The sequence below is a fragment of the Protopterus annectens genome, chromosome 7.part1, assembly GCF_019279795.1.
Source record: "Protopterus annectens isolate FY-2018-M chromosome 7.part1, PAN1.0, whole genome shotgun sequence".
Classification (NCBI taxonomy): domain Eukaryota; kingdom Metazoa; phylum Chordata; order Ceratodontiformes; family Protopteridae; genus Protopterus; species Protopterus annectens.
The window spans coordinates 30,340,165-30,412,253 of record NC_056740.1 but is presented as its reverse complement, the minus strand read 5'-3'; positions in this window follow the sequence as shown (position 1 = coordinate 30,412,253).

The following is a 72,089-nucleotide window of genomic DNA, read 5'->3' as shown; positions in this document are numbered from 1 at the left end:
TGACTGATTGAGAGAAGGATAGGTCATTGAGGACAGAGATGAGTTGTTTGTGTGGGACCATGTCAAATGCTTTAGATAAGTCTAGGAAAGTAGCAGAGGAGCGATAGCCGTCATTTTTATGCTGAAGGATAGTGTTAGTAAAGGAGAGTAAGGCAGTGGTGGTGCTATGGTTTGGTCGGAAACCATGCTGAGTATTGGAAAGGAGGTTGCTAGTAAGGAGGTAGTCTGAGACCTGAGAGTAAATGCATCTCTCTACTATTTTGGAGAGTGGAGAGAGAATAGCTATGGGGTGGTAATTGGTAAGTTCTGTGGAGGAGCCACCTTTGTGGAGGAGAATTATATGTGATACTTTCCACAGTGTGGGAACGTAACTTTCTGACAGAGATTGGTTAATCAAGATGGATACTGGGTAGGCCAGAGCATCAGCTGCGATTTGTAGGTATTCACTTGGGAGGTTGTCTGCTGCTAATTTGGTGGGCTTAAGTCTAGTTAAGAGTGTTTTATGTTGGAGGTAGGTACAGGAGAAAAAGAGAAGGCAGTGGGGAGATTACTAGTTGAAGGTGTGGGTTGGAGGGGGGGTTGTGTTGTTTAGCTAGTGATAGTATGGTTTGTGTGAAGTGTGTGTTGAATGAGGTAGCAATATTTTCGGAGGAGTGAGGGATGTTAGGAGGAGGGGTAATGACTTTACCTGGGTGGAGGATGGAGTTTATGGAGGACCAGAATTGTTTGGGGCTGTGTTGGGAGGAGTCTAGGGCAGACTGGTAGTATTGGAATCTGTCCTGTTTTATTAGCTTTTTGACTCTATTGCGTAGTTCTAGGAATTTCTGTCTAGTTGAAGGGGTTTAGGTTTTGCACCAGTGCTCCCAGGCTTTATCCCCGTTTTTCATTTCTGACTTAGTGGTTTTCTGTAGCCATGGGGAGGGTTGTGCTTTGGTTCTGGAAAGTCTTATGGGGGCATGGTAATTAAAGATGCTCAGGAAGGTAGTATTAAAAAATTCAACTGTGTCATCAAGACTGAGGTACTTTAGAGGATGCCAGTTACATTCTTTGAGGGATGAGATGAATGTGAGTGGGTTAAAGTTTAGTTTTCTACGTATTTGATGGTAGGTGACAGGTTTAGCTTGGTATAGGTATTTTTTGAGTAGGAATGTTGGGGAGTGATCACTGAGGCTATCTGATAAGCAGCCTGTTATATATGACTGGGGGCTCTTACTGACTAGTATCCAATCCAGGGTAGTGTGCTTGCTGGAGTTTATATTTATCCTGGTTGGTGACTGGACTATTTGGGTGAAGCCATGAAGGTTTACATGATGGGTTGGATGATTTCCAGAACAGGATTACCAGTCAATACTGAAATCACCTAAAATTATAGTTTCTTGTGGGAAATGGTGGTTAGAACAGCTGAGGAGGTTTTCTAGTGGAGAGATGTTTTGGCCAGGTGGGAAGTAGAATCCAGTTATGTTGATGGTTTTGTTTTGGTTTATTTTGAGGTTAGTATATATTATTTCTTCATTGCCTATTTGTGGAGCTGATGATTTTAAGATCTGGATGTTTAGATGCTGTTTAAATATTAGAGCTACACCGCCTCCTTTCTTGTTTAGCCGGTAGGGAGGATTTGCTCACTGGGAATGTGAGGTTTTAGCCAGGTTTCTGTCAGGATGACTATATCTGGGGAGTACAAGTCTATGGTGGCATGTTCATGGATTTTGTTGGATATACTTCTAATATTTAGGCTTAGTAGAAGGAAGTCACTTGGCTTTCTATTGTCTGTGATATGAGAGAAGTTGTGGCTTCTAGTCTGATTATGAGGATTGGGGTTGGAGATGGTAGGGCCAGGGTTGAGGTGGATGTCTCCACTTAGGGCTAATTTTGATATGCATAAGGTTATTAGTTTTCTCTGTTTTTAAATGTGTTTGTTTATTAGGGAAACTTTATGATTGTGCTCTGTGGGTAATAGGTATGGTGGGAAGGTTACTATGTTAAGTTGTAGGGATGCTTTATGTTTGAGTAATATAGTTGGTAGAATATGCGGGGGATGCATAGGGATGGTTCTTGAGTTGGTGGGAGGGGAGCTGAGTGAGGGTGAGACATGAGTGGTGGTGTGAGTAGTAGTACAGTGGCAGTGGTTGAGTGGGGGGAATGATGGAGTTTTGGAAGGATGTAAGATATGTATGGAGAGTGCATGCAGTTAGCATAGGTAAGGTATGCTTGTACATGTTAGCTGAGGAGAAGTGATAGTAGTGGAAGATGGAGGAGGTAGTGTTGGGTTTAGCACTGTGGTTGGCTATTGGAAAGATGGGAGGGGTTTGTGAGTGTAATAAAGGTAGGACCACTAGGGCAGGAGGGAATAGGGGGCAGGGTGGGGAGCAAAGCAGGTAGAGACCCTGTTAGTTGCTCTTATGAGGGGGATGGAAACAATCAGGTAACAGAGTAAACCGATAAATGAACGTATGATAGTGAATGTGGAGACTCAGGTAGGTACCCTGTATTTCCACAAACTATCAGTTAGCTGTGCCCCAGTTCAGGCAGTTTTAATAAGTTCTATGGCAGAGCCAAGCATGAGTTGTCAAAGGGTGGAGTGTAGTTTTAAAAATGGTGCTTGCCACAGGTAATATTTCTTAACTTTGGGATTGGCTTAAGGTGATAAACAGGGAAGGGGGAGGGGGAAAACAAGGATGTGAGCAAGCAGTTCTTTTGTACTGCTGCTAATGAGCCAAAGCAAAGACAAGTTTATGTTTAAGAAACAAGAATTGACCAAGAACTGCTTTGAAACTGTAAGTAATTTCTTAACTATTTCTCAGGTGGAAAAACATGATAACCTTGTATCAGTAGGCTACTGTGGTCTCAGTTTAAATTAACAACCACACAGTATTTATCAGTTATGGATACTATTTGCTAACAGAAAGGAATAAGAGAGAAAATGGAAGATGTGTGTGTGTGTGTGTGTGTGGGGGGGTGCTTACAAGCCAAAGCAGAGTGCTCTCCAGGGGAAAATGAATATTGGCTCAAACAGGTAGACACATACTCAAAGTTAACTGTAGCTGTTTGCAGACAGTTCAGACCCAGACTGCGCTTTTCTTATAAGAATGATAAAGGTGGTGCCGCAGTTGAATACTTAAGAGTGGTGTTAGGTTCAAAGTTAACTTTAGCTGTTTGCAGTCAGTTCAGACCCGGACTGCACTTTTCTTATAAGAATGATAAAGGTGGTACCACAGTTGAATACTTAAGAGTGGTGTTAGGTTCAAAGTTAACTTTAGCTGTTTGCAGACAGTTCAGACCCAGACTGCATGATAAAGGTGGTACTGCAGTTGAATACTTAAGAGTGGTGTTGATGTCCTATGCAGCCAGACTGAATAAACTCCAGTTGTACTCAGTGACATCTGATTTACTCAGAGATGATCTCTGCTGGTCTACAAAGTCCAACTCAGACAATGGATATGCTCCACGTAAAGAAATCCATGTCACAGTGAGCCACATGCTCTAGTGAGCTAAACCTTGCCACAACAATAACTAGAACATGCTGTAGGGACAGATTCCTGTCACAGAGACTCCCCATGCTTTGGAACAACATCCCTAATTACATTATACAGAGCCCCTCACTAACACTCTTCAAAAGAAACCTTGAAGAGTGGATGGGGAATGGTAGATACACCCCAGGGATCCTACCATTGGCTCTGCTCAACAGAGGGACAGTTGATTAATCAAAGGGATGACAAAAGCTGACACATTCTGGCTAGGCTTATGAATGTCCTCTGACAGTTAGCCTGGTACCTACCTATGAACCTATAAATACAGTAGCAGTACATGCTGATAGCTTAATTTACTGTTCAGGTGTTGACTTACCTTGTGCCAGTAGCAGTTGTGTGTGCAATAGTTGCGGGCTGCCTATATTGAATGCACACAGTAGACTGCCTATACATGACAATTTACAGGTAGTCTTGTGTGTGCATCATCCATTTTTACTGTGTGTGTAGGTGGAGAAAGGTGTCAGTTCCTAGGTGCCTACACTGTTAATGTGTGTGCTATACATTCCCTCCTTGCCAAGGCATGGGCATACTGGGCATGCCTCCGTCTGCCTACAGGGGCTGGCTCAGGGGACTCGTGGTCTAAGTCCCTCTGTGCCTGTGGGGCCCTTGGCAATGGTGGTGGGCTGTGAGGGCCTTCACTATTCTGTCCCTGTTGCAGCTGTTTCCGGAGGATCATATTGTGTAGCATGGCACATACTAAGAAGATGTGGGCACATGTGGCTGGAGAGTACTGCAAGGCTCCACCAGATATGTCCAAGCAATGGAACCATGATTTGAGCATCCCAAACACATGCTCTATGATGATTCTGGTTTGTGCGTGTGCCTCATTATGGCATTCTTGCATGAGTGTGTGTGCATTTCTGATGGGTGTCATCATCCACGGTTCCAGTGCATAGCCAGCATCCCCCACCAGATGGCCATATGGGATGTCCCCCCTGGCAAATGCCTGATACAGCTGTGAGGCATGCCAGATGTGGGAGTCGTGATATCTTCCAGGGCTGCCAGCACACACATCCATGATAACGCCCTGGGCATTGCACACAACCTACCAGTTGATGGAGGGGTATCCCTTGCTGTTTATGTAGCGCCTACCCTGCTCACCGGGTGGTGACTTGATGTGTATGTGTGTACAGTCTACTACACCCAGTACCTCCGGGTATTCTGCCACACGGTGGAAGAGACGCATATTGCTGGCCAACTCCTCCTGCATTTGGGGGAAGTATATGTGCTCACTGGCATGTGATAACATGGCATCCAGGAACTGGTGGAGTACCCTGGATGCTGATGCCTGTAAGATCCCCATGATATCCTCAGTTGACCTTTGAAAGGTACCTGTGGCTAGTATTCTCAAGCTTACACATACCTTGGTATCCACTGGGATGGTTTCCCCTCTGTTTGTTTTGGCTCTGAGGCATGGCCAGCACAGCGCCACAAGTTGCTGTAGGGTGCCCCTGTCCACCCTGTAATGCTCTACTATCTCCAGATCATGTAGCCTCTGGTAGGTTACCCTGGGTCTGAACACTCTTCTCCTCCTCTGGTGCCTGTGGTGGTTGTCAGCATCATCCTCCTCACCACCTTCAGTCTCCAACACATGCTGGTAGATCAAAGCAATGGCAGCCCCTAACATGTGCATATTAAAACTTCCCCATTTGTATACACCAATGGTGCAGTGTGTATGGGAAAACACAAGTGTGTGTGAGGTGCTTTCACACTTTATACTATTGTGCTATAGATGCTGCTGATGTAATTGGCTGTGTGTGAGCAGTTCCAGCTGCAAGGTATCTTACTTATGGATTTTACATTGATTACTGCAAGTGTGGGGCTGTAGTGTGGACTTATGCTTGCCTGGCTTGATTTATCTGTTGCCCTTTAATTCCCTTTTAAATTTAGATCCCCTCCCATTGTCAGGCATGCATCCATCTGCCAGCTTTATTGTCTTGTACTTTCCCTACCCAGTCGTGTTTTGCAAAGTGTGTTATGTAGCTGATGTAATGGAATTCTGCTTTGTTCTACTGTGACACTTTACTGTTTTCTTTGCAGTACAGCCCCTCCCCTTTCCTGTTCTGCAGGTAGCTGCTAGCAGCCTTGTTAGCTGTTGTCAATGGCCCACTGTAGGTTCCTAGGTGTTAATTGCTCATTTGTACTACAATTTCCCTGCTGCAGCATTTCCTTATTTTTTTCATATATCCTTCCTGTTTCAGCTCCGGTGCACACCGCGCATACCCATTTACTGGGTTTAAGCACGTTTTAATCTCCATTCACATGCCTACTCGGTTACTTTGTGTGTTCTCAGCTAGGCAAAGCTAAAGCCAGTTAGGGGGTCGGGAGGGTGGTTTAATGGTTAAGGTGTTTGCCTTACAAACACAAGGTGCAGGGTTTGAGTCTCACAAGGGATAATTGGCTAGGCTTAAAATGGCTCGCAAGGGCAGTTAGCTTAGTACTAAACTATGAACTATGAACCTATGAACACACCCCTTTCCTTTAGCTTTGCTTAGCTACGGGCAAACCGGATTGGCATTGCTCCAATGTGCTTACTGCAAAGGTGACACACCCCTCTCTTGATGTCATCTTTATCTCATGGTCACACCTCGGTGTTATAACACTACACCGTGAGGTGCATCCTTAAACCAGGGGGGAATCTGTGATTCAGTATAACTCCTCTCATTTGCATTAGATTGCCTACTAATTCCTAGAAACCGCGCATAACACTAACACAGCCCCTTAGCAACCCTTGCACCATGGTGTGGTGTAACATGCCTGCCATTGACTATTATGGGGAAATCATGATACGTGTTACATTGCAATTTTATTTTCTTTTTTTCTATTTTTCTTACGATCCTGTTTGTGTGCCACTGCCCTACGCTTTAAACTTCGCAATAGCGCGAGAAAAAATAATGTTATTTTTACATTTTTTTTATGCCAATGGCTATACATTTAGCCATTGGCATATATTAACAATATAATACATGTGTTTGGCCAGGTGACATGGCTCCGATTTTATGTTTGCAGTAATGTAAATCGTGTTTTATGGTTTACATTTCTGCAAGCTTACACTACTCCTGCACCACTTCCTGGATTGCTAACTACCCTCATTTGTATGCTACACTGCTGCAAATGGGGTGATTAGCATACAGGAGCTGAGAGCTGTGCCGGAGTAGCATACGCAGGTAGTGCATGTGACAACAGCTCGTACCTGCATCGCTTGGCGGCCATATTTGGTGTTGGAACATTGGCGCTACTCCTGCACCTAGCGCAAGCTTCGTGAATCCCAAGGATTATCAAAGATTTGGGCTGAGAATGTCATTTTAACATTTCCTTGATGTGACTGTAGCTTTTGTATTATAGTTTCAATGGCTAAACTCGTTTCAAAGCAGTACAAATACCTATAAGACTGAGTATTGTTGCCATGTGGTTGTTTTCAGAAATGTCATTAGCTATGAAAATCTGTTCATGGGAATTATAGGAAACTGAAAGCAATTGTTCTCTCAATATATGATAACCATGACACTACCCAGTGAGTGATCAAAGGCTATTTGATCACGTTCTAACTTCCCAGTCTCATCCGTATGCAATCATTCCTACTTGTAGGGCACTTCATTGTAATGATGGCATTGTAGCATTGCTGCCTGAATGAGACTTCTGTATACTGTATTAGAGATTTCTCCTTTCACTTCTGTTTTTCAACCAATGGGTTAAAGTAAGGGATTTGGGGTGCAAAGTCCCTTACATGCAGGGGGGTTGTAGGGAAGCTTGCCCTCCACAAAAACATTGTGTTTTTGACCATTGCAGTGTATTTTAGCTAAGTTGTTGTCTCAATCAGTAGAAACTGAAACATTAGTTTGCAATGATTTGGCTTGTGATCAGTGCTAGAGGGGTAACCATGCCTGGCTAACATGTATCAGTTCTCACAAACTGAGCTAATTTGTTACATCAGTAACTTCAGTTACCTCACTACTACTTCGTATGTACTATACGATTAAATAGTACAAAAGGAGACCACATATAATTTAGGTATACATTATTATCTGAACACTGCACTCGGCGGCTGACATATTTTGTAGTTTGGTCTGGTGCACTTTTAAGAAAAGGTGCTACAGCCATTATACTGAATAACAAGGGTAAATATACCAGAGTGGACAAATAAGTCATTCTGGAACAGACTGTAAACAGCTATCCTGTACAGAAGAAGTAAGATGATGGTTTCAGATGAGCAGGAAGAAGTAAAGGGGAAACGGCGGTAGTGCAGCATAATAGATTTAATTTACATGTAAGATATGGCACTTTTGGCTTAATTTAAGAGATCCTTATTTCCTCTTTGAAAGTTGCTTAAATGAACTCATGTGAATCCATGTTTGTTAATATTTTGGGGACGAGATAACAAATATGACTTTTTAGTAGGTAAGTAGACAAAAACTGTCAAGAGGCTATCTGAGGTACTTAGAGAAGCAGACAGGATTATTTCTGGCTTAATTTTGTTTAGTATACTATTAAATATGAAGAAAAGACAAAATATTAAACAATACCATTGCTTATCATGGCAACTAAAAGAATGTTACTTAAACAATGGGAGGCGAAATGTCTGCCAGTATTTTAATTGGATGAGGTAGTTGCATGTATTTGTAATAATGGAATGTACAGATACTAGCTAACACTGGTAGTGTTTCACTGCATCACGAGACACATGCAGCTGCAAAATAATGCACCAGTGACTGTCCCAGTTAAATTCAAAAACATTTTTATAGTACTGTATTTCTGTAAATATATGTACAGAAACACATTTAAAATAAAAGCCTGACTATAACAGGGGTGATTTGTGCAGCTGCCCAGTGCCCACAGATCCAGGAAGAGCCATGGCCAGCCACTCAATATACGGAAAAAGCTGAAAGAAGAAGAAGAAGAAGAAGAAGAAGATTTTAAAGCTGTTTCTAATGTTCATCTCTGCTAACTCATTCAAGTTAGCTTATGTGCAGAACATAGCTGTCACTTTCTACTTCATTTTGCTGTTTGCCATATTTATTACTGCTTGTTGGTAGTCTCACTAAACTGATGACAGTGTTCTACTGAATCGCTGCTTTATTTGTGCTGTCTGTTAACTGTTGTAATTTGTGAGCTATTGTTTCAAAGCAATCTACTGATTAACTTATTTCATTGCTATCTACTGCAATTCATTACTGTTTAACTACATTTTACTGCATTTCGTTTCTGTTTAACTGTATTTTCTCATACTGCAAGTGCTATTCTTTTGACTATGTGATTAATCTGTGCTTCATTGTAAGTTTTTTCTTACTGAGTTATTAACCTTAAAATTGAGTAGCATAGTCTAGATACAGGTCTGCAGCATCCAGAGCTTCAGCTGCATGGTTTTAAGCTTTTTTTGAGGTATTCCAGCTACAAGTTAATTGTTTTTTCTGCAAGAAAAAAAAAAGTTCTAAGCTTGTTTTCCACCTTTCCTGTTACTAGAGTAGTCCAGATACAGATTTGCTGTATTCAGGAATGTTTTGTAAGTTTCTGAGTTCCCCAGACCTTTCTGTGTTAGAGGGAAGCCTTCCAGCTTATCAGTGGGAGTGGTAAGCATTAGGTAGCCTATCTACCATAAGAGCAGTTGTTTCTGGCTCTGAAATTGTAGTCTATTGGCCATTTGTGCAGTTTTTTTATCCCTTTTAACTTTCTGGTTTAAAAGCCCATGTTTGCATGGGTTTGCTCTTGTTTAAGCTCCATGGATCCTGTTTTGGTGTCCTGCAGACTACAAGAGCAACAGAAAGGAGAAAGAGAGACTTTAAGTGCTTCCAATTTTGATTTTTTTCTGATTATACTGCTTTCTGCAATTAATTTAAGTCATTTTTTAATTTAACTGCATTTATTTTAACTGTATTTGCTTTAATATTGCTACACACTCAACTGTGCTAGCTTGCACTGCATTTAAAGTATGTTACCGGTGCCAGAAAGTCTCTCTTCAATTTTCCCTTAGATCTCTTCTCTTGCACTTTAATTAGCTTATTTACCTAGCACTTCATCAGGCTATTTGTAGCAATTATTGTAGCACACAAGTGCTATCAGCACTAAATGTCCTATAGGGAGACAGCTCCAGTACTTAGCAATGATGACCATCCCTCCTGGTATGTCTAAAGGCCAGTTTCCTATGCTTTCTCCTATTAACCTGGTGAACTTGGGCATTTTGAGGCAGTGTAGCAACTGCCTCATGTATACAGACAACCCTCTCCTCTTACCTCTAAACACTCAGACTTGTGAGAGATGCGCTTATAGCTCCAAAATGGAAGCCATGCACTCTCCAGCCAAGCCTAGAATAGTTGGTCAAGAGGAGAAGGTCAACACCTGAACCACACCGCATGGAACACATAGCCTTCCAGAACACCCACCATCACAGTCCTCACATAAAAACACAAGCCACACACCTATCTTTGTGGAGGCTCTCAATAGAAATCTACCCAAACGGCCAAGACCTCCAAGGCAGAAATGCACTTGACAACCACAACACAGCACAAACCACAAGACACACAGCTCACCTACAGAGTGTGCCCCTCATACAATAAAGCCCATAAGGCAAAAGAGCTTGCCAAATACAATAATCATAGGTGACCAGAATGATACAGCAGTACAAACAGAAAATGACTGACTTCAACAATTGGATAAGTTTCTGGTGTCATTCTAAGGGGATCCAGTATCTGTCTGCTTGGGATGACATGACTGACAGACCTCAATGCTTTGCCAGAGATGGCCTGCATCTGTCACCCCCGGATTTCCAGGTACTGGCTAAGGCTCTTGCCACCCCTATAGTGCCTTTTTAGGTGGTGTTCCAAAGAGCAAATTACCACTGTAACAGCTATAAATAAATGCAATCTGAGGGTTATGCTGCTCAGCACTAGAAGTCTAAATCTCAAGATGCACTCACTCGAAGCACTCCTCAAAATGGAAAACATCGACATTTGTGCTGTAACGGAGACCTGGTTTAAAGCAGCAGAAAACATCCTTGCACTACCAGGCTATAACTCATTCCACACCTTTTGGCCCCAGAACATGAACCGAAGCTCCAAAGGCAGTGGTGTCTCCATATTCATAAAGGATATACACACCTCCAGACTAGTAGCCCACTATAATGCATCTGAGATACTCCAGGTACAACTAACATTGAGTAAGACAGCGATTCAGGTCATAGCCTGCTATAGGTCCCCAACCATGTCCCAAGACTCTCACTCCACATTCCTAAGCACCCTGGAAACTATTAAGATCCAACCCAGCACTCTCATACTAGGTGACTTCAACTACCCCTCCATCAACTGGGAAAACTACTCATGCACCAATTCACTGGCCCAAAGCTTCCTGGAATTCATCAATTCCAATGCCCTGGACCAGCTCATTCTGACCCCCACTAGAGGAAGCAACATCCTTGACCTGGTTATTACTAACATGGGCAACCGTTGCTCTACACCAATAGTCAATTCCTCCATGGTTAGATCCGACCACAGAGTAATCACCATGGAAATCCACATCTCACCCACACCCCCCGCAAAGGTATCCACCATGAAAAACTCCTACAAAGCTGACTTTGGACTCCTAAAAACAGAGGTGGGTAATGTCACAGCACCCATGCCAATGGAAAATAGATGCATGACTGCCAAATCATACACCAATGCACTGTACGAACACATACATAAATGTATGGAACTAGCCATACCCAACAGAACCAAGATGCTCTTCTCCAAAAAAGGAAGCCAATCTGGTGGTCTCCTGCCATTAATAAACTACAACAGAAGGAAGAAACGGTTGCAGAAAAAGGTGAAGTCCCAAGACTGGAAAAATTCCCTTATTAGCCTCAACAAAAAGTTGAGATCCCTCATCAAAACCTCCAAAGATAGCTATAAAGGCAGAATTGCGACAGACACTAAAAACAACCACAAAACCTTCTATAGTTATATCAAGAATCTCTACAGCAATACCCAGATTTGCTCTGAGTTCCTGCATACTGGCTGACATATTCAGTTCTGACTTTACCCTCTCTCCCCTCCAAAAGGACCAATCTCAACACTGGAATAATGCCAGGCACCCAGCATTACTGCAGCACAGGTTAAAGCTGCATTTTCCAAGGCCAAGAATACAGCTTCCATGGGACCTGACAATATCCCTAGCTGTATTCTACATGAATTACAAAGTGAACTGGCACCTCATCTGTGTGCCCTGTTCACTCACATCCTCACCTCAGGTTTTGTCCCTACTGAATGGTGCACTGCCATAAAGGAAGAGCGACTACAGATCCAGGAAATTATCACCCATTAGCCTGATGAGTCTGGTATGTAAGGCTATGGAGCACATCATCATGGGCCTAATTAACAAGGATATAGGGAATCTCCAAACTCTAGATCCCACTCAATTTGGTTTTGTGAAAGGTAGATCATGCCTGCTCAACCTGGTTGACTTCTTTGAGTCAGTCACCAGAGCTGTGGATGAAGGTAAGGCAGTTCATACAGCCTACCTTGATCTGGCCAAGGTCTTTGATACCATTCTTCACTCAGGAATTATTGATAAACTCACTACACTAGGCATCAACCCCTATATCATTAGGTGGGTTACAAATTGGCTCACAGATAGAACCCACAGTGTGAAAGTAGCAGACTCCAAGTCTGACTGCTGACCAATCATGAGTGGAGTCCCACAGGGATCGGTCCTGGGTCCTGTCCTGTTTGGAATTTACTTCTCAGATGTCCAGGCCAATACGGAGGGACTCTGGCTGACCATGTTAACAGACAACTGCAAGCTTGGAGCCATTATTATCTCCCCAAGTGATGCAAACATCCTACAGAAAGACCTCACTGAGACCAATGACTGGTGTTGAAACCATGGCCTTAAGCTTAATGCCAAAAAATGCATCATCATCCCCTTTGGGAAAAACTCAGTTCCCACGAATTACCACATCAGTGGGAGCCCACTGAACACTGAAGGCATTATAACAGATCTGGAGACACAGGTTGACAGCAACTTCTCCTTCGACCACCACATTGCCACTGTGGTCAGAAAGTCCTTCTATGTGACACATCTCATTACCAAAGGTTTTACATCCAGCTAGAAAGAGGTCATCATTTCTCTCTACTCTTCCCTCATTAGACCAATCATAGAGTATAATGCCCCATTTGGCATGTACCTCATTAGACACCTGCAACAGCTGGAGAGGCCACAAAAGTACATCACAAAGAAGATCCTAGGCCTTAAACACATGTCCTACATGGACAAACTCAAAAAACTCCAGCTATTCTCTGTCTCACATCATCTACTAAGAGACGATCTCTGCTTGACTTATAAAGCCATGTCTGACCCACTCTGTTAGAAATGCTACATCTAAGGAAATCCCAGTCCCTCTGCACCACATGCTCCAGAGACCACCACAATCAACAAAACATGCTGGAGGGACAGGTAACCCAGAGACTGCCCATGCTCTGGAATAGACTTGCCATACATGTCAAGCAGAGCACCTCACTGGCCCTCTTCATCAGAAATATTGATGAGTGGAAGGGAAGTAGAAAGTTCACCCCAGGGATCACTACAGTGGCTCTATTTGATAGAGACATTGAGAACTAATGTTGGGTGGCATAATGCCAGGGCACTTCTATGGGCTAGGCTTGTAAAGGCTCCAGGGCCATTAGCCTAGTACACACCTATGAACCTCTGAACCTATGAACATGGCATGGGAATTACTTGGTCTAGGGATCTAAACCTCTTCTGCAACATCAACAGAACAGCTTGGAGGGACAGATATATATTACAGAGGATAGCATTGCTCTGGAACAGATTCCCCATCCACATGAAATAATATTCATCCCTGTCCTAATGGAAATAGGTATCTCCTAAATGTTTTATCCCATGCATCCCTGGTATTCATTAACAATTGTGTTGGTGCTGTGTGGCACCTACATGAAGTAATCATGTTAGTGCAATGAGCAGCAGTGCTGATCGAATATGCATGCTGCTCATTGCACCTACACAGATGTAAGCACTTTTCTGTGGCCAGTATAGTGTTCACGGCCACAGAAAGGTGCTTGCATGCAGCAGCACACAATGTAAACCAAATGGATTGCATATAGGCGGTGCTCAGATATGAAAATGTGCTGTAGACCACACATATTAATGGCAAGTACAGGGGCACAATACAGAATGAGGGGAAGTGAAATGGGTAATAAGTAACATGGCATTGATGTAGAGGGGGGCATGTTTAAAGTGTACTCATATCTCACAGGCAAATGTGATGAAAGTGTACAAGAAGCATTACAAAAATAAAACCTGCAAGATTGATATAATGCTAATTATTGTGAATGTCAATCCCATAGATACACATATAAATAATAACGGACATGCTGAGAAAGGATGTGGATAGGGACATAAAGCTGCATTGTAACAAATGGTAGTGTAGATGTGTTATACATGTTAAATGGTTGACTTCACATAACAGTTTTCAAGAATGGAAGATACATTATGGGGTGAATGGAAAGAATGCACTCAGAGCATATAAAGATCTATATACAGGGATTTGATGTATGAATGACAGTTGCACCAAGAGGAAATGGGCTCATCACATACGAGTATGTAACAGACAGTTAAATGTTGTATGTTTATGTACATGATGCATGGCAGTCTAATAACAAAAAACATACATAAGTGACCAATGTCAAGGCTGAACAAATGACATGCCAGGAGTCCAGTGCTGTCTTTGCATTTTTACAAATATGTCTAATATACTAATGCTGGGCATGTTCACATGGAATTACAGAGAACAGCAGCAATACAATAGAAAGTGCTGTAACAGAGGACCAATCATATCTTCTTATGGTCACCCTGCATTACATACATATATTCATGTTTATGGAATCATACACCTGCCAGTAACCTGTATATTTTGATGGCAACAATTGGTAGTATTAAACACATGTCTACAGGACAACATGTAATACATGGCATAATTATCTTGTGAATAGGTAATGCATATGAGCAAGGAATAACCTAAGAATCATTTGCATCATATCATGTTAGAACACAGCACTATCATACCATATATGGTGTACTGATGATCTAAATGGTATGACAATGCCTGAAAAAGTTGTCCCTTGAGTGTGTGTAAACCACTGTAATCTGACAGATAAATGTTACCAGATTCAAACACCTGCCTATTATACAAGGCTCTCTCCAGACCCCTGTATTGACTGCCTGTGCCACATCAGATAGCAATGGAGGCTGTCACAAATAACTGGATTGAATGTGTGTGTCAACACAGAAAGTATGGATATCATATCAACAATCAGAGTTAGTCAGAATGCCAGACACAAGCTACACATGTTAATGTCGACACAACAATGAGCATTACAATACGACTGATTGTCTTTGACAAGGAAGCTGTCTTCCTCATGTAGGGGACACACTGTCTCAGAAGAGAACACCAGTATATTTGTGTAGGTATACTATAAATGTCAATGCTCAACGCACGTGCTGCAGGATGATTTACACCAGGTCGTGTCCCAAATAAACCTTTTTAGTGTCATATAATCACAACCTGTGATGATATATCATTGTCCAGTATAAAAATGGATAACAATAACTAGATACATTTTTTTCATATAATGTTGCCCCTGTCAGGAACTGAACAGCAAGCAATGCACCTTTACTGACTAATGACACCTGGATGAACCACAAGTACTACATCTGTATGTGTGGTAAACAATATCCGGGATGAAAGGGATCATGGAGGTCTGTTACAATGTCAGTGTGCACATTATCACTGTGGGACATGTCAGTCATGTGTTACAGTATAAGGCCCAACAATGCTAACAGGCACTGAATGTGAATGTTGAACACATGAGCATTTGATAGCAGAAAATGCATAGATCTTTCCCAGGATGAATGCACCACAGTAGAAATGTTACTACAAGTGTGACATACATGGTTATGTGAAGGCATGACATCATGTACTTCCTACAAGGGATATGTGTGTCTGTGATTGCTGTAGTATGTCATCAACAGACAGCATGTTGTCTCATTTCCTTATACCAGATGGAAGCCAATGTCATTTCTCTGAATATAAGCATTGCTATGTGACAAATTGTCACTGCTCTCAGTAAGAGGGACCATCTATACGTTTACAAAGCCAATGTGCATGACAACACTGTTAGTGACATGTACAGTCACAATAACACCGACCCAATGTACTCTGACTACTAGTGGATGCATTTCAAGTAACTACCCAAGATCACAAGCAGAACTTCTGTGCCTGAATCTCAAGCACCATATGACCATGTTGAGGTACAACTCAGACAGTGCAGCTACATGGCTGACTTCACTGCTGTTTATAAGTTGGATGTTTATGCTAAAGAGTGTCCAAAGTATACAATAACACTGTACAGCTACACAGCATATGTCTTAGCAGGAAAGTATACAAAAGATGAGGGTGAAGGATCCCACAGCTGGATTCCAGCATCCTACATATGTAGTTACACCATGTATAAAGCACACTAACATCATGCAACACAGGATAATGCACACTCCAAATGTGACATGCTGCAGGTATGTTAGCAGCATGTAATCATTGTGTGGACAAAATGGTATTCTCCCTAGAGATACTATGATTTGCTAGTATCACAGAGTGCCATTGTAATTCTAACCCATGATTAGATAGTTACATAAAGGTGGTTGTGAGATGGCCAATATGACAGAAACAACTGTCACACTATTGAAGTAGTCATGGAATCTAGCCACCTACCAATCCACTTACAACATCCATTTAGCACATTATTAGTAGCCAGCACTACAGGAGAATACTGAATACAATTGTGACAGCATTTATGAAGGGATGACATAAACAGTGTATTGCCAAAGAGATTTATCTAGTAAAAGTATTTTTACAGTCAATCAGGGCTTGTAAAAGTTGATACTGCATGGCAGTTACACTTGCAAAGGTTAAGCACTGCTATAGTCGATCATCCTACCTATTTACACGTTGTTGATAATACTGTCACATATGCAGGTACCACAGGAGAAGTCTGCCATTCAGATAGCTTCACTTAATTTGCAAAACAATGACCTCATCAGTGTGTTGAATCACAGGTGTAGGCAGAAAATATAATTATGTAATCATGTGCTCTTACTGATGCAATGCAAAAAAACTGACATGTGGTAAGTCTGCCATTCAAATAGCTTCAGTTAACTTGCAAAACAATGATTTGCAAAACAATGACCTAATCAGTGTGTTGAATCACAAGTGTAGGCAGAAAATATAATTATGAAATGATTTGCTCTCACTGATGCCATGCAAAAAACTGACATGTGAAGGATGGAAACACCCCCCCAACTTAACAAATGTTTGCAACACTTGTTCTCTAAAAACATTAAATGGCTATCTTTCAACCTATGACACTGTTATTTTAAGCACTAAAGTACAAATTTGTGGACATAGTACCTTTGAAATTTTGCCAATACCTAGTTGCACACAGGACAACTAGTTTGCAGTGACAAGCACTGCCCCCAGAGTTGCAAACCAGATACTCCTGGAATCATTTTATATTCTCATCACAACCATCTGAGCAATAAGAAAGTGCCTGTTGCCATGGATCTGAACTTCCACATTATGTCTGTTATCAACTTGGTGGATATGGGCATCCTGCAGCAATGTAGAAATTGCTTCCTATCTACTAATAACCAGCTAATTCTCAAATAAACTAATAAGGTATGTGAGAGATGTATTTACACAATGTTACTGAAGGCAAAGCTCTCACATAAAGGTAGTCCTAATGTCAGTCAGGTTGTCAGTAGTACACATTCTGTATCCATCACATACAGCTCAAAACAGACACATAGACCCATATATATGCTGCTGAGGCACTTAAATGTAACCTTCCTAAACCCCAAAGACCTCCTACATGAAGTATACATAACAAATGAAGTAAAGTACCAAACTGCCAGAGCCACGGATGTCAAAACCAAAGTTTTTAATGTTAAAATCCACAAGTAAACGCAGAAATCAATCCCAAACACATAAACACTTGATTACAAAAAATGCGTTTTCATCTTGTACAAACTGACTTCTTCAGATACCCTCCATTAAATAAATCAACCTTTATATACATTACTTAAAAAAGCAATTGCCCAATCAATGCAGTCTTAATTAAAAAGTTAATTATATAATTACCATTGCCCCCTGCCCATGTATTCTAAAAAACATTTCTCTAATAATTTGTTGGTATTTATTATAACTATTATAAAGATCTGAGTCACAAACAGTACTTTAATAAAATATATAAATATCTTAAAAATAATTGTAAAAGTTATAAAAAACAGTTATAAAAAACTGAAAATCAGTTTTAGGTATTATAAATCATTTATATAGTATTAGCCTGCCATCTACTGGTTAAAACAATAAATGCACTAAAACACAAGGAATGTTCATATTTTTCCTGCTCTTAACTTTAAAAGTGGCATAATGGAAATAAAATCATTTAGACCAGGGGGATTAGTTGCATCAAGGGAGATTTGCCACCATAACTCCCTGAACTCCAGTCTTTCTTCCCATAGTCCACCCCTCACATCTTTCTTAACCTGTTCTAACACCATGAACTGAAATTTAGCATTATGACAAACTAGGGTGTGTTTATACAGTGCATTAGTTTCTTTTTTTATGGAAATCTCATATTTATGTTAATATATCCTTCTCTTTAAAACTCTTTCAGTTTTACCTATGTAAAAAGCATTGCATTCTAAGCATAATCCTAAATAAACCACACCTTTAGTTTCACAATTGTAATAGTCTATACTAGTGATCCATTTCTGCCTACATTCCAAAAAAAATTTTTCCTTGTCTATTAAATTACCACAATGGCTACAATGTCCACATTTATAGGTGCCTTTCCTAATTCTATTAGATGTCATGGAACTTTTGTATTCCAACATGTTTTTAAAGGATTGAGAATTTTTATAAACTACTTTAACATTATTGTTTAATTTTTCCTGGTCCAAATCAGTTAAACTAATGAACTTATTCCATTCTCTTTCAATAACTTGTTTGGTAACAATTTTATTAAAAGCATTATATTCAAGAATTAAAGCATGACCATAATCTATGTCTTTGGGAATGGGTTTATTTGTATCTATTGCTTTTAAACCACCTATATTTTTATTTAAGTCTCTCTTACCTAGGATAGGTTTAAATTTGCTTACTCTCCCGTTCATAACTTCTTCATATATTTCATTAATAAAATCCTGGGGGTAACCTCTTTCCAAAAACATTTTATTTAATAAATTACACTCTTCTTTAGAATCAGAATCTAGGGTAGTCATACGGCTACCTCAGACATACTGTCCCTTTACAATATTCTTTTTACAATAATAGGTATGCGCACTTTTAAAATGTAGAAATGAATTACAGAAAGTAGATTTCCTGTATATTTTAGATTCAAATCTATCATTTCTTTTGTAAATTTCCACATCCAAAAATTGTAATTTTTCTGTTGAAACATGAAAAGTGAATTTTAAAAAATGTGTTGTTTCTCCCAAGTAAGTTTTAAATTCTTCTAACTGCTCTGTACTCCCAGACCATAGAATGACTATGTCATCCAAAAATCTTCAGTAAAGTCTCCAACAAGAAGAAAATCTGAAACCAAGAACAAATGCCTCTTCCCACTTAGCCAATACTAGATTGGCATAAGTGGGGGCACAAGCAGCGCCCATAGCAACACCCTTGGTTTGCTTGTAAAATTCACCACAAAAATTCAGAAAGTTATGTTTGAGAACCAAATCCATTAATGATACACACAAAATTTTATCATTATGTCCTATATTGTCTTCCTCAAATACAACCTCCTCAAACATTTCCATTCCTTCTATGTGGGGAATGCATGAAAATAGATCCACAATATCAATGGTCACGAACAATATATTATCACATAAAACCTCATTATTAATAACTTCAAGAAGGTCCCAAGAATCTTTTAAAATAGATTCCTTCTTGACCCAAGAATTTTTCATTTTATTGTCCACAAATTTAGCCAAACTATGTGTTTTTGAACCACAAGCTGAAACAATAGGCCTTAAAGGGGGATCAGTCTCATTTTTATGTATCTTGGGAATTCCAAAGATAGAAGGGATCCTAGGTTTATCAGTTTTTAAAAAATCAAATGTTTTTTTATCAAACAACCCTTCAAAAAACATATCTGTTAAACAAATATCAATTTTATTATAAGCAATATTTATTTCATTAATAGATACATTTGTGTACCCTTCCTCATTGAATACAATTTTGTTCATCTTCCCTTCATATAATATGTTATCCATGATAACTATTCCTCCCCCTTTGTCGGGTTTCATTATTCTAATCTTGTGGTTATCCCTCAAGTTTTGTAAAATATTCATTTCTTTATTAGTTAAATTAGGTTGAAACCCAAACTTATTATATCTGTTTCTTAATTCCTTTTCCATAGTTTTTTCTAAATGACTCAGTTGTGGATGTAATGGTGGATTAAATGTAGCTTTTCTTTTAAGTTGTTTATCCATAGTGTCCACCTCAGGTGTTAGTATTAAATTTAAATTAATCTTTCTAAAAAACAATTTTAAATCTAAAATCAACTGTGTAAGTGCACCCTTTTTATAGGGTATATATTTAAAACCTTTTTCAAGCAGGCTAAAATGTTCTTTTTCGATTGTAATACCACTAAAATTATAAATACTAAAATTGTTAAAATGTGTTTAACACCATTAACTATGATGTCATTACCATCTATGACACCTCTGGGTGGGGGTTGTGGTGACGTATCCACCCTCTTTAATATTTCCTCCTTCCCCTTCTCTCCCCTTTCCAAGAAAAAATTCTTTCCTGATAACCAGGTTTATTCATTAGTCTTTCTGATCTTCTGAGGGGGGGAAATTCTTCAAAACTACATTCTTCTTCCTGATAATGGTTAACTTCCTCTAAATTTCCCTGTTTGTCATTAAACATTTTATTTCCATAAAGGTGTTTTAAATAACCAGGGGCCCGAGGTTTGGGGTATACTGTCCCATTTTTATATTCTTCCGTGTCTCTTTCCAACTTTTTAAATTTCCTTTGAATAGTTTCCCCACACCTTTCATCAATCTCACCCCTAATCTTAAAATATTTATCCTTCTCTTCCCTTATAGTGAATATCAGGTCTTCCTTGATACATTTATCCAACTCAGTTATTTCTTTTTGTAGGGCATCCTGCACCCTATGATTTTCTTGAATCATGAGCCTTAACATATCCAACCCACAGTTGTTGAAAAGTTCTGTTAGCTCTTTATGAAAAACAGACCCCTCAAGCACATTGTTCGGAAATTTAAAAACCCTCAGTACCTTTGGGACTATCCCCCTACAAACACACTCATTTAAATATTCATTTTCTATTTCTAAAGTTCGGTATTTTAACATTATTTTATTCAAATTGTCCAGTTTGACTTTGTAAGAATCAGTCACTGTTGGTTGCCCATTAGGCACATTTTGTTTAAAAGAATATTTTTGAGGGTGGATATAACAAAGAGAGGAGTAGCGACTCAAGAGGAACTGTTCCAGCAGGTCAAAAAAACATATTTTCTAATAGGATGGTTCCAGGTACTGTTTGTAATGATAATGAGATTCTTGCACAGCCTAAAGACATTAAAGACTGGCTATTGCAAAAATATTCTTTTAAACAAAATGCGCCTAATGGGCAACCAACAGTGACTGATTCTTACAAAGTCAAACTGGACAATTTGTATAAAATAATGTTAAAATACCGAACTTTAGAAATAGAAAATGAGTATTTAAATGAGTGTGTTTGTAGGGGGATAGTCCCAAAGGATCTGAGGGTTTTTAAATTTCCGAACAATGTGCTTGAGGGGTCTGTTTTTCATAAAGAGCTAACAGAACTTTTCAACAACTGTGGGTTGGATATGTTAAGGCTCATGATTCAAGAAAATCATAACGTGCAGGATGCCCTACAAAAAGAAATAACTGAGTTGGATAAATGTATCAAGGAAGACCTGATATTCACTATAAGGGAAGAGAAGGATAAATATTTTAAGATTAGGGGTGAGATTGATGAAACGTGTGGGGAAACTATTCAAAGGAAATTTAAAAAGTTGGAAAGAGACACGGAAGAATATAAAAATGGGACAGTATACCCCAAACCTCGGGCCCCTGGTTATTTAAAACACCTTTATGGAAATAAAATGTTTAATGGCAAACAGTGAAATTTAGAGGAAGTTAACCATTATCAGGAAGAAGAATGTAGTTTTGAAGAATTTCCCCCCCATCAGAAGATCAGAAAGACTAATGAATAAACCTGGTTATCAGGAAAGAAATTTTTCTTGGAGAAGGGGAAGGGGGAAATATTAAAGAGGGTGGATATGCCACCACAACCCCCACCCAGAGGTGTCATAGATGGTAATGACATCATAGTTAATGGTGTTAAACACATTTTTAACAATTTTAGTATTTATAATTTTAGTGTTATTACAATTGAAAAAGAACATTTTAGCCTGCTTGAAAAAGGTTTTAAATATATACCCTATAAAAAGGGTGCACTTACACAGTCGATTTTAGATTTAAAATTGTTTTTTAGAAAGATTAATTTAAATTTAATACTAACACCTGAGGTGAACACTATGGATAAACAACTTAAAAGAAAAGCTACATTTAATCCACCATTACATCCACAACTGAGTAATTTAGAAAAAAACTATGGAAAAGAAATTAAGAAACAGATATAATAAGTTTGGGTTTCAACCTAATTTAACTAATAAAGAAATGAATATTTTACAAAACTTGAGAGATAACCACAAGATTAGAATAATGAAACCCGACAAAGGGGGAGGAATAGTTATCATGGATAACATATTATATGAAGGGAAGATGAACAAAATTGTATTCAATGGGGAAGGGTACACAAATGTATCTATTAATGAAATAAATATTGCTTACAATAAAATTGATATTTGTTTAACAGATATGTTTTTTGAAGGGTTGTTTGATAAAAAAACATTTGATTTTTTAAAAACTGATAAGCCTAGGATCCCTTCTATCTTTGGAATTCCCAAGATACATAAAAATGAGATTGATCCCCCTTTAAGGCCTATTGTTTCAGCTTGTGATTCAAAAACACATAGTTTGGCTAAATTTGTGGACAATAAAATGAAAAATTCTTGGGTCAAGAAGGAATCTATTTTAAAAGATTCTTGGGACCTTCTTGAAGTTATTAATAATGAGGTTTTATGTGATAATATATTGTTCGTGACCATTGATATTGTGGATCTATTTTCATGCATTCCCCACATAGAAGGAATGGAAATGTTTGAGGAGGCTGTATTTGAGGAAGACAATATAGGACACAATGATAAAATTTTGAGTGTATCATTAATGGATTTAGTTCTCAAACATAACATTCTGAATTTTTGTGGTGAATATTACAAGCAAACCAAGGGTGTTGCTATGGGCGCTGTTTGTGCCCCCACTTATGCCAATCTAGTATTGGCTAAGTGGGAAGAGGCATTTGTTCTTGGTTCCAGATTTTCTTCTTGTTGGAGACTTTATCAAAGATTTTTGGATGACATAGTCATTCTATGGTCTGGGAGTACAGAGCAGTTAGAAGAATTTAAAACTTACTTGGGAGAAACAACACATTTTTTAAAATTCACTTTTCATGTTTCAACAGAAAAATTACAATTTTTGGATGTGGAAATTTACAAAAGAAATGATAGATTTGAATCTAAAATATACAGGAAATCTACTTTCTGTAATTCATTTCTACATTTTAAAAGTGCGCATACCTATTATTGTAAAATGAATATTGTAAAGAGACAGTATGTCCGAGGTAGCCGTATGACTACCCTAGATTCTGATTTTAAAGAAGAGTGTAATTTATTAAATAAAATGTTTTTGGAAAGAGGTTACCCCCAGGATTTTATTAATAAAATATATGAAGAAGGTATGAACGGGAGAGTAAGCAAATTTAAACCTATCCTAGGTAAGAGAGACTTAAATAAAAATATAGATGGTTTAAAAGCAATAGATGCAAATAAACCCATTCCCAAAGACATAGATTATGGTCATGCTTTAATTCTTGAATATAATGCTTTTAATAAAATTGTTACCAAACAAGTTATCGAAAGAGAATGGAATAAGTTCATTAGTTTAACTGATTTGGACCAGGAAAAATTAAACAATAATGTTAAAGTAGTTTATAAAAATTCTCAATCCTTTAAAAACATGTTGGAATACAAAAGTTCCATGACATCTAATAGAATTAGGAATGGTACCTATAAATGTGGACATTGTAGCCATTGTGGTAATTTAATAGACAAGGAAAAAAATTTTTGGAATGTAGGCAGAAATGGATCACTAGTATAGACTATTATAATTGTGAAACTAAAGGTGTGGTTTATTTAGGATTATGCTTAGAATGCAATGCTTTTTACGTAGGTAAAACTGAAAGAGTTTTAAAGAGAAGGATATATGAACATAAATATGAGATTTCCATAAAAAAAGAAACTAATGCACTGTATAAACACACCCTAGTTTGTCATAATGCTAAATTTCAGCTCATGGTGTTAGAAAAGGTTAAGAAGGATGTGAGGGGTGGACTATGGGAAGAAAGACTGGAGTTCAGGGAGTTATGGTGGCAAATCTCCCTTGATGCAACTAATCCCCCTGGTCTAAATGATTTTATTTCCATTATGCCACTTTTAAAGTTAAGAGCAGGAAAAATATGAACATTCCTTGTGTTTTAGTGCATTTATTGTTTTAACCAGTAGATGGCAGGCTAATACTATATAAATGATTTATAATACCTAAAACTGATTTTCATAGTTTTTTATAACTGTTTTTTATAACTTTTACAATTATTTTTAAGATATTTATATACTTTATTAAAGTACTGTTTGTGAATCAGATCTTTATAATAGTTATAATAAATACCAACAAATTATTAGAGAAATGTTTTTTAGAATACATGGGCAGGAGGCAATGGTAATTATATAATTAACTTCTTAATTAAGACTGCATTGATTGGGCAATTGCTTTTTTAAGTAATGTATATAAAGGTTGATTTATTTAATGGAGGGTATCTGAAGAAGTCAGTTTGTACAAGACGAAAACGCATTTTTTGTAATCAAGCGTTTATGTGTTTGGGATTGATTTCTGCGTTTACTTGTGGATTTTAACATTAAAAACTTTGGTTTTGACATCCATGGCTCTGGCAGTTTGGTACTTTACTTTGTTTCTTGGTTTCAGTGTGCCAAAGTTCCTTTTGGATTTCGTGGATACATAACCAATGCCCTCAACAGCCCCAAATGCAGTCTTTCAAAACACCACCTAGATCAACACATACAGCCGCATTTTATGGAGCCTCCACTTCTAAGATCATTAGGCAAGCCACCACATAATGTAACAGTTGTGGTCATTGGAAACTCCATTGTAAGACACAGTGATGTCCCTTTCACCAGGCTGAGCAAGGAGAAAGTCACAGTCAGTTGATTTTAAGGGACCATGATCCACTATATTATGCATGCACTCATGTCATTGGACCATAAATATCAGTATGACTGAATCATAATCCAAGTGGGTATAAATGGCCTGAGGCATACCTCCCTAGGCTATATGAAGAAATATATCATGGAGCTCTTGGAATACATGTCCCAGACTGGTATGAGCCTAGCTTTGAACAGCATTTCCCCTTCTCCAGGGATGATGTCATAATATAAACAGAAGATGACTGACTTTAATAATAGGCTTAGATTCTGTTGTCGTTCTAAGGGGGGATGCAATATTTGTCAACAGAGAAGGAGATGGTTAGCAGACAATGCTGCATTTCCAGGGATGGTCTGCACCTCTCCCCTCTAGGCTTTTGAATATTAGCTAAAACATTGTTCTCCCCACAGTGCCTTTTTAAGGCAATGCCAAACTGGAAGTTCTTAAGACATAGCAAATCAAAACCATGGAAATATAAAGGTGTTACGGCTCAGTTCTAGAAGTCTAAATAAGGAAGTCCACTCCCTAAAAGCTCTCCTCACCCTCAGGAAGGCTGACTTCTGTGCAGTCACTGACACATGGTTTAAAGCCATGGAGAGGACACTGGTAGTGCATAGCTATAATGCCTTCTATAGTTTAAACTAGCTGGTACACACACAGAACACTGCATTGATGGTCCCCAATAATATCCCAGGATGCTTTCTAAATAGCATGAAGCATGAACTATCAAGCTCTCTGAAATTGGTATTTAACTGTAGCCTCTAAACAGCCTTTGTGCCTCATGAATGAACGACAACAACAGTCATCCCTCTGCATGAAGATGGGCCATCTACAGACCCTGGAAACTAAGTCTCACTAGTCTCATATGCAAAACCATGGAAAGAATTATCATGGAAATGATCAGTAATGATGTAGGAAACCTCCAAACACTGGGCCCAACCCAATTTGTTTCATCAAGGGCAGGTCATGCCTACTCAACCTGGTGAACTTCTTTGGGAAGGTAACCCAAGAAGTGGATGAAGGCAAAACAGTTCACACTACCTGCCTTGACCTGGCCAAGGCATTTGACACAATACCCTAGCCTATCTTGAAATGCATTCCTATGTAAAATGCATTCTTACTGCAAGTAATTATGGTTCATATGGATGCAGTTGAACGTGATGATCAAGACAGGTAGGTTTATGTTACATACATACCTCAGAAGACATAAGGCTCCTAAACATATAGTTGGGATATGTGATGAGTTGTGATGATTTCAATAAAGGTATTATGCCCATCATACATATGCTAGTGATTTTTTATATGAAATGTATTTATAGCCATGTATAGGAAGGTAGACATACCTTCGGTTGTGTATATATCTCATACATTAGTCACATATGCTAAAAAGCACATTTTCATTATGCAAGGCTTACTGACAAGTCCGTTCAAGTGAACAATTCTTCCTCCTCACATCTCCATACAACATCAGACATCTACTTTGTGGAACACATTATCATACCTGTAGTTAGTGACATATATTGCAGTGACAGACTAAAGATCACGTTGTTATAGTAACTGATTTTTTGACAACAACAGTACGGTATCACAAAATGTGATTAATGAACCTTGCATCAAAGCTCTCTCCGGCCAAGATTGTGCTAGACAGTCAAGAGGAGAAGGTTAACACCTGCACTACACCTCAAGCAACTCATAGCCCTTCAAAATCCACACCATCAACACCCACACATAGCAACACTAAACCCACATATGCGGAGGCCCTTAACATTAACCTGCCCAAGCAACAAGGACCTCCGAAGCTGAAATGCAAACAAACACCAGTCACAACCAAAGTGACACATAGCTCACAACACCAGTGTGCCACCCAACAACAGCCCCTAAGGCAAGACAATGTACCCAACACTTTAGTCAAATGTGACTCTATAGTCAGGCACACTGATGTCCCACTCAACAGGCTGAACAAGGAGAAAATTATAGTCAGCTGCCTGTCGGGTGCCAGGATCTGCCACATAATGCATGCACTCAAGTCACTCCACAAGTACAGATATAACTTTGTCATTGTCCATGCTGGAGTGAATGACTTGAGACGTACCTCCCTGGACTACATGAAAAGAGACATGGAAGAGCTCTTGGATCATGTGGCCCAGGCAGGTATGACCCTAGCCCTGAGTAGCATCCTGCCTTTGCCAAGAAGGATACCATAGTATAAGGACAAAATGATTGACTTCAACAATTGGCTAAGCTTCTCGTGTCATTCAAAGGGGATCCAGTATCTGTCTGCCTGGGAAGACATGATCGACAATCCACGATGCTTTGCCAGAGATGGTCTGCACCTGTCACCCCTGGGATTCAGGTTACTGGCTAAAGCTCTTGCCACCCCTATAGTGCCTTTTTTAGGCAAGGTTCAAAGGATAAAACCACCACCGTAACAGATACAAGCATGCAAAATCTGAAGGTAATGCTACTCAATGCTAGAAGTCTAAACCTCAAAATGCACTCTCTCGAGGCACTCCTAAAACTGGAGAACATCGATATCTGTGCATGAATAGTGCCATCCCAAATAGAACCAAGATGCTCTTCTCCAAAAAAAGGAAGCCAATCTGGTGGTCACCTGCTATAAACAAACTATACAACAGAAGGAAGAAACTGTTCCAGAAAAGAGGAAAATCCCAGGATGCAAAAAACTCCCTCACCAGCCTTAGTAAGAAGCTGAGATCCCTCATAAAATCCTCAAAAGCTAGTTACGAAAATAAAATTGCCAAAGATTCCAAAGACAACCACAAGGTATTCTATAGTTATGTCAAGCATCTAAATGGCAATGCTCAGATATGCTCTGAGCTACAACAGAATGGCATTAAATATACTGATCCCAAGGATATTGCCAATATCCTGGCAGATCGATTTAGTGCCAACTTCACCCCCCCTCTCCCCCCCTAAAAGGCCCATCTCAATACCAAAAGATTGCCAAATTCCGGTAATCACGGCCACACAGGTAGAAACCGCACTCTCCAAAGCTAGGAATACAGCATCCATGGGACCAGATGACATCCCAGGATGTGTACTACATGAACTACAAAACAAACTGGCACCTCACCTAAGTGCCATGTTTAATCATAGCCTCGCCTCAGGCTTCATGCCCACTGAGTGGCGCACAGCTACAGTTATCCCACTCCACAAGGGGGGATCCGCCTTGGATCCCGGGAACTACCGTCCCATCAGTCTGACAAGCCTGATCTGCAAGGGCATGGAACTTATAAACAAAGACATTGGCAACCTTCAAACACTGGACCCCACCCAGTTTGGGTTTGTGAAGGGCCGATCTTGTCTCCTGAATCTGATTGACTTCTTCGAATCAGTCTCCAGAGCTGTGGATGAGGGTAAGGCAGTCCACACAGCCTATCTGGACCTTGTTAAGGCCTTCAACACCATCCCCCACTCTGGAATCATAGATAAACGTACTAAGCTGGGCATAAATCCCTACGTCACTTGATGGGTTCCCAACTGGATTACTGACAGAACCCAGACTGTAAAAGTAGCCGACTCCTAATCCAGCTCCAGACAAGTGACAAGTGGGGTACCTCAGGGTTCAGTCCTGGGACCACTCTTGTTTGGCATCTACTTCTCTGAAGTACAGGCCAACACCTAGGGGCTCTGGCTAACAAAGTTCGCAGATGACTGCAAACTGGGAGCCATTATTGAATCCCCAAATTATGTGGATATTCTACAAAAGGGCCTTACAGAAACAGATGCCTGGTGCCAGAGCCATGGGCTCAAGCTTAATGCCAAGAAATGTATAGTTATCCCCTTTGGAAAAAAACATGTACCCATGAATTACCACATAGGTGGCAGTACACTAAACATTGAAAGTGTGATGAGAGACTTAGGGACACAGGTGGACAGTGGTCTCACTTTCGATAACCACATCGCCACAACAGTCAGGAAATTCTTCTATGTGGCACACCTCATCACTAAGGGCTTTTCTTCCAGAAAAAAGGAGGTCATTGTCCCACTGTACTCATCCCTCATTAGACCCATTATAAAGTATAATGCCCCGTTTGGTATGTACCTCACAAGACATCTGCAACAGCTGGAAAGGCCACAGAAATACCTCACTAAAAGAATCACAGGCCTAAAGCAGATGCCATATGCTGACTGTCTAAAAAAATTCAGCTATACTCTGTGGCATATCCTACTCAGAATGCGATCTCTGTTTAACATACAAGGCCACGTCAAACCCTGAGCTGTTGGACATGCTCCACTTAAAGAAATCCCAATCCCTCAGAGCCACACGCTCCAGGGATCTAAACCTTGTCATCACAATGAACAAAACATGCTGTAGGGATAGGTTCCTGACCCAGAGACTCCCCATACTCTGGAATAGACTGCCCATACATGTCAAGCAGAGCGCCTCATTGGCCCTCTTAAAAAGGAACCTTGATGACTAGATGGGAGATAGGAAATTAGGAAATTCACCCCGGGGATCATGTCAGTCGCCCTGCTAGACAGGGGTCCAGAGAAGTAAATATTGTGGGAAGAAATATATAGGGAATTGTTATGGCTAGGCTTGTTAGGCCCCAGGGCCGATAGCCTAGTACCAACCTATGAACCTATATATTTCATCTATCAGCTCGCTGCACTTACGACTTGTGCAGCACAGAAATATACATGCCAGCTGTACTTCCTTCCCTGAGTGTTATCCAGAGTACTGTCAACCACACAATGCCACCTGGCTGGTTTATGTGATCTTTGGCACCCTAAACTAACTTTTTCACCTTTTTCTTTATGCCATGAAAGTGATTTTGCCCTGTCAAGCACTGCACAAATAATAGAAGATGAGACAAGACATAAAGAAGTCAGCATTGAAATATTAGGACTGTTAATCTCCTATATATTAGTCAATGTACTTGCAGACTTTTTTGCTGAAATCCTTTTCCCTGACACATCCTTACTAGGTGAATATCAGAGAGGGGAAACTGTGAAAGCTGATTGTATATGCTGTCAGGGTAATCAGAGACACCTGCAAGCCATTAAAACAGGTAACACTTCTCAGTGCTTGTCCTTATATTGATAGGGGCATGTGTATGTAAGAGTGTAGGTTGCAACACCATATTTATATTCCCTACAGATTGTGGTATTCAGGAATGCTAATGATATGACACCTTATTTGCATATCATTTACTAACGTTCCTGTTCAGATTCTTCTGGTAATGATACATCATTTGCATAGAGCAGCTTTGTTGATTTGTCCCCCTCCTGCCTATTTGATAATGTAGTCCATCACCAGTATGAACAGCACAGGGCTCAAAGTTGAACGCTGAAGCACACCATCTCCCATTTGGAATCTCTTGGTGAGTCTGAACACTATACTTTTTTCACTGCATCCTAGTACATTGCCTGTATCAATGTTTCCCAAACTTCAAACCATCACAGTACTGCCCAAATCCACTCTCTCTGAACCTTTTCATATTAATTCTCCAAGTCTGGGAATATCCAGTTTGACTCTTTCCTCACCTCTAGTTTCTTCTACACTATCTGTCTCACTGCAGACATCAGGTCATTTGTGTTGCATCCTAATCTGAATCCAAACTTTGCATCTTCCATCTTACTTTTTACTATTCTGGGTATTTGTTTATCAATCACACTCTCCTGTCATGCAGTGTGGTAGAAGTCTGATACTTTTATACTGCTCACAGTTGTGAAGGTTCCCTTTTTCTTGCACACTAGCAGTGGATATTTTTCTCCAGTCACCTGAGATACAGCTGTCTCTCCATACTTCTGTGAGCACCCTCAGCAGTATTTTTTTCCATATAACTTATCTATCACAAACTGCCTGGAATAAAAGTACTTGAGTATAATGTAAGCAGATTTATATTGTATGCAATACATTTCTTTCACAGAGCTTGGACTGCTTTATATTACCCATACAACTGTGTAATCTCTTTAGAGCCCAGATGGAAGTCACATGCTCATATATTTAATCTACACTGTTTATTTGTATGGCACAGGAACATAGCATGCATATTAGGTTTTAGAGAATGCTGGACAGGCATAGTAAGCCAGAGACCAATACTTACCTGTTGTAGATGCATCACTTGTCAGTCTGCTGGCATTTCTCTGCTGAGTAACTTTATTGTGACAGCTCCTTTATTTGCATCTTACTCTCAAAGTCTGTGCAATAATTCCTGGGCCTAAGCACTGATGAAAAGTGATCTTTTGTGTCCCTGAAGACTGCAAAGAGAGACATGTCCTCTCAAAGAAATGACTGTCTGTACTTTACCCATGTCCTGTCAAAGAAAAGGCTGTTTGTCTGTGCTTTACCTGCTAAAGAGGAACATTCTTCATTGCTGATGTTATGGTGTTAATGGGATTTGTTATCAAGCTTCCAGGGAATAAGTTACATTTTATTAACCATTGTGCCTGTTTGTGAGCAACAGATTTCTTCTTACTGGATACCACAAGAGGGCACTGTTATGCCACAGCTACTAAGGCAAAACAACAGGGAAAAAAATGTGAAATAACTAAAGGAGTTACTCACACATGCACAAATGCCTTTCATGCTGATTATTCTTTAATGCCATTATTGTAATATGTAATAGATGCACTGAAGAACATAAAGATGGCTATCAAAATAATAAAACTATCTTTTAATTTATCATTTTCTTCACTATGTCATCTCAATGCTTAAAAAAAAGTAATTTCCAAAGGAGAGCTAGGATGAAAAAAAATTGCTCAGAATACAATATATAGTAGAAGTGGTTGGATTAAATATGATCCAGATTTTGATGTCTAACTTCATAACACCCTAGCCTGTGCGCTCAGCACCTTAATTACTGTGGTTTATTACAGCATTTGTATGTTTCTGTGTATGTCTTTACTAAGTTATTACTACACTTTGTAAGAATTTTAGGGCCAACTGAACAAATCCATTTACAGTGAAGAAATAGGAAGAAAAAAGCTCCACGTTAAATCAACCAAGTCAAAGAATATTGAAAAGCAAGCACAACATTCCCCTCAGATAAATTTATGAGTGTCTTTCTTTCTTCAACTTGTGTATCAAAGTCCTTGGCTAAACCTAGAGTTCAGGAATGATGTTATGTATTAAATATTTAAAACACCGGACATAATCTCCTTTTCCCTGTCATTTCCTAATTACCTCTACTTCTCATTCCACTCAATTACTTATCTTTTATTTGAATAAAATAATAAGTTTGGAGGGTGGCCTAATGGTTAAGTTGTTTGTCTTACAAACACAAGGTGCAGGGTTTGAGTCTTGCAAGGGATAATTGGCTAGACTTAAAATGGCTCACAAGGGCAGTTAACTTAGTATGAACCTATAAGAAAAATCCTAAGTGCAAAACTCGTAAGATTTTTATACCTTAACAAGATGTTTTCAAGACCCTGGCTAACTCATCTTCTTAGGCATTACATTAACTGATGTACACATTTTCAACCAAAAAAGACATGCTGTATTGATCTCTTACCTAATTTTAGTTAGATACCACATTATATGGAGATATTTTATTACTCTGCATAATGCTGGCCAAGCAAATAGTATAATATACTTACTACACTGATAAATATATCCCTAAAAGTATACCTAGTGGTCAGGGACCAGGGAATGCATGTTGACAGCAATATAACTTTTAACCACCACATGATTTCTGTGGTGAGAAAATCATTCCACATTGCTCAACTTATAAGTAAGGGCATGGCATCTAGGTCCAAAGAGGTCATTATCTCACTGTACTCTGCTCTCAGTAGATCAATTATCAAGTACAATGCACCATTCTGTATATACCGCACTAGGCCCTTGCAACAGCTTAAGACCAGGGAGGTTCCTCATAAAAGGAACACAGAGAGTAAACAAGTCCTAAGTAGACAGCCTCAAAGCCCTTTGTGTTTGTGAAATTGACAAATCACATTAAGGCATTTTTGGAGGGATATTCTCTAAACCTGTTTACAAAACCATAAAGCAACACATGGTAGTAAATTGGAATAAATGTAATATTTCATATGAGATTATTGTGGATCTGATAAACAATGATATAGGAAGCCTACAGGCACTGGACCCTACCCACTTTGGTTTTGTCAAAGGCAAGTCATGCCTATTTAATCTGATGGACTTCTTTGACAAGGTCACTAAACCATGGACAAGAGCAAAATAGTGCCCTGCACCTACCTTGACCTGGCCAAGGCATTCAACACAGTACCACATTCAGTATTGTAGAGAACCTTATAAAATTATGCATAAACCCATATGTCACCCAGTGGATTGCCAGCTGGCTTACTGAAAGGACCAAGAAATTAGGATAGGAGAACCCACCTTCACAAAGAGGCCAGTCACACAAGTACTGGTGCTGGGGCAGACTATGAACAAGAACCCAATCACACAAGTGTAAACAGTGTTCAGACTGCTGCATAGTGATCTATGCCTAATCTAAAAGGCATCCTCTGATCCCACACTGATAGATTTGTTGCACATCTGCAAAACAATAGCATCAGCAATACCTGTCCTAAGGAAATAAACTTAGTGTGTGACATAAACAGGACATGTTGGAAGTACAGGTATGTGTCTAAAAGATTGCCCCCTTCTCTGGTACAAGCTTCCCATCCGTGTGAAGCAAAGCTAATCCCTAACCCTATTCAAATATAATCTGGACCAATTGATGGAAAATCTGAAATTTACCCCTAGTTTGGCACTTATGTCTCTAAAGGACAGGTCATCCAGTGAATGCTTGATGTATACAAACCCTTATAATAGCAGTACAATTCCCTGGGTTATTGACATATCAGCAATATTTTGGTAAATTGGGGTAAGTCCGGCTAGGCTTAAAATAGCTCTTGAGTCAATAGCCTTGTAACACCTATGAACCCATATACAGTAGTATGATATTCTTAACTTTTTTCAGAACAACTCATGAATCTGATCTCAGTTTATTATCTGATAAGAAATATTACATTTATTCCAATGTACTACTATGTGTTGCCTTATTGTTTTGTAAATAGGTTTAGAGAATGGTCCTCTAAAATGCCTTAATGTGATTTGTTAATTTCACAAACATTGGGTCAATACTCCTGCATATATGATTGCTATGAAACTATGGTGGACAACAGTTGACTCTTTATACAGTCAAATCACACTGCCATGGGGCTTATTATTAGCTCCATTATTCTATTAGGAAAAACAGTGACTGCAACTCGCATGTTTTGACAGCTTTTCGACTGCTGTTAAAATAGCAGTCAGATGCTGTTCTTTGGCAGTTCTTTTGATAGCTATCAAAACAACTGTCAACCAAATATTGCACTTTATCAGCTACTTTAACAGCTGTTAAACACATGGACACACTCACACACACACACACACACACACACACGCACACACACACACACACACACACACACACACACACACACACACACACCAAAAAGCAGAAACACAAGCACACACGTTTGCACGCACGCATACCTACATACACAGAAACACAACATATACACAGACACACGCATGCTTGTGTGCACTAACACATGCACACACACACACACACACACACACACACACACACACACACACACACATTCACTCATGTCAGTCTCCAATCATTTGCACATATTCACCATTATTTAACCATTTTTAAATGTAAAAATAACTGAAATATTTTAATATAAATAGACAAAGAAAGGGATTAATGTTTCTTAAAAACACTGAGAAACAAACAAGAACAAGAGGAAAAAAAATACCAAAAAATAAATAAAAAAGTAATTTTCTAAGTGCACTAATTTCTTCCAGTCTGGATATGCTAGGGAAATAATGGACCTTTAAGAGGTTAGAAGAGCCTTCACATGCGGTGCTGGGCCTGACAACTCCCCTAGGTCATCAAATATTTACCTATAATGTTTACCCTGTTGGATGGATGTGGTCAGACATGCACTTTGTACTTTGATGAGTACACTTTTTTGAGCATTTTTCAGAAACAGTTTGGTTTAAAGAGGCCAGAAGATGTTTATAACTCAAGAAACTTTTAATTACTACTCACATTTGTGCGCAATATAATTGTTTTCTCATTTTTATTTTTATTTATAAGGTGGTTGTGATAAATGGTTGCATAAATCATATCCATTTCCACCAATTTATGTGATGAAGAGCAGCTACAGTCTCACAATCCACACCACTGTTGACATGTAATATAGTTGGTCTTAAGACTGGATAATAAATGTATACCCCTGCCATGCCAACACATGCTATACTCAAATAAGCTTTCCATTGTCAAGCTCCAGAGCATTGTTGCTATCACTGGATCCCAGGATCATACCTACCTCACTCCCAGTTCAATGTCTTCCAGTGCTATCTTATGGGCAGGGCCAGTGTTAGCATTTTGGGGCCCTCAGCAAGTGTCAAGTTGAGGGCCACTCGTCACTTCAGTCACCTGTCACTCTCACCCCTCCTAAGCAACCTTTTAGTTCATGTGTAGTAGTTCACACAGATTGAAGTTTAACAACAACGCACTTACATTAAGACAGACCTGTGTACCACACTGACTTGGCCCATCTCACACAGGGCCATTCACAGTGACTGTCATATAGTTGCAATTATGTTACCTTACAGCAACCATATGTACAGGGATGGCCTTAAGTGAAATAGTGCTCTCTAGGTGAAGGAATTCAAGGTGCCTTCCCCCACACACATACATACTTCAGTGCTACCTCATTGTTTTCCTCCATTCCAGGCTCCCCATACCATGTAGATTACCTTTTTTTATTTTTCTCACATTTGTCTCCCAGGTTTGTATATAGGAACATGAAATCCTTAAAAAGGACCTTATGTTACTCAAGGAATAAACATGAATATAGCAGTAATGCCACTTTAGCATGTGGCACTTGCAGTGTATGCACTTACATTGACAGCAGTTCTACTTTCACACACACTGACCAGGATAGAATATATAGGTTAAACGTTTTTGCCACTTGTAGCACCTCCCACGTTGTTTACTTGGCCAACTGTTTATTGTGTTCAAAATTTTACATAGGTAAGATGGATAGAATGCTTAGAGAAAGAATAAAGGAACATCTGTATCATATTAGCAAAGGGAATAAAACTAATGCCCTTCCAAAACATGTCATTTCCAGTGGTACTGAGCATACTTTTAAGTTTTTGGTTATAGGGAGGGTGCACAAGACATTAAGTCTAAGTGGATCATTAGACTGACAGGTGATAGTGGGCATGGACTCAGTGATGTGGTTCCTATAAAACCTAAGCTGAAATGTAGGAACCTAAGACATTGAATGTTTTTTGCCTTTGTATTTTTTATGTTTTATATATATATATATATATATATATATATATATATATATATTTGTTACATATGCATTTTTATGAATGTATTATGGTTATTGTACTTAGGTGCCATGCATATGCTTTTATGAGACTGTTTAAATAATTTGAGTGCCTTGGTGTCACATGATTAATCAAGGGAGGTAATACATGGCATTTAAACTGAGTTTTTTAGTTTGATAGACATTACCTGAAGAAGCAGCTTAGTCTGTGAAAGCTCTAGTGATGTCGACAATAAATGTTTTTTATTGAAACTGGCCATTTTGGAGTCCCTCTGTCTTGCTGGATAAATATACATGTTACTGACAGAAGTACATATACTGTTTGTCAGGGACGTCAGGAGGCATACGCACTGTACTGATTTCAGTACAACTTATTTAGAAGAGGGGGTAGCTTTTTAACTAAAAAAATTACAAACAGCATTGGCTCCTTTAAGGATGCTTGCTGGGTGTTGTGGTGAAGGCGAACGGGAGCTCATGTCATGTCCAGCTGGCTGCGAGCAGGAAATTAGCTTGAATGGTGCAATCGTGAACAGATAGGAGTGTGAGCAGGAAACGGATCAGGAAAGTATGGAGCAATCAGGTGAACAGATTATCAGGTAAGGAGAGTATGTGTGAAACAGATCGGGAAATTATGGAACTGTGTGTGTGTGTGTGTCTGTGTGTATGCCCCCCACATAATACAACAGGTATTTAGGCTCAAATCCTGTACCTTTGCTTCAGGGTAAGAAGAGCCTAAAGTCCCTAACCACCACCATTTCTGAGCTTTGTTCAGATTTTTATTTCTGACAGTTGTGAGCTATGGTGAGAACTGAAGTTGTATTCCCCAGTTGTGGTGAGAACTGAAATTGTATTCCCCAGTTGTGGTGAGACGTGAGAACTGAAGTTGTATTCTCCAGTTGTGGTGAGACGTGAGAACTGAAGCTGTATTCCCCAGTTGTGGTGAGACGTGAGAACTGAAGTTGTATTCTCCAGTTGTGGTGAGAAGTGAGAACTGAAGTTGTATTCCCCAGTTGTGGCGAGAAGTGAGAACTGAAGTTGTATTCCCCAGTTGTGGTGAGACGTGAGAACTGAAGTTGTATTCTCCAGTTGTGGTGAGAAGTGAGAACTGAAGTTGTATTCCTTCATTATTGCCTTTGTTTGTCCAGGTTTTTTTGTGCTAAGAGGTTGAGCGCTATCTAATAGCCATTAAGTTTCAGTCTTCCTATTTATCAAACTGCTGATTTAGCATAGTGGTATGTTGCACTGACTGTAGTGCATATGGTTCTGGGTTCAAGACATGCATGGTGGTAACACAGCATTTTATTCTAGCAACTTTCCAAAATTATACAAGCAATGTTTAAAGCGTGTCCTGGATTTTGGGCTTTTGTCCCCCCCAATAAATGTTGGCTTTTTCCAGATTTCTTGTGCTGCAAAGTTCAGAGATACAGCTGAGTGTCGAGTACATTTTACAAGGAGCTGAGAGCTGCAGGGGAACTAAAGTTTAGTGCTGCTTATGCTGAGTCTGCTTATATTGTTAATAGCACAACAGGTAGTGTATTTGCTTTTGATGCAGAAAGCTGTGGGTTCTTCTCCCACAGTAGGTAGTTGTATTGCTGATACTGTACTGTGTTGTAAGGGGGGTGGATGCTGTAGTCCTTTTTGGCGAAGATATCTAGTAGGAACTATGAACCTGTTATCAGTTTGCCATCCATTCCCTATTGCAATATTACTAGCGTATCACTTTTTTTAATGCAACATAGGCAATTTATTCCTCAAGGGCAACAGGCACTTTATTTGTAGATGAAACAATGAAATATAAAGTTGTTTGCTAGCAGCAACCTCTTCATTAGTTACAGATTTCTTTAATCTGGAATTGTGTAGATGGCTTTTACTAGTTCAAAGATTGTGCATATTTACTGATACTGGTGGACTGTAGAAGTTTGAGTAGACTTTTATGATGGAAATGCTCTGAATTGGGCTGTTTTGTCATTACTGGTGCATGCATTTTGTTTCATTGTTTACTGGAAAAATGTTCAAAACAATAAATTTAAAATGCTGTCTAACAACTATACTGTATTGTACAAGGAATATAATTTAATACAGTTAGGGAGGTATATCAAAGAGCACGTGTATCTTCCATGTGCAAGGGGCCTATGATTTGAAAACAGCACAAAGTTAATCTTTACCTGCCACTGGCAAAATTTATTTTCTTTGAATGTGGATTTCAATGCTGTTTCAATGAATGTGAGTTTCAAGGGCAGATAAGTTTTAATGCTAAGTCTAGTTTCATTGTGAGACTGCATTGCTTTGTTTACCAGATATTTATTGGTGTTCGTGCTGTAAAATGCAAAATAAAACTTTTCTGGCAAATCGTTTAGGAATGAAATCACTAAATAATGACAGACATTAAGTTTCAGATGTCATAACCTACAAAAAAATGCATGCTAAAGCAAGACCTGTTATTCTATCAACTGTCTTAAGTTTATACAAGATCAATTTTTAGTACTGTTTGTATGTTCCCCCAATATATTTGGCCTTGTCCAGATTTCCTGCATTAAGAGGTTGAGAGGTACATGCAAATAAATCGCTTTATAGAATTAGGAATATCCAAACCTCTCAACTGTCCCCAATTTTGGCTCAAAATGTTGCTCCCCCCTAATAATCCCTCCGCAAAATAGCAATTTTGGAAGAAAATGTGGAGGCCTTACAATTATAAATAACGGTAATGATCAGAGTTATACATTACTTTTATTTCAGAAATGCATATAGATTCTCTAATTTTGTCAGCTGCTCAAGTTAACAGTACTCATATTAAAATGGTGTCCCTTCTTTGACAGGTTCCCAGCTGTATTGTCTGGCAATTTTATATTTTTGCATCACATTTTTGGTCCGTTTTTCATAAAATTGTGGTTTTCTGGCAAATTAGTGGCAAATCATTAAAGACTGAAGTTAGAAAATAATGGCAGACATTTGAGTTTCAGATTTCATACCTTTCAGAAAATTCGTACTAATGCAAGACCTACTACTATTCTATTATCTTTCCAAATTTATAAGAGCAATATTTAAAAAAAATGTCTTTATTTTTGGGCCTTGGCCTCAGTTTTATTTATGGGTTTGTTGCTCTAAGAGGTTGAGAGGTATGTGTGTGTGTGTGGTAGGTGGCATACCTCTCAACTGTCCAAATTTTACAGAATGTCCAGATTTTTGCCCCATATTTTTTGTCTGTTCCTCATAAATTTTGTGATTTTCTAGAAAATCATTGAAGGCTGAAGTTGCTAAATAATGACACATTTGAGTTTCAGACTATCATATCCTTTAGAAAAATTCATACTAGCACAAATCCTGTTATTCTAGCAACTTTCTCATACTAGCACAAATCCTGTTATTCTAGCAAATTTCTAAGTTCACGAGAGCATTATTTAATATCTGTCCCTGTTTATTTTAGGCTTTGTCCATATTTCTTGCACTAAGCGGTAGGTGGGGTGTGTGTGTGAATGAAACACCCTAGTTAGGGGTAGCAGGTGGTTATTAATTTACTCAAGCTCAAAACCTGTACCTTAGTTACAGAAAACAAAAGCATGAATCCTCTACCCCAACTACCATGCTGCATTTTTCAAAGAACCGACTTTCAGGTTCATTTTCAATTCAAGGAACCGAGTTTGAGTGAATCTATATTATATTACTGAAGAGGCATTACAGCAAATGCCTCTTCATCGATACTAAAAGAGCGAACCGTGAATTACGAGAATGGCCGTAGCTTGGCTGGGGAGGGGGGTAGCAGTTTGAGAGCTGTGAGTACAAATTTGAAAGTCCTAGCTACACCCCTGCTGTTTGTATATGAACAGCTGTTACTCTCATTTGCCATGTATACATTCCAACTCTCAACTGCCTTACTTTTCTTAGGTGTCTTGTATGTTCATGGTCAGGCAAAATTTAATCTCAGAAACTGTATTCCAGTTTTAACATAAGGAGTGTTTTAATGGTAAGATGGGGGCCTGCAAAATGATATGATCGATCTGTATTTATTATCTAATAATCATGTAACTGAAGTAGCCCCATAAACAGAAAATAAAGTGCAGAAACAATTTGAACACTCTCTATGTATTTATCTTATAATCACAGGTGGAGTAGCATGAAACACATTGTTTTATTACCATATTCAGCTCTGGGTATAAAACCAACATTGCAATTATATACTGTTATTACTATCATTCAAACTATGGAATCACTTTTCCACAACTGAAACAATGTGTAGCAACAACTGCCTTAACATTTGAAACCTAGCATTTGTAAATGCTTTACTAATAGAAGAAATAATATCAACCATGTGCTTTTAAATATTATAGACAGGCTAAAATAAAATTGCTCCTTATATACTTCCATAATTCATTAAGTTTAAGAAGCAAAGTAAGACCCATTAGTGCTTCAATTTCTGAGACACGTGCAACTGAATATGTGTACACTTAAGCCCTGTGTTTGGGTTATAAATCTAACTTTACTGCATGACTAATTCAAACAGCTCCACATGATTGTGCAAACATACTGAATCTGCTATGAACAAAATAAATACCCATGCACTGAGCTGCCTCAGCAAGAATCAAGACAATTCTTTTTAATTTTTTTTTCAGTAAACAAACACTGACCTCAAACACTTAAATTGGTCAAGCACCATTTTTCCCCAAAACCAAAATTACCACACCCTTGGTCAGCGCTGTAAATAATATAATAATGTGCTTGGTAACACTAAATAACAGCATTATGCAACTCTTTATACATTGCCAAACAGAACCCAAGAAAGAGGGGGGGTATACATCTGAATTCAGAAAAAGAGTCATTGGTGTAAATAAAATCATTATGTTAGGCATGTTATTATGGCTGAAGGAATAAAGTCAGATCTTCAGAAAATGAATATTAAGATCGTGCCAATGTTTGCAGTGAAGGTGGACATGGAAGCACTTCATATGTATTTTAAACTGCCTATTACTTTTTTCCTGTGTAGAAATGTTCATAATAACAAGTAGCCAAATATATTTTGTGTATGACAAATAATACAGCATTTATATTCTTTATCTATTTCATAAACTTTAAACTTTTTGTTTATTCATACATACTGTGATAGCCACATGGCAAGCATCTTTTCACAAGAAGAGCAGAACCTGCTGCCCTATCAAATATGATTATGAAGTGCTCTGTCCTTAGTGGATAATGCATACATATATATGATCTCTAAGTTACTACCTCTGATTGTATTTAACAACATCATATTGCTTTGATAATTGTGTGCATTTTTGTAGATTTTCTTTCACCACAAGTGCTCTAGGTGTATAGGTTATAATAACCATAACTTGCTGGATTTTACTATTTTTAACTTTTCCCTTGTCTCTAAAAGGGCACTACAAACCATATCAATTACTTTTGATATATTCTGATCTGCTCCACTTTCCTGATATCCTTTCTAGACAAACCTGGATTGCATGTCTTTCATTATTTTATTTCTTAACTCTTGGCTTCCAGACATATTAGACCTAAAGGAATGTCTATCAAATGGTATAGAAAGAGCACACAGAGCTACAGGGAAACTTATTCCTTCTTCTTCCAGTATGCCTCCTAGATCTATTATTGTGAAATTCTTGTCTTATTTAGACAAAGAACTTGTTCTCACATCTGCCTGGAGAGGTCACCCATTGACATATAATAAGAGTCAAATTAGATTTGACAATGACTATTCTTCAAGAGTCTTGGAACTAAGGAAAAGAACTGGCCTTCTGTGGGATTTTTGAAACAAAATAAAATAAAGGCACAACTTGCTTTCCCTGCAAGAATCAGAATCCTTTATTCAAATGACATAAGAACATTCAACAATGTCGAAGAAGCTATAACGTTCATCAAAACATAACTGTAATTCCAGAAGACATGGATTGGTCATCTTCCACCACTTTAAAAAGAACCTCTGAGAAAAATAACTGGACTGATATGAGAAAGAAGAAACTGAAAACTGATCCTAGAAACTCTGGAGTCACTACTTCTCTCAAAGTATCAACTAGGACTTGATTTCACTTCTAATCATTCAAAAAAGTATGTATTTTTACCTAACATACACCTATAAGAATGTTTTCTTACATTTTCTGATTGAACCTAAGATTACATCTTATATTTCATGTGTTTAGACTTGTCTAATGGTCCTTAATATAGCTACTTACTAAGAACCCATATAATAATAATAGCTTGTTCAAGTGACACCCTTGATTTTTGCTTCATTAGCAGCAATTAAACATATGCTGTATGCATTTATACTTCATACAATTCTTAATTTGAAATGGTTTTTGATTTTTAAATACATTTATTACAATATTTTATAATTTAGACTTTAGTTACTATTCTACTCAATTTTAGCGTTCTAACATTCCATTATGACTGTTTACTGTCACTCTTGTTTAAAATAGCCTCGAGCTAACAATTTTATTTTATTTTTTATTTATTTATCATTTGTTGCCGGGAAAGTCCGACTAGGTTCCACAGAGCCTGTTTTCAGCGGAGGCCCGGGGAGAAATGCTCCAGATGCATGTCTTTGGAATGTGGGAGGAAACCGGAGTACCCGTATGAAACCTCACACAAACACAGGGAGAACATGCAAACTCCACACAGAAGGCACCCCAGCCAGGAATCGAACCGGAGAACCTCTTGCTGTGAGGTGACAATGTTAACCACTGCACCACTGCGCCACCCCCCAGCAAATGTTGTCTCTCCTCTAAAATAGAATCTACATAATTAACATGGAAGCTCTCATCCTAAAATATAGGAATATGAAGAATTAAATGTTTTTACACGCAGTTATAGGTAGATTAAACTAAATTAACCTCACCTATTATCAAAATAACTCATGCACTATCTATCCCACACATTTATTCCACATAAGTATATACAGCTTTATAGTTGTTACTGACGAGAGCTTCCATCTCACATTTTCTGACTTCACTTGTCTATTCTGATTGATTAAATAGTCTGATTAGTTGAGATATTTTTTCTTTCATATTATTTATTTACTAAATATTGTCATCTATGGTTAGAAAATGTTTCAGTTTTTAGGAAGGTGCCTGTCTAGATCAGTTCGTATTATATATCAGTGAGTACACTGTACGGATTTACACCATCGCTTTACTGTTGAGTCGTACACTATTTATTTTAAGGATGTATGTTTGGCCAGGCTAGTTTGTAAACTTAGAGATACAATAACGAAGGTTCTGTATATTTGCTGACGAAGATAGACTCTATGTTGTGCGATGCATGTTTTTACAGTTATTTCTGTCAACTGCACGAACGATGTTGTGGGGAGGGCTGAAGCTCCTTGAAGATTGGCAGTGAACAGTGCCCGTTATGGGATTTGACAGGTTAGTTTACTGCGTTGTTGTGTTTCATGATTGCCTGGGATGGTGAAATATGTGAACAGGTTTGTTCCTTGTTGGGCCATGGGAGAACTCTCAATGTAGTTGCGGACCTGTTGTTACGGGGTCTATTACATTGTTGACACTTATTTTGGGTGCTTTTCCATTGCCGGGCAATGGATCCAATACATTAGCGAGTGCTTGTGGTGATCATATGGCGGTTGCATGGGGTGGTTGTTTTGAGGGGGAGAGACATTGATGTGCTGCAGAGGTTGTCTGGTTTCTGTGGCAATGTGGATGGTTGAGGAGAGTGCAGCGAGAGCAAGTTAGTAAATTACCCCTTTTATTCATTTTTTGAGAACAATAGTCAAGGAGGATGTTTGATTCGGGGTCTGTGTCCCTCCATTTTGTTTAGATTGCCCAGATCTCCTGCGGTGGCAGGATGGCAGATATACATTAGGTGTTGTGTAGTGGCTTTCTATGAGTGAATGTGGATGTGTGTGGTGCTTACAGGTAGGCTGTTAGTGGTTCTTGGGGTACTCAATCCTAGAGCTTCTTCCGTTTAAACAGCCAATGTCCGTTGTCTTGGAGATGGAAGCTTTAGTACTAGAAATCTGCTCAAATTTGTGCGCATGAGTGCAAAAAATAGGGTAGCTGGTCGCTCTTCTGGCATTTTATTACTTTATAGTTGTGCGGTTCAACTCTTGTGTGGATGTCCATTCAAAATAGTTGATCTGCTCCTACCTATACCTCTCAACTACCACAGGTTTTGTTTTGGATTTTGATTGAGCCACTTAACTTGTCATGATAGTAGTGGCTTAAGATGAATGTCATTCTATATTTGAAAGCTATAAACTGGTATCATTCAGAACATGTATGTTAACTCAGTCCCCCATCCTGTCAGGTTAATAGATGAAGTGTCTCCGATTATTTTTAAATTTGCACTCAATTTTTTTGGCTATGTTTAAAGCTGCTAATTCCTACTAAGTTATTGTAATGCTGCTAGTTTCTAGCACCCTGCATGCAGCTGTTTTCACAACAGATTTTTGTTCTCATTTTACATCAATTATGCACTTCAGTAATGTCTCTATATATAGATTTTATGTCATCAGTTTAGGTTCTCTATAGCCAGAACTATTTGCCTAATTTGTAAGTAGGTGAGGCAGGTGAGTCTTTAATGTTGGCTGAGGTTTTATCCAGTATCTTAATGTAGTAGAAAAGAAGTGTATGTGGTATTCACATCACCAGTAGCGATCACAGTTTTTCTTACAATAGACATCCTATGAAACAACAATGCATTTAATGGATGAAGTGATGGGAGTTAGTCTAAATTAACTATAGCAGATGATTAATAAGTAAATTAGTATTTTGCTTTTTATTTATTTAAAACTATAGACAAGATTAAATGCATAGTAGGCAGAAATTAACTTGCAAGTATTGATTCTTAGTTTTAATCTGCAAACATATAATATAAACTATCTGTTTAGTTAAATTTCTGATCCAGATTTCTCTATGGGTTGTGTTTAGCAAATTTGAAATGGGTTTTAAGAATATTTACCTTTTAGATGACAATAAATAATAAAGATATGCATAACAACTCAGTAGAAATGTGAAACACTAAAGAATATAAATTGCCATCATTCTGGAATAAGATGCTTATACTTTCACTTATAAACAATACTTCATATCTTTTTCGATTTGAGTAAATTCATAACACTATTGTATTGACTACATGTATTCAATAACTTAAGGCATTTTTTTTTTTTGCGTATAGTACAATGGAACTAATACAGAATTTTGATTTGGGATTGACTATGCTGTTAATCATGACCCAAAAAGAATGTAAGTAATATTATTCATAACTTAGTGAACTAGTACATTATTAACTTTATTATCCTTGTATTAATGAATATTGATATTGAGGAAATCTGTGGCTGCTGATTTATAATAGTTCTTCAATTGTCCCATTGATAGTTAAAAATGAAACTCTTTACGCAGAGGAAATAATGATGCTTTACATCTAGTGTACTTTGTTCTGTTATGCTTATCCACTAAGCAATTTTATAATCTAAACATGCCAGAAATGAAATTGGATAAATATTTGTATTTTAGTAAATGTGATGCTTCTATATCTGGGATGCTTCATTGAGTCTACTATGTGTAATTTGATTATATGCTATATTATTTAAATATTAAAAGTTTACAAGTTTAATTCCCACAATATGTTCAAAACTATAGTCTTTTTATAGTATAGTGGACTCAAAAGATAGAAGGGATTTTCTTAGTCATCGTTAGATACTTAATTTCAACTCTAGAAAATGAACTTACTTATACTAACTTTGTTAATGGCTAGTATATTCTTTAATTTGAAATAGTTAAGACATTAAAGTAGATAATATGGAAAATTTATGTATTCATGTTTATTTATGCATCTATTTATTTATTACTAAACTATGACTATTTTATTTGGTTACAGTATTTATCATTAAATAGGTTTCATCAATCATTATACCTTGATTTTCTTTCTACTTTGAATATTTTATAACTTAGCATTAATGTTTTTATTATAAGAAATCTTCCTTTGTTCTATACACTTACACTTACTTAAAATCGTATTTGCTCCCATTAACAATTATTTTGAATAAGCTGCTTCTGTTACATCAGTTTCAAATCTATTTCCTTTGTGTATTACAAATTTCATCTATTCATTCAGTTCTAACAACAAAAGTGGATATATAAATTAATTTAAGATCTCCTATTAACTCATACTGGAGCTCAGACATGTTATTGTCGTTAATCACTTTTTGTTTGTCATGAAGGTTAATCTGTTTGAACTTATATGTTCACTCAGATTAGAAGTGCATGTCACTTTATGTTGGTTAAAGTTTTCAATAAACTATTAATATGGTTATTCTTACTTATTTTTATTCGGTATTCAAATCTTCATTTTATTGACCTATCTCTAATAAAACTTTATACAATTGTTAGGGAAAACTAAACTAACTATTTCACACAATTTTTTTCTAGATAAAGTTACACTCTTATTATCCAGTCAATACCAAACATGAAAATTTCAATTAACTCACAAGAAAGTCATACTTGATGGATTTAACTTTACTATCCTTAAATGTTAATGGATTAAACAATCCAAGGAAAAGATCCAATTTCCTTAGATACTTGAAACTAAATAAAATTCAGGTTGTACTTATTCAAGAATCCCATCTAAAATCAGATGATAACTTTAATTGGAATCCATTGGAATATATAAATCTATCTTGATCATCATACAAGAAAAAAACAAGAGGAGTTTTAATACTTTGGAGGAAAAACGTCATCATTCCCCAAATTATTTGTAAGTATGAAGACAAAGAAGGTCTTATTTCAATTGTAATAATTAGATTTAATAATAGAATATGGACACTTGTTGACACCTATTGGTTTCCTGGTATAGGGATAGGAACTGTTGGGAAGCATTTAGAACTAATTAGCAAAGTTTATAAGGGTATTTTGATTCTAGGGGGAGACTTCAACTGTACTTTATACATTTCTAAAACCTCGAATAAAAAGCACTTCCGTCTTACTTCTCTAGGAAAAGTTCTAAGAAATTGGTGTGAGAACCGAAATCCAATTGACACCTACAGTTATAAAGACCCTAACTCACTATCCTTTTCTGATAGTGACTATAGATTTGGCACCCAAACCAGAATTGATCAAATTTATGTATCTCAAGATTTAAGTATGAAAATACTTAACTTTTCTATAATCCCTTGCCCCTTTTCGGATCATAATTCACTTGTTTTAAAACATGAAATTGATTTTAAAAGGTTGGTCTTCACAACAAGGATACCAGCATACATCACCAAACTACCACAATTCAAGCCATGGTTAGATCATGAAATTCAAAACTTTCTTGACATTAACCAATCAAATGATATATGCTTGACAATTCTCTGGGATACACTAAAAGCTTACTTATTTGGTAAAATTCTAGCTTGGTTTAAAAAATAAGACTAAAGAATGGGAATCGGAACTTCATAATATTCAAAATAAGCTTATAATTATCAATAAAGATAATTCACAACATCCAGAAACAAAAAAGAAAACAATTACAGACTTAAATAACAAATACAATGAAATATTAACTCATAAAACAAATTTGGCATTAGAAAAACTAAAAATCAACTCACACTCAATGTCGCCAAACATCTACATAATCTTTCAATGAGAGTTAAAAGACAAGCCTCAGATAACAATATTACAAAACTCATTCATGAAGGTAGAAATAATAAAATGGTATCAGACATTAGTGATATTCTTGAAGTCTTTAAATATCATTACTCTGACCACCAATTCAATAATTCAGCACAATTTCAACATATAGATGTAGATAAAAGTTTACTTAAAATAAATAAAATTCCAGATAAACTAAAATCTAAGATCGTAAAACAAATTTCTCTTAAAGAAGTAGTTGATAAAATTAAAGAAAGCAAAAATAATAAAGCCCCCGGGATAGATGGAATTATAATAGAATTATATAAGTTATTCCCTCCCTCAGCCATCTCAATTTTCCAAAAAGCCTTAAATGTAATTCAAACCAATAATTTAATTCCTCCCTCTTGGAAATATTCCCTAATCACTCCTATATTAAAAGAAAATAGAGATCCAAAACAATGTAGTTCCTATAGACCAATTTTCTTGCTAAATAATGACTACAAGATATTTGCATCCATTCTTGTAAATAGAATTAAAAAATCCTTAACACATAAATTCTGATCAGTCTGGTTTTATTTACAATATGCACACTTATAATAATATTTTAAGAATACTGTCCCTTATCAACATTGTAAATAGTGACAATCGAGAAGCTCTTCTAATAGCCCTCGATATTGAAAAAGCTTTTGATACGCTGAAATGGGATTATCTCTTTGAAGCTTTAGAAATCTTTAATTTTCCATCTCATTTCATTACTTTGATAAAAAATCTATATAAAAATAATCTTGCGTATGTAAAACTAGGCCATTTTACTTCAGAACCCATTAAAATACTCAAAGGTACAAAGCAAGGCTGTCCTTTGTCACCCATTTTATTCACTCTTGCAATAGAATTATTTGCTATTACATTACACCAAAACACAAAAATTAAAGGTATAGACATTTCTGATCAATTTAATTCCAAAATCATGCTCTTTGTGGACGATATACTTTTAACTCTGAGTGTCTGACAAGAATCTCTTAAAGAGTTAGATCTTCAGACTAAAATGTTCTCTGATAGCTCAGGTTTATGTATAAGTGAATCTAAATCTAACTATTAAATAAAAAACAAAATTCTTTCATAACTCCAGTCCATTTAATAGGAAAACAGGTCTCTTCTATAAATTACCTAGAAATTATTATTGATGACAATATTAATAACACTCTATCTACAAACTATAAAAAAATCTTAAATACCATAAAACTACTCACTGACAAGTGGAATAAATTATTCCTAAAGTTTGAGGATAGACTTCAATTAATAAAGATGGTATTATTACCAAAAATAAACTATATAGCTCAAGCCATTCCAATGCTACCTAATAAAAAACTATTACAAGACATAAATAAAATTCTTTTAAATTTTCTCTGGCTCCCTAAAGAAAACAGGATAGCCTATGCTCACCATATTAGACCCTGGGAAATGGGAGAAATTAATTTTCCAGACTTAGAGACATATATTAAGTCTTCTATATTCAAAATAGTTTTCAACTGGATAGACCCAAAAATTTCATCAGCTTGGAAATCCCTTCATATTTCTGTTTTTTTTAAATGAGAATAAACTCACAAAAAATACTCTTTCAAATGATCAGATAAATATATTTTGGAAAATATTATGTCTTAATTTACAATTTAACGTTTCAAAACCCACCAACTCAGTTCATAAACTACATCTACAACTCATTTAAATCTTTCATAAACTCAAACTTAGACATTAAATTATGGTGGGAACTCTTAATTCCTTTCAAAATAACTAAAAACTTTCCCAACAAATTACATGAAAACATTATAAATAATTGGGAACTAAAAAAATGTACTTGTGAGAAGATTGTATTAGGAACTCATCAGTCTTAAACATACAACAAATAATAAACATCTTTGATATTCCAAATTCAGATTGGCTTATACTTCAAAGAATTTTATTTCATGCTCAAGAGTTATACAGAATAATCAATAATTCCTCCTTTAGTTCTGAACCAAAATTAATTTCCATTTTCCAAGAAATGGTTTATAGGTTCATAGGCTCATAGGTAAGTTCTAGGCTATCTGCCCGAGGGCATTTATAAGACTAGCCAGAGTGTGTCGGCTTTTGCCGCCCCATTGATTAATTAACTGAGCCTCTGTCAAGCAGAGCCATTGAAGTGATCCCAGGGGTGTATTTTCTGTTAAGGCTTCTCTTGAAGAGTGTTAGTGAGGGGCTCTGCCTAATGTAGTTATGAATTTTGTTCCAAAGCATGGGGAGTCTTTGTGACAGGAATCTATCCCTCCAGCATGTTCTATTTATTGCTGTGGCGAGGTTTAGCTCACTAGAGCACATGGCACGCAGTGACTTGGATTTCTTTAGGTGGAGCATGTCCATCAATTCTGAGTTGGACATGGCTTTGTAAGTCAGGCAGAGATCGCCTCTGAGTAAGCGATATGCCACTGAGTACAGCCGGAGTTTTTTCAGTCGGGCTGCATAGGACATATGTTTGAGGCCAGTAATCCTCTTAGTGAGGTGCTTTTGTGGTCTTTCAAGCTGTTGGAAGTGTCTTGTGAGGTGCATCCCAAATGGGGCATTGTACTCTATGATGGGTCTGATGAGTGACGAGTAGAGGGACACTATAACCTCTTTATTTCTAGATGCGAACCCCTTAGTAATTAGATGGGTCACATAGAAGGATTTCCTAACTACTTTAGCAATATGATTGTCAAAGGAGAGATTACTATCTACCTGGGTCCCCAGATCTCTTATTACCTCTTCTGTATTAAGGGGGCTGCTGCCTATGTGGTAATTCGTGGGTGTTTTGTTTTTCCCAAATGGGATGACTATGCATTTTATGGCATTTAGCTTGAGGCCATGACTTTGACACCAGGTGTCTGTCTCAGTAAGGCCTTTTTGGAGGATGTCCGTGTCAGCTGGAGAGTCAGTTATGGCTCCCAGTTTGCAGTGATCGGCGAACTTGGTTTGCCATAGTCCTCCTGTGTTTGCCTGTACCGCTGAGAAACATATGCCAAACAGTAGGGATCCCAGAACTGAGCCTTGCAGGACACCACTTATGACTGGTTTAGAGTCAGACCTGGGGCCCGCTATTTTTACAGTGTGAGTTCTGTCTGTAAGCCAGTTGGCAACCCATCTTGTGACGTAGGGGTTTATGTTCAGGCTGGTGAGTTTTTCTACAATACCCAAGTGAGGAATGGTGTCAAATACCTTGGTGAGATCAAGGTAGGCTTTGTGAACCACCTTTCCCTCATCTATGGCCTTGGAAACTGTCTCGAAGAAGTCAACCAGGTTTAGTAGGCATGATCTGCCCTTAACAAAGCCGAACTGGGTTGGGTCAAGTGTTTGGAGGTTCCCAATGTCTTTGTTAATGAGTTCCATGATGATGCGCTCCATAGCCTTGCAGACCAGGCTAGTCAGGCTTATGGGGCAATAGTTACCAGGGTCAGTTGTGGACCCTCCTTTGTCAAGTGGAATTACCATTGTTGTGCACCATTCTATGGGCACGTAGCCTGTGGAGAGGCTGAGGTTAAACAGAGTGTTTAGGTGGGGGGTTAGTTCGTTCTGTAGTTTGTGCAAGACGCAGCCTGGGACACCATCTGGGCCCATTGATGCTGTGTTTTTGGCTTTTGAAAGTGCTATTTTCACCTGTGCTTCTGTGATTTCTGGGACAGTACACTTTTCTGGTATTGTTGTGGGCCCTTTTGAAGGTGAGAGGGAGGTGAAGTCTGCACTGAATCTGTCTGCCAGTATGTTGGCAATATCAGTAGGTTCAGTATATTTTGTGCTATTTTGCAGAGCATATCTGTGAGTTGCCACTTAAATTCTTGACATAGCTAAAGAAGGCGTTGTGGTTATCTTTCAAATCCTTGGCTATTTTTCTTTCGAAGTTAACCTTGGATGATTTTATGAGGGACCTTAGTTTCTTACTGATACTGATCAGGGATGTCTTTCCTTCTTGGGATTTGCTTTTTTTCTGAACTAGTTTCTTCCTTTTGTTGTATAACCTGTTTATGGCAGGGGTCCACCAGACTGGTTTCCTTCTCTTAGGGGAGAGAGTCTTGATTTTGCTAGGGATGGCATGATCCATGCATCCTTGTAGGTGCTCATAGAGTGCAATTGTAAAAGATTCTGCATCTTGGGCAGTGGTATCCTTTAGCGTGGGGGCTGTGAAACTTACCACCTCTGCCTTAAATAAGGTGAAGTTTGCTTTAGAAAAGTTGGGGGTGGTGGTGGGGTGTGGACATCCAGGGTGATTAGTTTATGGTCTGATCTAACCAGTGATGGGTTGACCTCCAGTACGGAGCACCTGTCGCCCATGTTGGTGATGACCAGGTTCAATATGTTGTGGTCTCTGGTAGGGGAGTTTACCAGCTGATCCAGGGCATTTGAGTTGATAAATTCCAGGAAGCGCTGAGCCTGGGAGTTTGTACTCAAGTAGTTTTCCCAGTTAATGGTAGGGTAATTGAAATCTCCCAAGATCAGGGTGTTCGGTAGGACCTTCATGTTTTCCAGTGTCTCCAGAAAGGTGGAGTGGTGGTCCTGGGTCATGGAGGGTGATCTGTAGCAGGCCACAATTTGCATTGCAGATTTGCCCGATGTTAGTTGCACATGGATGATCTCAGAGGTATCATGCTGCGCCACTAACCAGGAGGTGTGGGTATCATTGATGAATATGGATACACCCCCTCCTTTTGTGTTTCGGTCCGTGTTCTGTGGCCGAAATGTGTGGTATGAGTTGTAGCCCAGTAGTGCTGGAGTGCTCTCTGGAGCCTTGAACCAGGTTTCAGCTACTGCACAGATGTCAACGTTCTCCATACTTAGGAGTGCTTCGAGTGCATGCATTTTGAGATTTAAACTCCTAATTTAACCTCATTGCTCTATAAAAACTTAATAGGGCGGCCACGGTGGTGCAGTGGTTAGCATTGCCGCCTCACAGCAAGAGGCTCTGCGGTTCGATCCTCGGCTGGGGTGCCTTCTGTGCAGAGTCTGCATGTCCTCCCTGTGGTCGCGTGGGTTTCCTCTGGGTGCTCCAGTTTCCTCCCACATCCCAAAGACATGCTGCAGGTGGATTGGACACTCTAAATTGGCCCTAGGTGTGCGTGTGTGTGTGCCTTCTGTGGAAGCTTGGGCGCCGGGCTGGTAACTCAACACTGTAAAACTCCACTGCCAATCAATGTGCGGACACGGTGATCCACTGTGGCGACCCCTAACCAGGAAAAAGCTGAAAGAAGACGAAGAAGAAGAAGCTCTATAAAAACTTAATAATTTACAAAGTTAATCCAAAATAAAACTTATGGAACTTTATTACTAAAGGTCATCAGATTAACCTCTCCTCTGAAAACAAAATTAATTTATTGTATTCTATTAAATTAATTTCCAATCTAGAAGCTTGGAAGATTTTTTCATGGAAATTCTTACACAAGGGCATTTTACACCCCCAATAGGATAGCTAAAATGGACTCTTCTAAACAATTGTTTTGTTGGAGAATTTCTCAGAATTGTAATGCTGATTGGATTCATATATTTTTTGAGTGTATCAAAATTAAAAAATTCTGGGAGGAGACTGGACATTTCCTTCAAGCTATTTTTTCAGATTCCTTCATACTAACTAAATCCATGATTTTTCTGAATGTAACTGAAACAAATGTTATGAGCAAAAAGAATTTGTATCTACTATTGACTATACTAGCAATTGCTAGAAAATGCATTACAAGAAAATGGAAAACTTCATCTGAACCCAACTTTCAAGAATTTATGACTCTACTAGAAGAAACCATACATATGGAAACAAAGGTAAAAGAAACAAGAATCTTCCCTAATAAATGGATTAACAATCCTTGGAAGAAAGTTTTTTCTCTCACTGAGACTTTAAAGATCTCCACATCCTTTTAGTACTTGGAGAAATTACACTGATTTTTTGTTATGTGTAACTACCTCTCTCTAACTCTAAGTTATTCTCATTTTTTTTTTCATATAGGCCATATGCACATATTGTATATAGTTTGTCTTTGTTTCATTTGTATTGTAGTAGAAATTATGTTTTGTCTTTTTGAAAATCAATAAAATACTTGGAAAAAAAAGAATACAATGTGCTATCTTCATTCATAGAAATAGAAATGTCTAGGCAAGGGTAGACTTCTTTGCTTCGTACTTCAAAATTTAAATGATTACACCATAATCACTAATATATTACAGAAACATCTCTTGTAGATAGCTCACCTTTCCATATGAGCAATATGCCATGCAGGTATCAGCAGTAATAGTTCTGATTCTCCTTTTCCGAACCTTTAGTCATCTCCCAATTATACCAGTTCAAACCTTCACTCACCACTGTAATTCAGTCTTGTCACATTTACCCTTCAACAATGATCCCTTCTTACATTCCTCCTCATTATTTATCTGTCAGTGTGATAATGCTATGTCTTCTTTACTCCCAATAATATCCTTTCTCCACTAGCCAAAGAAAACGTCCTTCAAAAAACTCTAGAAAATTCCAACTCATTGTACTGAACATTCAGTCCAAGCTATGTACACAATATTTACCTTTCACCTTACTCTATTTCAACCCTGGTCCAGCTTGTCCATCATGCTTTCTAATAAATACACAAAGTCTGAGAAATAAAACAAACCAAATGAATGCATTCCTCGTATATAACACAACCCAAACTTTTTAACTATTACTGCATCCTAGATTAAAAATGGCAACTCATCAATAAATCACTTCTTACAATTGTATGTCTACCATTTTGAGACTAGACCAGGATCTAGAAATGGCAGTGACACTCTCATACTCTTTAAAATTGCATTTAATGATCCCAAGTCTTTTACAAGAAAATCCCACTTCAGACTGCTTGTCTACCACCTAGCAGTTCCATACCTTCCCCCACCCTCATCTTTAGAAATATTTAAAACCCTAATACAGAATATAACTTCCACCACTAATAACATCTCAACTTTTATCATACTAGGAGACTTCAACCTTAATCTGCCCAGTCCCATTTAGAATGATTTCTCAGGACTGTTAACTGATTTTAACCTTGCACAACTTGTACATCAGTCTACACATTCTAATCTTAGAACTTCGTGCCACTTACTACTATACCTAGTAATTACAAACAAGCCAACTCTAATTTCTTATCACAGTTCACCGCCCTACTTTCAGTGACGACTACAGCATTGTTTTTTCATTCAGTAAAAATATGATGAAATCCCCCATAGATTAATCTTATTCAGATCTAAATCAGACTCCAGCATAAACAGACTTAAAGCCATTCTCTCTTCCCTTGCCTGGTCACTTATACTAAACACAACTAATCCCAACTTCTAAAAAGAATTGCTCACCAACATGTTGGCAAACCTTCATGACACATTTCCTATTAATCACTAGTCTGTACAAACCGAGAAAAAAAAACTAATGGACTTAAAGTTCTCTTAAAACTCAGAGGTAATTCTCGGCATTCTTGGAAACCTAACACTGCACCTGTTGCATGACATTACTTCACCCAGCTGTGTTACCTGGCTAAACAAGTAATAATTTACCATAAAAAGTAATTCAATTAAATGTAATCAAAACTCCCTTATAAACAACCATAGAAATTTCTGGAAGGAGGCTACCCACCTAGCAGGCTACATTAATACCTCTAGCACCTAGTCTGCAACCCCTCAACAGTCTGCTACTGATTATATCTTATATTAACAATCCTTCTTAAATGCTATACTGACTGAATACACCCACCTTCTACTATTCCAACACCCACTCCATATACTCTTTTATTTAACTTTAAAAGCATTAGAGTTAAAGGTATAACACTACTTCTTGAACAAGTAAAGCTTGCAGTCCAGCTGGCACCAACAGTCTTTTTAACCTGTCTTGTAGCTGAGCATCAGCTGCCACCAGCTCCTCTCTTCATTCACTAGGTCTACTGGGCATGCCTTAGCCTGCCCAGGAACAAACTGACATATATCAGGGGCCAGTCAAGAGATCAAGAATGCTCATAGATTCATAGATTCTTACTAAGCTAACTGCCCTTGCGAGCCATTTTAAGCTTAGCCAATTATCCCTTGTGAGACTCAAACCCTGCACCTTGTGTTTGTAAGGCAAACACCTTAACCATTAGGCCACCCTCCCAACCCCTCATGCAGTATCATATTGTGTCTGGGGTATGTACCTTAACCTCTACCACCCCACAGCGGCCTTCTGAGCTCCACAGTCACTGCCTTCAAGAGGTGGATATGTGCTTCCACATATGCAGAATCTCCTGACCAAACAGTATACTGCTTGCAGCAGAGAGCCAGCCAGGTTCTTAATGTTGTTATTGCAGTGAGCCTAGGCTGCTTCCCTCCATCAGTATGTGTGAGCCAAATTCAGACACTCGCCTGCAGCACATGTATAATCTGTACACATTACAAAACACTATGCCTGATATTTAAAAAAAGCAATCATTGTAAAACAAATACCCAAACAACCTAATCTCATCAAAATGTCACACTATTGTCCCATTTCCATACTTTCTATCTTAAGTAACATTCTGGAAGATTATCTAACCTCATCTGTCACAATACGTCAGCCAATGCTACTTCCTCTACCTTAAACAGCATGGCTTTTGTCAGGTCATAACACAATTACAACTCTTTGAACTTACACTGATAACATCCTCCTAGGAATGGGCAAAAGATTGTTGATAGGGACCATTTTTATCAACTTTACCAGAATATCTGATGATGTATATCATGCCATCTCCATACACCATCTTATTGAAATGGGGATTAGCCTAGATGTTGTTCCTTTGTTCCAAAATTATCTCACTAATTGTTACTTCATAGTTAAAATCAACTTCTTAGTATCACCTTCAAGCTAAAAGACATCACTCAAGGTTTTGTTGTAGCACCTCACTTTCTTTAGATCTACATTAATAAATTTCCACTTGATACACCTCACCTCCCTCTCTTACTGTACTCCAATAACTTGATCTTATTTTGCTCTAATCAATTACTCCCCACACAGCAGTAAGAATTACAAGCAGACTTCCATTCCTTAATTCGATGAATTAACAATAAAGACCTTTGATTTAACTCTTCTAAAAAAAGAAAAGAAACATGATAATTTGTACTAGGCAAAAGCTCAGTAAAACTTCCAGCCTATACAAATTATTGATCACTTCAATAATCTAACAGAGAATTTCAACTTCTTCAAATATCTTGGACTTCTGCTAGATGTCTCTCTCAGTGTGCATCTCCATCTGGAAAATAGATGGAAAAAGGTTAACTCACTCTTGTTCTAGGTAAAAAGATCTCCCCTCTTTTCCAATGCCATTAAAGCTGCCAGAAGCAAAGAAATCTTGTTTACTCAACTAGAAACCCATCTGGAATATAGTCTCCCTCTAATAGCAGCAGTTTCTAAAAGAAGCACCACCACTATTTAGTCCATCTCAAGTAACAGCTGCCAATTCATCATCCTTTACCCAGTGTATGAACATCCCTGTATATCCATTGAGAAAGCACAATGGTTTCCAGTCCAGCAAAGATCTGGCCTCCTGCTTGGCTCACAACTGTTGAGACTTTGCATTGCTCAGTCATTCTGTCCATTAGCCTCCGAGCACACCATACAGATACCATCCTATAATCCTAGAAATCACAAACACTCCAGGACCACTTCTTCAAGTCCCCAAATTCAAGCTCAATTGCACAGCATCTCAATCCTAGGCCCCATCTATGGAAATCTCACCCATCCCATATTAAGGGTAATTCTTTCTACCAAAAATTTCATTCTCAACTAAAAGGTCATCATCACACTCAAGCAAAATGTAAGGACATATAACTTAATGACCACTATCTTCTCCTTTACTACATACAGTCTATTTCCTTAGCTTCTCTGTTTCATTCTAAATGGAATTTTTAAGCAGTTATTTCCTTGTTTATGCATATACTGTATATAAATTTATTTTTGCCCTTGTTATGATTCTTTGTATGTGTTACTGTGTTTGTTAAATGCTTTGTGCATTTGCTGTTTTCTGCATTTTCCAGGTTGAGAGTCAAAATCGGTCCATTGTGATCAGTACTCCACCCTGGATAATAAATTCAAATAAAATAAAATAAATAAAATGTTCTTTCTCATAAAATTTCTTTCTTGATAAAAAAACAAGCACTTCTCCTACTGCCTTTCTACTTTACACTTGCCCAAATACAACGTGTCAGTTACTGATAAGTTTATTTTTAACTGAGTAAATGAAACTATATAAGAAACATCCCTAACAAAGCTTCAGAAGATTAATACTTTTAACTGTCCCCTCCACACTGTTATCTTTTTTGAGAACATGCAAACAGGATATAAGGCATTTATCTCATTGTCTGTGAAAAAAACACCACGCATTCAGTATCTGGCTTTCTCAAGTTCATCAGATCAAACAATGGATCCCCTTTTTGTAGTATGCAGCTCAAGCACTTATATGCTGACTTAGCCATTCATTGCAACACATAAGGATAAAGCCAAATATATTGTTTTTCTGGCTTATTACTTGACCTATTCCTTTACCAGGTGAAAGGCATGTTCTAACAGGGCAGAATGACTATGTATATGTGATGAGTGTGTGTGTGTGTGTGTGTGTGTGTGTGTGTGTGTGTGTGTGTGTGTGTGTGTGTGTGTGTGTGTGTGTGTGTGAGACGCACACACACACACACACACACACACACACACACATATACATATATGTAGTTAAGAAATATAGAGAACTGAGGGCATATAACAGAATGTAAATATTGTACAGAAGTTTAGGAACATGATTGCTTTTAAACAAACTCACATTGTTTAATTACAGACTTTCATTTGTCAGTTTACATTATATTGTTTTCTGAATTATACTGAAAGAAGAATTAAAAGTTATTTTACTTTTATTATTATATACTGTTAATCATATAAACATTTCTTACATGTACTTATGTCTTTAAAGAATTTATTTTTTTCTGATATTGCCTACAGATGATGACCCCTTGCTAGCCTATTGTGTGCATCTGTGTGTGTGTGTGTGTGTGTGTGTGTGTGTGTGTGTGTGTGTGTGTGTGTGTGTGTGTGTGTGTACACACACACACACACACACACACACACACACACACACACACACACACACACACACACACACACACACACACACACATCAAACATATATGTATATACAAACAAATTGTGCCTGTCGCTATGTAAAACAACTAGATGCGTACTTGAAAAGTAGATGGTATGAATAACATTGATCTTGCTTGCTGAAGCATTTTTACTCCAGAAGTGAGACATTTACTTTACAGTAATGGTTTAAGAAGCTGAAACACCATATGCACCTTGGGTCAATAGAAACTGTTTGAAGGTTAATTTAATTATATGCTTAGTAATTGCATCAGAGTGAAAAAAGATTTTACAGATAAAACATTGACACAGTCATCTACAGACTATCTGTGAGACGTGGTCAGCTTGAAGGCTTACTTATCCAACTGCAAGCTTTTTTATCACAACTCTAATTACAATAAACATGCCATGCATTCAGTATAATTACAGTGCAGTGTAAATTAGACTCTTTAAGTCAAATGCTCTTATACTAGTAGTAGAAGCTAGAATGTATTTACTGAAAGGAATACTTTTTTAATTTAATAATAAATAATGCTAGAGTAATTAAAGAGAAGCATTTTCTTTTCATCTTTCACTGTAAGGAAATAAAAAAAAATGTGCTCTGACTCAGCCTGCCATTAGCCTAAATAAATATTTATTTTGCCAGATAAAAGTAGGCTATTCACAAGGCAAGTCTCAAGGTCTCAGGGGTGTCTATAAAAATCTTGGTCACAAACATAAAGCACTTCAGTGTGAAACCTTTTTTTCTCTACTGTTAGCCTTTTTAACATTATTATTCTTATCAGTATTATTTTTATCAGTATCCGTTTTGGGGAACGCTAACTAAAATGTGCTGAGATACAAAGTAGAAAAGAAAAATTCAAAATAAAAAATTAAGCTTAAATTAAAATACTCTGTACTTAGTTCTCATCAGATATGAAGAAAATAAAATAACAGAAGATTAAACCCTTCCCCTGATCCATGCACTGCAAACCCATTTGCCTTTTTTCATCTGCCTAGTTAAGCAGTTCAGCACTACTGATAAAAACTACAGATTTGTATGCACGTTTTCCATATTTATCATTTACTGGCTCTTTCTTCATTTCAAGTTGTTGTTACTATTAATCATATAAGCACTTCTTACATTGACAGATGTGCCTTTGCTGTTCCATGACTAAGGAGAACTAGCAACATCAACAACTGAGAAAAACAGAGTGATAGCTTTATCTTGAAGAGGAAGCAGAGTATTATGGCTATTTAAACAGTACAGATTCTGCTCCATTGTCACAGAAAATATTGAATATTTACAATTAGTTCATCCTTTAACAACTAAATGCTAAACTAATAATAGATTTGCTGAACAAGTTATGACTCAGGTTTTAAAAGAGATATAACACCTTTAAGCCTATTTAGTGTTATTTTAAATTACGCTTCCTATTGTGCCAGTAGTTCATTTAGCTTTCAAGACGCAGAGAAATGGAATGTAAACTAATTCTTATTTATAGGTTCATAGGTCTTTACTAGGCAATGACCACAAGGGCCTTTTTAAGCCTAGCCATGCATCCCAAATCTCTGACGAGTTCTGATACCCTTGATAAGGGTAAGCATGGGCCTGGGAGATGAACCATTTACAGGCTATGCGATCTGCATAGGACTGATTACTTATGCTCTGTGTTCTTTTAGTGAGGAACCTCTGTGGATGTTCCAGTTGTTGGATATGCCTGGTTAGGTACATACCAAAGGGAGCATTGTATTCAATGATAGAGCTGATGAATGCCGAATACAGTGGAACAACAACTTCCTTGGACTTAGATGCCATACCTTTGTTTGTAACTTGCACAACATAGAATGATTTCCTCACCACTGCAGACATGTGATGATCAAAGGCTGGTTTACTATCTATGTGTATCCCTAAGTCTCTGACTACTGGGTCAGCTCTAAGGGGTTTGTTATCAATATGATAGTTACCAGGGATGGATGACTTCCCAAAGGATACTATTATGCATTTCTTAGCATTTAGTTTTAGTCCATGACTCTGATATCAGTTGTTTGTCTGTGTCAGCCTCTCCTGGAGAACATTTGCGTCAGTGTGAAATTCAATGACAGCTCCTAATTTGCAATCATCTGCAAACTTAGTCAGCCAGAGACCACTGACATTGGCCTTGACTTCTGAGAAGTAAATGCCAAAAAGGAGCGGTCCAAGGCTTGATCCCTGGGGGACTCCACTTGTGACTGGCCTCTTTGTAGACGTGGACTCCCCAGTTCTAACTTCCTGGGTCCTGTCTGTGAGCCAGTTGGCTATCCACCGGGTGACATGCAGGTTTGTACCTAACCTCTTCAGTTTGTCAACAATGCCTGAGTGGGGTTTTGTGTTAAATGCCTTGGCCATGTCAAGGTATGCAGTTTGAATGATTTTGCCCTCATCCATTGCTTTGGTGACCTTCTCAAAAAAGTCCACCAGGTTGAGTAGACATGATCTGCCCTTTATGAAACAAAACTGGGCTGGGTCCAGTGTCTGAAGGTTTACCATATCTCTATTGATCATCTCAATGATAATTCTTTCCATGGCTTTACATATAAGACTAGTGAGGCTTATGGGTCTGTAGCTGGCCCACCTTTGTGCTGAGAGATGGCTGTTGCCTTTCCCCACTCATGAGGCATGAAGCCTGTTTGGAGGCTACAGTTAAATAGTAATTCCAGAGGCCCTGATAGGTCATGTTTCATGCTATTTGGAAGGCATCCTGGGATATTGTCTGGGCCCATTAATGCACTGTTCTTGAGTCTTAGAGAGAGCATTAAGGACCTGTTACCTAGTGATAGTAGGGGGGAGTTATATTTGATGATATTTCCTGAGCAAAGGTTGAGGGGGAGAGGGGAGTAAAGCTGGAGCTGAACTTATCAGCCAGGAGATTTGTTATATCTTCTGGCTCAGTATAGGTGGCTCCATTTACTATGAGCTCTGCACACAATTGTGTATTGCCTTCGAGGTTGCAGAAATAGCTAAAGAGTGCTTTGTGGTTGTCCTTGGCCTGGGAGGCCAAACTCACCTCAAATTTGGCTTTGGTAGACTTTATTTGTCCTCTGAGTTGTTTGTTTAGTTTAATGAGAGTGCTTTTATCCTGCTGGGTGCTGCACCTCCTAATTTTTGCCATGATTTTGTGATTCCACCAGGGCGGTTTGTATATTGAGTTAGTTCTGTACTTCTTCCTGGTGGGTACAGCTGTCTCTATGCAGCTATTAACATACTTGTACAGGGTTTCTGTGAACAGTTCTGCATAAGCAGAAGTGTTCTCAGGGTTTATAGGAGCTTGAAATTTTGCCAGGTTCTTATTTAATAGCAGGAGGTTAGCCTTAGAATAGTTCCTGAATATCCCCAGTTTAGTTGGGGGTCCAGGTTTTATCTTTACTTCAAAGGAGACCATTTTGTGGACTGACCTTACCAGGGAAGTCATTAAAGTAGGGGATTTGCAGCACTCTCCCATATGCAGGGTATTTCCTCTGCACTCCAGATGTCTTACAAGGGAGGACAAATCATGTTATTTCTTCCCCACTCAGACACCCTGCCTCTGCTGGACCTTGCCCATTGTTTTCTCTGCCTTTACCCAACTAGCCAATTTGTTCCACTGAGGATGAAGACCAGGCATCTCCAGGCTAGGCAAGAGTCGACTCATTCATTCCTGGCCAGGTAGCTCAGTAATTCCATTCAGTCATCCTCTGGTGAAATTCAGTCATTAAGGAGCGGGACAGATTCCAAGACCAGCAGATTGACTTACCTAGTCTGCATGGTGCACTCCCTCAGTGGAACTCACAAACTCCATTAATCCTGCTTCATCTAAAAAGCAGGCACCCTACCACATGGGATGTTTCACTTTATGCTGTGTGCTGCCATTGCAGTCTGTGCTCACTAGGCTCATTCCCATGAATTCAACACCTAGTGATCCCCCACAAGTACCTGTGTTAATTTATATTGTATCTTGTATTATATTTTATTGATTGAGCTTTTCTCCCAGGACCTTCACTGAAAAGGGATTCTACTCCCAGTCAGATTTTTTAATCAACAAATAAAACTAAATAGGTAAATAAATGTGGCACAAGTGGTGAGCCAGAACTGCCTTCCTCCCCCCATATTGATTGCTCACTCCTGTCCTCTAGCCTCAACCTTGCAGCATTCATGCAGCTAATCGAACATGGATTATCTGGGTCGTCATCGGAAATTCTTCCTTCTACACCATGGAGCCATGCTAAGTGTGGGCAAATCTTAGCAGAGAGGAGCTGTGAATTACAGTCCATAGTACTAGATCTGATTTCACCCTTATAGGAACTAAGTCAATATTTTGTGAAGCAAGCAATAATGTTTTTCAGATGAATCCTTAGTCTCCACATGCAATTAAATACTGTCCTGAGGTGAGCTCAGCCATAATGTGAAGTATAGAGGGTATCCATGTGTCTAACTCATGTACTTATTGCTTCTCTTATTTCAGGAAATACACACTACTTCACAGTATGGCAGTTATCCTAGATGCCTAAGCATCTTATTAATCATTGCTTTACTCTGCTGATCAAATAACAAAGTAGAGACTATTCACATGTCCATCTGCATATGATATCACCTTTCTGTCAGGAAAATTACCACCCATTCCTCACAGTTTGTGCATTTTTATCTGGTTCCAAACAGCATCACATTAGTTTTCTTAGCATTTACCTAAAATCATTTTTAGTTTTACTCATAGGGTCTTATTCCAAAGAAGCTGCTGTCATTGTAAGTCTGCCCTGATTTCAAAAGACTTGCTCTGAGTGTAAGTGACTTATTTAGTGTAAGGCTTACATCGGGGCCAGATTCCAAAACACCTACTCTCAACCTGCTCTCAGTATAAGTGGTCACTCATCCAGACTTCCAAGGAGGAATCTTGGTCTCTGGTGTGCACAGGGGACTTCTGGGCAGGAGGGAAGTGCCTACCAATGGACACTCCTCACTTGGGTAAGACCTTTTCCAGGCTATCCATTTTCTGCTTCGCGCTGCCTTCCAGAATTCCACCTGGGGCAAAGACAGATGCTCCTCATGTGGGCAGGAGATCTCCCAGGCCAGCCAGTTTCTGCCTCATGCTCACTTCCAGACTTCCATTGGAAGGAAGGGCACAGCCAGACACTCCTCACTGGGCAGCAGCTTTCCTGGATCAGATGCTTTCTGCCTTGCGCTCCCTTTCAGACTTCCATCTGAAAGGGGGGGGGGGGACAGAGCCAGTGCTCCTCCCCTGGGCAGGAGCTCTCCCACTTCAGTGACTTTCTGCCATGTGCTTCCTTCCAAGCTTCCATCCGGAGGAGCACAGCTGAACACATCTTTCACAGGCAGAAGCTCACCCAGGCCAGCCAGTTTGCATCTCACTCTCTTCCAGACTTCTATCAGGGTAGACCCCCTCCAAGCCACCATTTCAAACCAGCTGAGAGCTCTCCTCCCCTGGCTGTGGTCCCCTGTCAGGGTTCTTTATGCTTCCACATGCCCTGCAGGCTGCCTAATCATGTCAGATCACTCATGCCCCCCCATGCCTCTCAGGGGACCTTCCCTCTGATCGTACCTGGCCTCATGGAACTGTGCTCTACTGTATGGCCTCAGACCCACTCTCATCCAAGACTTCCATCATGGTAGTTCTCCCCTCCACCCTTCACCTAGAGGTTTGAAACTTGCAGAGAAGGATACCCTGGGACCCTGCATCCCTCACACCCCTTGCAGCACACCTCTACCTCCCTCTGTCTTGGAGCAAGGGTCCAACAAACATGAGGTGCATGAAACCTCCTAGCTCATGTCCCCAGGGCTCCATGGCAGTGTTGTTCACAGGGTAGCATCCCTGCCATGACAGGTAAAGAGCAGCTGACTGACAGAAGAACCCTGCAGAGTCCTAGGTTTGAGACTAGTGTGTTCATGCAGTGCTGCAGTACTCGTCATATCAGTATTTCTCTAACATCTAATTCTTGGGAAAAATAATTTAAGTCTGACTTAGAATACTTTACTGACCTTAGCCAAATACAGTCTCAGAATGGAACATATGAGGCAGTGAATAACTGTGAAGAGACTGAAAATATTGTGGATCTCCACCATAGTGTTACAGATTCACACACTGCAAATTGATCCAGTAGACCATTAAGATCCTAGTCACTTCTAATGTCATTTCTAGAACCCTCTTTCAATAAGAACCAAAGGGGGCAGCCCAAGGGTTAACTTTCAGATCCCCATCCACTCATCAAGATTTATTTTAAAAGCTTTGTTTGACATGAAAAGGGAGCTTATACCATAGGATCCTTTGGGAGAAGTCTCTACCTCCCAACTGGTTCTATTAATCTTTCACTGTAGATTTAGGCACTTGGAGCAGGTGGTGGTGGTATTGCCAACTTTATGGATATGTAATATGTCAAGGACTATAGGGTGTTTAATTGCCTAAAGACAAAACAGTGGTCCACACACATAAGTTTATACAAGATGGCAAAGGACTTTTTAGTCATTCAGAGTAACTTAAGGAGGACATACTTGGGATTTTCCATGATAGAGATCAGTGGGAATTTTCAAATTGAGCAACAAGCTTAGATAGGTACATGCTGAAGGGAAGCATTATATTCTATTATGGGGCTAATTAGGGAGGACTAGACAGGATCAATAATTTCTGTAGATCTGAAGGATATACCTTTAGTAATCAGTTGTGCTAGACAGAATGATTTTCTAACAATAACAGTTAACACATATTGGTCAAATGAGACCATACTGTCCATGCATGTGCCTAGGTCCCTGTTAACCGCATCAATGTTGAGGGGATATTTTCAGTGTATTATAGTCATGGTGCACTTCTTTCCCAAAGAGCAGCATACTACAGTTTTTTTATTGAACTTTGGATCATGATCTTGACATCAGGAATTAGTATGGTTTAGACCTTCTAGTAAGATATGGGTATCTATTAGGGAGTTTATGACAGTGTCAAGCTTGTAGTCATTAGCAATCTTTGTCAAACAGTGATCCTTGATGTCAGCCTGGGGATCAAAGAACTATGTGCAGAAGAGAAGAGTGGAGCCAACACAGAACCTAGTGCTATGACACTGGTGGCAAATATTTTGGAAGAAAGTGTGACCACCAACCCTCAATTCAGCTACCTGAGAGCCAGTTGGCAAAATAGTAGGTCACATTAAGGGTGATATTTAAATGAGTAAGCTTATTTATAATAACAGCATGTGGGACAGTATCGGAAGTCTTTGCTAGGTCAAAGTAGGCAGGATGCACTAATCAACCATTATCCAGTACTTTGGTCATCCGTTTGAAGAAATTCACCAGGTTCAGTAGACAGCACCTGCCTTTTTATAAAGCCAGATTGTATGTGACAGAAGGATTGCAGGCTGCCAGTACCACTTTGATGCACTCCACTACTTTACAGATACTGCTGGTAAGGGTAATAGGGTAGTTCCTGGGGTCAGTGGTAGGTCGGCATCTGTGGAGGGTACCACTATGGCAAAGCTCCAAGCTTTGGGCACATATCCAATTGTAAGACTGGGGTTAAAAAGGTTTATGATGTGACCAGTGAGGTTGTTCTTGGTGGTGACCAAGAAACAGCCTGTTATGTTTTGGGGCCCCAGAGAACCTTTTATTTTTTTTTGTTTCAGTGAGGGTGCTGATATGCTCCAAAGTAATTATGGGTCATGGTAGGGACAAGTCAGAGATGGAGGAGAAAAGGGGGGAAAATAGTGTGAAACCTGTAATGAAATTTGTCTGATAGTATATTGGAAAGGCCTTCTGGATCTGAAAAGGAAGTAGCATTATCATCAGCACTGAATATTACTTTAGAGAGTAATGACATAGTTAAATATGGCCTTATGATTATTCTTTGAGGAGGTGGTAATACTCATTTCATAATTGATTTTGCAGGATTTTACCTTATGCCTCAGTTCTTTGCAGACAATTTTAAGATTATCCTTAGAAATAGGGAAATTCATTTATTTCTAGGGCTGGAGTTTTTTTATTTTATTTTAGAGTTTGCTGAGAGTAGAATTCCACCACAGGGCTTATTTTTGAATTTGCCATCATACTAGTGATGGATGGGGACAGACATTCAATGCAATAATTCAGGTGCGTGTGTGTACAAGTCAGTGGTACCTGTGGCTGCTTTAAATGCCAGGACATCTGTGGAGGGAGAGTTCCTACATTTCATTAGATCTTACAAGTGTGCTAGACATTTTGGCTTGCAGAAATCCCTGAATACAGTAGGGATTGTGTTAGTAATGTTGTGTTTGGTTCTCAGAACAAATATGATGGCCTGATAGTCTGATTTGACTAAGGAAGGTGAGACTTTAGGTGTGGAGAAAATATGTTCTACATGAGTGAGGGTATGTTTGAGAAGATTTGTAACCCTAGGAGAGAAAGTAGAACCTGGTCCTGAAAATTAAGATTAATAAACTTGAGAAAACATTGTGCATATTTGCTGTGTGTGGTTTATGTTCACTAACTGATGAATGGGAAGTTGAAGTATCTCAGGAAAATAATGTTTGGTTCAATAGTCAGTGACTCAAATGGGTTTAGGTAGATAGAGTGGGCAGTGAGAAACACAGAAGGGGTTCTGTAATTAGTAGTGATATTTACATAGGTATATTGATTAACACTAGGATGTTTAGATGTTTGTTGTTATTATCATGCTGGATTTATCATGAAATATTGAAGTTATAGATGAACACAAATAAGCTCCCACCATCACTGGAAGATGAGAATGAAGGTTAGAAAAAAACATATTTAAGTTAATAGTAATCTTGGGTTGGTGAGATGGGAGGTGGGATGCAAAAGTACACAGATCATATGTACAGCTGATATGCTTTCTCTTACTTTTGCATAGGTGACTGGATTAAGACCATTGATATAATATAATAGCAAGTTTTAAGTGGAAACAAGTAAATAAGATAATACTGAATATAATGAAAAGTTTTCCTTTATCAAGAAATGTTGCAGCTTGTCAGCAGAAGCCTGCAGCTGAGGACTGCATTATTCTGTTATGTTTTCATGCAAACAAGTTGATAATAGGGTACTAAAAAGCCAGAACACTGCATTTTTCAAAGCTGAAAAAAAAGTTTTCTGAAAGAATGTAAGTTGTTTTTCACATCTAGGAGGGGAATAAAGAAAAGCAGACACCAAGCAGTGTAAGTAGAAGCACAAGCAATGACATGTGTCTTAGCATGGATAATTTCAGGTTAAGTAAGGCCTATGTTTGCAGCTGTCTTATTGGGGCAATTGCTCCCATTAAAAAGGTTAAACTTCATTATTTGAAGATGCACATAGTTTTGTGTGTCTGTATCAAGTTAATACATTATGGAAGTGTTTTGGGGGGATCTTTTTTTATTTTTAAATTTGTATGGCTTTCATTAAAAGAAAAAGTCTTGTAAAATGTGACATAGGTTACAATGTAGATGATAAGAAAAAAACTGTATAAAGGATTAGCCTGCCAAACATTAGTAGGTGCATGTATCACAAAAAACTGTAAATAGACATTTTAAAAAGTGTCATATGTAATAGGTGGGAATATTGACTTCTTATTATAGTGGTGACAATTTCTATATTATCTTGGAATGTGAATGGTGATGGCTTGGTGGATAGCTACTGGGACTATGGTGTATAGGGTCCTGGGCTATGAACCAGGTATAGATGAAAAGGAAAGAATATTTAATTATATTAAGAAATGCAGAGTGCAAATAGCAATGCTACAGAAGACACATTTGGGAAGAATTGAGCATGTGAATTTGATGAAGAAAGGATTTCAGGATGGATATTCAACAGAATATCAGGAACAAAGGAAAGTAGTATTTATACCGATCACTAGAAAAGCTAAATAGTGATAAAAGAGGGAAAACACATAATAATGGCAGATTTGCGGTAGTAAGGAGCAACTGGCAAGGGATGAGGATTATGCTGGAGTTTATTTATATTCCACCTAAAACTGCTTCTATGGAGCTTCATTTTTTGAGAAATAATCAGCTTTTAGCAGGAAATATTACTTATAGGTGGGGGCTGGAATTTCATTTGCAACAATGAGAGTACATCTAGGGGGCCAGGAAGGGAAAATATAACAAAATAAGGTAGATTTCTGAAGAAATATATGACAATATTTGGCATGGAAGACATGAATTCACTAGAAGGAACTTGGAGAGAATTTACGTATTATTCCCCAAGGTACAATAATTGCACTAGACTAGTCATAAATTATATTTCACAGGAACATGTGTATTTAATTAAGAACTTTGACACACATCCAATTATTATTTCAGTTCATACACCAATAATTACTGAGATAAAAATGCAGGGTAGTGAGGTAAAGATGAGACACTGGCACCTCCTCACCTACCTGTTAAAAAGAGAGGAATTTAAGGAACAGATAGTGGAAATTATTCAGGAGTTATTAGAAAATATAGAAAGTTCTCCAGAAGATATAACTAGTGAGTGGGATAAAATGAAATAGGAGTTTAAAATAGGATAGAAAAAAAAAGAAAAAGAGATGTGGCTAAAAAGTAGCAAGACTTATTTAGAGGGGCTTACAAAGGTTAAAGTATTACAGAATAAGGGAAATCTTGCAGAACAGGCACAATTGCAGAGTACTAAACAGAAAATAATAGAGGCCTGGATAATATGCATGAGTTTAGAAATATTGCTGTTAACTGTTTTTTTATAATAATTCCAGAGCACAAATACATTTGACACAATGAGTTAGTCAACAAAAAGTAAAAAGGGTTGTTGCCAAACTTAGTGAGCCTATAACAAGAAAAATAGGCAGAGATCATGTAGATGTATTAGAGATATTTTGGAAATTATATGAAAATCTGTATAAAGCAGAAAAGTGGGGAATTCAAGAAATTTCACAAATGGAAATATTTATGGAAGACTTAAATACACCAAGGTTAGAGGTACATCAGGTTCAAAAATTAACAGTTAAGAGAGGATGATATGAGATAAAAATGGTACTATATAACTAATCTGCAGGAAAGTCTGTAGGAATACATGGTTTTCTGGTGGAAGTTTGGAAGCTAGGAGAGAAAAAAGTGATAAAGATCTGGAAGGTTTTGTTTAACAGTATTTTAAAGGGAGGGGAAACAACAACATCTTGGGAAAAAGTTGTGGTACCTATAATACCCAAAGGTGGTACAGACCCATCAGATTCAGCTTCATATAGGCCCATAGGCCCATTTCAATTTTAAACAATGATTATAAAGTTTTCATGTCTGTGATTGCTAATCACATGGCAAAGGTGTTGCCAAACTTGATAGATATAGATTGATGTGGATTTGGGGGGGGCAAACATTTGACAACATTAATATAATAATGATGATCCAGAATGAAGTCGAATGTAATAAAATCTCACTGTCGATGGTTCTTGATGCAAAGAGGCATCCGACAAGGTAAGTTGGGATTTTATGAGAAGGACAGTGGAAGCATTTGCCTTTTGTAATACAACAATAAGGTTAATTAGGATGATATATGAGAAATCAGACACAAAAATCAAAATGGAGGTGTTTTCTCTGATAAATTGTGTCTGAACAGAAGAACCAGGCAGCAGTATCCTCTTTTCCCTTTGTTATTTGCATTATATTTAGAACCACTGGCAAAGAAAATAAGGGCCTCAGAAATTCAAGGATATAATTGGTATGGTAGTCAAGAAAAGTTGGCTTTATTTGCAGATGATATTATTTTGTACTTGACTGAACCCAAAAAGGAATCACAGTATTTTGGAACATTCTGAGACAGTTCCAGGTTTTTTCAAGATATACTGTGGATATAAAAAGTGTACACACCCCTGTTAACATGCCAGGTTTTTGTGATATAAAAATGAGACAAGAATAAATAATTTCAAAACTTTTCCAACCTTTAATGTGACCTATAACCTGCACAATTCAATTGACAAACGAACAAATCTGTTAGGGGAAAAATATAAAAAATAAAAAAACGTACAATATGCTGGTTGCATAAGTGTGCACACCTTTAAACTAATAATTTATTGTTTGTGCACACCCTTAAAATAATACTTTGTTGAAGCACCATTTGATTTAATCACAGCATTCAGTCTTCTTGGGTATGAGTCTATCAGCATGGCGCATCTTGCCTTGACAATATTTGCCCACTCTTCCTTGCAAAAGTGCTCCAAATCTGTCAGATTGCAAGGGCATCTCTTGTGCACAGCCCTCCTCAGGTCATCCCACAGATTTTTTTATTGGATTTACAGTAGGTCTGGGATCTGGCTGGGCCATTCCAAAACTTTAACTTTCTTCTGGTAAAGCCATTCTTTTGTTGATTTTGATGCATGCTTGTGGCCATTGTCATGCTGAAAGGTGAATTTCCTCTTCATCTTCTGTTTCTAGCAGATGCCTGAAGGTTTTGGGCCAAAAGTGACGTATTTGGAACTGTTCATAATTCCCTCCACCCTGACTGATACTGCCACCACCATGCTTCACTGTTGGGATGGTGTTCTTTTGGTAATGCGAAGTGTTGTTTTTGCATCAAACGTACCTTTTGGAATTGTGGCCAAAAAGTTCAACCTTGGCCTCATCAGACCATAACACATTTTCCCACATGCTTTTGGGAGACTTGATGTATTGTTTTGCAAATTTTAGCTGGGCCTGGATGTTTTTCTGTGTAATAAAAAGCTTCCATCTTGCAACCCTACCCCATAGTCCAGACATATGGAGAATATGGGAGATGGAGAAACCAGTTACCCAAGCTAGCCAAAGGTTATCCAGTATAACACAAAACTGATAAAAAACAAACCAGGTAACCACCAAAGCTGAAAGCATACAAAATGTTTATTCCACAGACAAAACAGTATAAGCACTTTCACACCGAATGTGCTTCATCAGATCCACTGCTTAACTAAAAACAAGTCAATTATATAACAAGAACAATTAAATATACCCAATAAAGACATGATGATAATCACTGATGCAAATAGCATTTCTTAAGGAGAGGTTTTAAAGACACACTGGCATTAATGCCTGGAGGCTTATCAGCCTGCAGTCTGGTAATCCATTTAATCTCTGCTAACTCT